Source organism: Vitis vinifera, chromosome 2, assembly GCF_030704535.1.
Source record: "Vitis vinifera cultivar Pinot Noir 40024 chromosome 2, ASM3070453v1".
NCBI classification, from domain to species: Eukaryota; Viridiplantae; Streptophyta; class Magnoliopsida; order Vitales; family Vitaceae; genus Vitis; species Vitis vinifera.
Window position 1 is genome coordinate 1,691,362 of NC_081806.1, and position 68,476 is coordinate 1,759,837.

Sequence of the window (68,476 nt, forward strand, 5' to 3'; positions counted from 1 at the left end):
TATGAACACTACTGTACTAATCATCCTCTGGGTGGAATAGATATCAGTTTTAAGTGATTTCAGGGTCAATTCATGGGACTATTTGATAAAAATATCGTGCCTACATCTTCCCCACAATTCAAAAGTCCTTGCTGTCTTGAACCCGAGTAGCCTTTTTAACTTTTACCTGCTATATCTTTGTCTTGTACTCTGATGTTGATTGATCTTTTTATGGAGTATGCAAAAGATACCTAATTGTGTAGGTGCAGAGTGGCTCTGCTCATATGTTGTGTGCTATTCATTTTGTTTCACTTACTGTATATCATTTTAATTCTTCACGTCCTTTCAACTTGATATTCATCATATTGTATGGATATGAGCAAAACTCAATTCACTTCTACTATACAAGATGGGATTCATCACAAAAATGCATAGCACCTCTCTGTAGTTGACTTCCCAACCTAGTCATTTCTTCACTGAGAATCTTTAATCATTCTGCATTATCAAGTTCTCTTAGCATCTCCTTATCCCTTGACTTTATCTCATTATCACCTACAGTTCCTTGTCTTGACCATCTGCAACTTACCAGGCTACCAAAAGCAATTCTAATTTCTAACCATGCAAAGTTTCTTGTGCTATATATATATATATATATGTACCATGTTTGATCCCAAAAGCAAAAGGGTTTATTGCGGTTTTAGGAATGTGTCTTATCATCGAGTCCTCCATCTTTACCAGGAGGGCCCTCCTACAGTTCTACTTCATGTATGCACTGTATGCACTGTTGGGAGTCATCACATTGGGTTTGTAATGCCTTTCCATTTTAAAACTGCAGGACTCCATTTGAAATAACAGTATGGGAAATGTGGACCTGTGTGTGCTCAGTATAAATAAAGGGACCCTTAGCTTATCTGCAATTATATCATGGAGCAACAAGGTAAGGCACCCCATCATCAGCATCATCATCATCATCATCATCATTACATGTGATTCAAAAGAGGCTCCGGGGTTCGGTCAGGGGACACAGGGTAGGTTTTGGTTCTGAGAAAAGGCCAATTTAGCTTAATTATATATCTAGTTGTGTAGCCCTCATTGTACAACCTTGCAAGATCCTACCAAACCTGCTCTGGAGGAATAAAAAGAAGGGTTTGTCTGCCTTTCAGAGAAAAAAATAGAAAAGAAAGAAGGGCTTGTGGGAATATAGCTTCATGGACATCAACATGGGTAGCAATATGAGAAAAAATATGAAAAAACCACCGGGTCTAGTCTGGGATTCAACCCAAATGAGGCTGGGACGGGAAAATAAATTTATAAGTGGGAATAGGGAATAAATTTATGAGCGGGAAGCATGGGAAATAAATTTACAAGTGAGGATTAGGCCTTCTGTGCTCCGCTTATATGTCTAAGGTAGCAGAGTTGGTTCATTGAGCCATGTCGGATATTTAAAAAAAGAACCTATTTGAAAGCCATCTTCACCTTTGTTGATCTTTTTGATCATTGAAGAAAAAACCCAGATTTGGGAGAAAGACCTGTCATGATAATCTGGGAATCTGTTCTTTAAAGAAGAAACAAAGATCAAAACCAATAGAAAATTTACTGGAATCAAAGCCAAAATGAACATAAACAGCCTATGATGGACCAAAATGATTAAAAAATAGAGGGCCCTAGATTCAAATTGGGAAAAATGGACTGGAATAGAACATATTTAAGTATGATCCACCTGTTATGACATCCAAGAATCCAAGGGAAAACCAAGAGAGCATCACCACAACTCAAGTAGAGGGAAAATGTATTTCATTGTTAAATGGGAAGATGTATATAGAAGTATATAAAGAGCCAACCATTTTTAAAATATCAGGAAGGCAATGTTCTATCCGTAGTACACTGGATTGGTGTTTCCAGACACGGAAAAAACAAACAAATCACAAAAAAATGAAGCATTGCCACACATAGTACATTAGATGCATCACCAAGTCATGTATTGGGTAAATACTGTAAATGATAGTGGGAAAAATGCAAAATGAGCATGGTGGGTATGAATCAGGAAGTAAAAACTCCTTAATATGCACAAGCTGCTCCAACTTTCATACTGGACACTCTTCCAAAATCTAGCTTGGCTCGAAAATTGTGGCCACCAGACATTTGTCTAACAAAGCGAGTAAAGCGGACCCAATTATCGTATTCAAAAAAGTTCTTGTCCATCCTCACAAAGTTGAATGAAAAGGATGGTTTTTCCAGACCGTCTGAGTAGAAACTCGACATCTTTAGCACCTGTTGAAATGATTTGTCATCCAACCTAGCTCCAGAATTTTCCCCTTCCAGAGGTATACCACAAATCCTAGCGGTCAATAGAAGTTGTCTAAGAAAACCTTCTGGACTACTGACTGGGTTCCTCTGTTTCTCGTCTGCGTCTTGCATTTCAAAGCATGTGGAACACAAGGTAAATCCATACTTACAGAACATGCGAACAATTGGGAGGTATCCATCTCTGATCGATGTGTTATAATAGCCAGCTGTTAACTCGGATGGATGAGATTGTGTACCATAATGCCAGTGGATTCCAGCCACTTTCGCTGATGTGCGAACTTCAATACCACGGAAAATGGTCTCTGCTTCCTTGCATATCCTCTCTCCATGCAGAAGTAGCATTCTTGAGTACCATTCAAGGAAAAACTTACCATATGGTGTATTCCAAGACCCGTTACTTCTGAAAAATTCAGTATGTTCGGGATTGTGCATCAAGTTCCCAGTGCCAATAGGACCCCCATTTCCCCACTCATGCATTCCAATCTCCCTAGCACAAGCATTCAGGGATGCAAGCATGTACTAGCAAGGAGAAAAGAAAGAATCATATCGTTACAAGGACCAAAGGAATGAAATTACCTTGTCCAAAACAAACAATGAACAGGAAAAACAAAGAAAATGATGAGAATGACCTCTTTCAGATGTAGAGATTCCATTACAAGCCTGTAAATGAACATGACCCTTTATGCATACCTTATCATAGCACTGGAACTCTCCAAGTTCATAAGACCTCCAAGCCCATGTTAGCTTATGAGAAGGGCATGAAGGATATCTTAATTCACCGGCAGGACCCATCCCAACTTGAATCACCTCCAAAATGAAATAACTAACAATTTAATACGGCAAAAAACTGATTTGGGCATGAAGCAATCTACATCCAAGACCAAAACTGTAATATAAGGAACTATCCTGGAATCATCTTACTGTTATGGTAAGACCAAGAAAAGGTTTGAAAGTGTCTCTGAAGTTCCTCATAAAATCTACATATGTTTGGATTGGAGATCGCCCCCGCAGAACAGGAAGAATATCACATCCTAAGGAAATGTACTCCATATTCCTTGTTCCAAACCTGTCAGAAAATGCTAAATCTGGATCTCTATCCATCTCTTCAAGCACCCATTGAGGAAGAGGGATCCTTCAACACAGGAAAGGACAAGTTCAGAGCCAATAACATGTAAGAGAAAAGGAAAAGAAGCCCTAAGGGATTTGAACTTGAAATAAAGGAATTGACATTTCAAACAAAACTCAGAGGCTAAATATCAACAAACAAAATTAGGAAGGAAAGAACTGAATCATTACTGTGGTGCCTACTATGGGTTAGAACTTAATCAAATATTCTAGAACACAAGCTTTACGAGATTGCTCTCGTCATAGAAAATCAGTAAAGGAAAAATTGAAGGAAATGCCAAGGCCCAAATAAAAACCCAAAAGCATGCAAAGGAGCAAGGAATTTTGTTATATACAAAATACAGTAACCAATAGAACAAGAGACACCATATGAACCAAAAAGTTCAGGGACTCAAGTTTAGAATTTAATGCCCTGCAAGCCAAACCTCCCGGCTGTAGCAACGCAGCTTTTTGAACATCTAGGTTAAATGCAATGTAGACAAGGTCTAAACCTCTCTTTACTTTATCACCAACCCACCTGCCTTAGATCCTAGGCAAGTGATGCTAGTCAATTGTCATGGACTTAGGCCTTTCCTAAGCTCACGTGTGGCACTTAGACAACTCAAGCCACTTGATGTTGCTAAGTTAGCCTTACAATGCTTGAATGCACTCAAGTGTTTGGTGCTTTAGCCAAATGAGGTCATACCCTATTTATAGGCACCCAAGAAACTCCTTGGAATCCTAAAAGGTTCCTTACATCTCTAGAATTTACTAGAATAACCTATACAAATCCTATATACAAAATATGTAGGAGATATCTCTAAAACTCTCTGGATTTCTTTACACACTTCTTTATATTCCATACTAGTGTAGAGATATGTGGATTTCTCTAGCCTTTCTAGAATTCTCTACTTCTCTATTGGGGTAGTTTAGAATTCTCTGCTTCTCCATTAGGGTAGTTGACTCCAAAGGTTCCAAAAGGTTCTTACTCCTCTTTATAAGCTCAAGGAAGGGTCATTTGGGGCAAGTTGTGACTAGGGATGGCAACAGGATGGTATACAAATTTCCCATACCTGTCCCTTCCTATATATTTTATAAATAATAAAAATATTTTATTTTTTATAACTTTTTTATTATTATTATTATTATAAGAAAATAAAAATTAAATTAAATTAATTTTATATATAATTGGGATGGGCCAATACCTAATACCTGAACCCACTCGAACCGTCGGTTTAAAAGAAAAAATAAGTCGTCCATACTCGTTCGTGACACTTTTATTTAAATTTCAAATCCCCCATTATGACGGGCGGATATCCAAAAACACCCCATTGTCATCCCTAGTTGTGAAATTATAGAGGACCTAATTTGTGAAATTATAGAGGACGGCACCACAAAGAAAGAGGAAGATTCCCAACATGAAAATAAAGGCTTGTAATTAAGTAAAATTGGAATTACTGACCCATCAACTTGAGGCAAACTATGAAATGTGATGCTTAGCAACATGAAAAATATCAACAATATGAAAATACAATGAAAAAAAAAACAGTTGATTAGCAAAATCCGCTTCTTAGCATTGCCGTCATAATAATTAACAGAACACTAACCAGGAAGGATCACCAGGTCCAGTGCCACATTGATGAAACGCCATCACAACTCGAACCTTCAACCCACACCTTCGAGCCAATGCAACAATCTCCATATACCCCTGCCAATTATAAACCCTAGGCTCCTCTCTCTCCACCAGCCCCCACCAAACTTCCATAACCACCCCCTCAACCCCCGCCGCTGCGATTGCCCGGAACGACTGCACCATCGTCTTCCACCGCCGCACCTCCCCCGAAGAGCTCACGACGTCCACCGGCAGTGTCACAAACACCGGCGACCCCTTACTCCGCTGCGCCGAGAACCCATGCTGGAGCTCGTACTGGAAATCCCCGTTGTTTGGGGACACATGCCCTCCGGCGTCGGACGGCTTCGATGAGTTGAGACCCGATGAGATAGTGAGCCGACACCGACGTGTCCGGTGGGATCGATTGCCGACGAGGGATGGCGATCGGAGGAAGAAGCGAGTGCACTCGGCCCCGGTGCAGCAGAAGGAGGCAAAGAAGGTTGGAACAGAGGGAGAAGCGATCGCCATTGAAAAAGAATTATGGTTAGGGTTTCAAATGGTGCTGTATTGCCGAAACGTTTAGAGAGGGGACTATTATGATAAAGGATTAATCGACTAAAAGGGGAAAAATAAAATTAAAAATGGAAGATAAAATGATAAAGTTAATTATTTTTTATCTTTTATTTAATTTATAAATATTTTTAATCTAAATAAATAGGAAATTAAAATATTTTAATTTAAGAAAAAAATTGAATTTTAAAGTTTACGTTAAGGTAATGATTTTAAAAATATTTTTTAAAAAATAAGATGTTCAATTTTTTTTTTGCTATTTCAAGTTTTAAAGTTTTTGAAAATAATTTTAAAGATATAAAATAAATCTATATTTTTGTATAAGAATTTTTATTTTTTTTAAATTATAAAATTATTATTATTTTCTATTTTTAAAAATAAAAACAAGTAATGTATTTAATAGAAATCTTAATATTCAAAAAATTTAAAATATATAATAGTAAAAATAAAATTATTTTAATTTTTAATATAATAACAAATATTTTAAGATTATAGAGATTTGGAATTTTAAAATTATAACCGTATTTAAAATGAGGGGCGTGGAGGATCAAAGAACATAGTCCACTATAGCTGGAAAATGAGAGTCTTGGGATGATTGTACGTGCTGACCATTGATTCTGTGGACTAAACGTTGCCACGTCATTTTCTTACATTTTGGAGGATCCTAAATAAGCTGAACTGGTTCCTTTCTATGAGTTTTGGGGCAAAATGGCCTTTGTCCCTAAACTTAATATCAAAGTGGCTTCAAGTCAAACTAATGTTCAAAATAACCCGTCTGTCGACATAAAGCGGAGCCAACAATTTTTTTATATTATTTTTTTTTAACTTTCTCATTTGCTTCATCTCGTGCTTGACATTTTTTTATGTTATTTTTTTTAACTTTCCCATTTGCTTCATCCCGTGGTTGGTTGTATCCAAAGGTTGTCTTCAAGCCCTAGCCCCACCAGTGGGCCATTGTAATTGACCTTTTTGGAGATACAAAATTGAGGTTAATTTTGAGTTTATGCGTGAGAAATGTTTTTGGGTTACAAGTTAAGAAAATTTTGTGAGAAATTTTTTTGTTTATAGGTTGTGTTCCATTTGTAAGAAATATTTGTGAGATTTTTTTGGCTTACAAGTTTTGTTCCATTCGTGAGCAATTTTTGTAAGAAATTTTTTTGGTTGTATTCCATACGTGATAAAATTTTGTGAGAAATTTTTTTGAAAATATTTTTTGGCTTACAAATTGTGTTGCATGTGTGAGAAATATTTGTGAGAATTTTTTTTTTTGGCTTACAAGTTCTGTTCCATTCATGAGAAATTTTTTGGTTGTGTTTCATGAGTGAGAAAATTTTGTGAGAAATTTTCTTGGCTTACAGGTTGTGTTTTGTGTGTGAAAAAAATTTATGAGATTTTTTTTTTTGACTTACAAGTTTTGTTCCATTCATGAGAAATTTTTGTGAGAAATATTTTTTGTTGTCTTCCATGTCAATTTGGTTTGCTAGTACGCAATTTATAGCTGCCAGTTATAGTGTGAAATTCAGATCTTGGTAGCTCGCTTAACTTCCCAAATCTACTTTGGTAGTACTTGTAGGGACCCCTCCTCCTGAGAACATGTGTCACACACCTCATGGCGACACGTGGTACGCATTATCATCCGGATCACCCTCATCCAGATTTCCCCAAGAGTACATGTGGCGCGCTTCTCCTATCCGGACTCCCTCAAGGAGAGGCACACAACACTCACAAATATAACATCCGGACGACTGCCATAGCGCATCCGGACGACCGACATACACTATCCGGGTATGTTTGTCCGGATCATTGACTGAGGTAAGCAAGTCTTACACGTTATCACAACAGTCTGCCATGACCCACGTTCCGCCACCTGTAGAGTGAAAGGACAAGATGAAGTGACAACAAGTCACTTCCCACGATCACTTCACACGATCGCCTACCACGATCTCTGTCAGCCACCTGTAAGGTGATGATGGTCCTGCCACCACCTAGTGTCATCATGACAACACAAAATATCTCCTCACCATTAAAGAGGGGAACAAAGCTTCTGATACTATATAAACAAACCTTCACACAAAGAGGAAGGTAAGCTGGCTATACCTAGTAAAAGGCCAACTGATTTATCTCTCTAACCATGGCTGATAAAACCGTCGGAGGGTGCGTCCGGACACCTTGTCCGGATGCTTTTTGCAGGTGGAACGACTGAATCAAGAATCTATATTGGTTGAGATCGTGCGTCCATCCATTTGGCAACTACGTGGATTACCAGGGACGTGAGGCCTCAACAGTACTCACTTAGCTCTAGCCTGTAAAAAGGAAAATTAATCAATATCATTCAATTCTAACTAAATACATTAAATTTAAGCAACATTGCTAAATCTTGTCAATTCATTTATATTTTGTTTATATCATCTATTGATGTACATGCAGACATGTATACTCCGTTGTTTCCTACTTGTCCTGACCCTGAGGATACATCTGTGCTTACTCTTCAACATCGACATCGATCATCCACCATTCGTGTTGATCCAGATATGGGTAGTGTTTTGACTTTCCGACACAGGTTTCGTCAAGAGTGGGTTTTGGATGATCGTGTTCGGCCATACATTATACAATCACGATTTCATGTCTTTCATCGAGTGGGTCATGTTAAGGTTGATTGGCCTTTGATTACTGCATTGGTAGAGAGATGGCACCTAGAGACACATACATTCCACATGCTAGTTGGTGAGATGACCATCACATTGTAGGACGTAGTCATCTTATTTGGATTACGTGTACATGGTCATCTTGTCATTGGTTCTATAGATACTGGTTGGCATGCACTTTGTGAGGAGTTATTAGGTGTTCGACCGACAAAGACTGATATTCGTGGAGCATCCCTTGGAGTTCATTTTATTACTACCAATTTCTCCCACTTACCACCATGGGTTGTAGATAAGGTCACGTTACAGTGCCATGCTAGAGCATAACTTTTATTGTTAGTTAATGGTTCATTATTTCCAGATAAGAAGGGGGTTTACATCCAATTAGCAATTCTACCCATGTTAAGAGATTTTGGTGAGACTGCATAATATGGTTGGGGGAGTGCAACACTAGTACATCTTTATCAAGAGTTATGTCGAGCTAGCTTAAATAGTGCAGAAACTATTGCATAACCATTACAATTGTTGCAGGTATAACTACAAGTCTTATTAATTATGTAATTTTGTCATAATTATGTGCATTTAAACATAATTTTGTTCTATTTTTAGCTATGGTCATGGGAGCGATTACATGTGGGTTGTCCTAATAGATCACTTCCCTATGCACCAGTGCCTATAGATGAGAGTTCCCTTATCTCATACAGGCACTCCTCATCATGTGTTGGTCACATACAGAGATGAGTTTGATAGACAACAATCTGATCAGGTTTGGGCTAAATATTAGTATTATTTAACAAGATTATTAATATTAATAATATAATTTAAACTTTATTAAATACATATTAAGATTTGAATATATCAGGTATTATGGCAGCCTTACATAGATGATATACTAGCGTTGCTTCTAGACATTTGTTTAGCTGATCAGGATATTTGGCGAACGATGTCACCACTTTTTTTTTTTTATATTGTTGAGTGGCATCATCCTGAGCGTGTGTTGCGATAGTTTGGACTCATATAGGGTATTCCTTCGACACCCCCTATAGATTCTGACCTTCACTCCATAGATCGACGTGGTCGACCTTAGTTTGATTGAAGGTTGTATCATGAGCACTATGTGACATTATGGGAGGCTAGGGGGGACCACATTGTCATTGCGGAGCCTATAGAGCCTCATATAGACTACCATGCTCCGTACATGACATGGTACCGTCGTATTACATGTCATGTTATTACACCTATGGATGATTTTTGATCTATGCAGTACCAGGCTACTACCTTATCTACCAACTTATTAGTTTGTATCACTTTAATATTATGTACATATTGTGTATAATATTTATTCCAACAAATAATTATATATAATTTTATGTGACAAATTGAGACTATGACATCTATCATATCTCGAGGAGGTCATGCATTAGAGGACTCTGATAGTGATGCTTGCCACACTGGTATTGTTGATATTATTCGTATGACCACTAATGTTATGCGCATTATTCAGGATGTTTATCGTATCCCACATGTAGAGCATGGAGGAGGTAGGTCACCAGCTTAGTCAACAGTTGCTCGACTACCACTTGTTCGAGGTCGGTCGACATCTCGAGGGAGACGTAGATATAGTAGTTGTCTACCCATCACATCGTCAGTATCAACATCATTATAGCCCTCCACCTTTTTATCCTTATAATTAGTACAGTCACCTATCTCTTTAGACATACCATCAGTGTAGCACCCTACTTATTCAGACCTACCATCAGTGCAACCCTCTACCTCTTTAGACCCACCATCAGTACAACCCCCTATTTCTTTAGACTTATCTTCAGTTCAGGCTCCTACTTTTTCATATCCACCATTAGTGTAGATTGACACATCTACTCAGCTAGATTTACCGCCAGCTATTCCAAGGGATAGGCGGGGCCTATGTCGACTAAGATTGCTACCTCCACCACCACCTCTATTTCCAGCTCTATTCCCATCACAAACAGATGTTCTTCATGTGTCACATGCAATACATGCTACAGTTAGAGAGGAGCGTCTAAAAAGGAAAAGAGTACCAATTACACATAGGTTCTCTCCTTGTGGAGACATGTGATATTATATATGTTTTTTATTTTCCACTATATTAATGTTTACTGGATATTTTTTGTGACTTTGATTAAACTATTAAAAATTACATTTTGTAGTAGACTTTTTGTGATTAATTTTATTAACTAATTTTGTCAAAAAATCTATATATGACAACTACGGCTTAAGAATATACTATTATTTCAATAAAGATAAATTTATCATAATACAAATAAATTAATATCTTAAAAAACAACAAATTAAATATCTTAAATTAATAAATTATACAATTTTATATATTAATTATATGTTATATAAGTTTATTATTTTAAGATTATTAATTTATTCATAAATAAAATATTCATTTATAATATCTTTTATTTATCAATTTATATTTGATGAAGTAATACTAGTTTCTTAAATTTAAATATAAATAATTTATTATTAAAGTATATATTTTTAATTTCAATAATAAATGGTAATTTAATAGTTTTTAATTAAATTTGAAAGTAAAAAAAAAATATAATTAAAATCTCAGTTGCTTAAAAGTATATTATTATTTCAATAAAGATAAATTTATCATAATACAAATAAATTAATATCTTAAAAAACAAAAAATTAAATATCTTAAATTAATAAATTATACAATTTTATGTATTATTTATATGTTATTTTAAGATTATTAATTTATTAATAAATAAAATATTCATTTATAATATCTTTTTTATTTATCAATTTATATTTGTTGAAGGAACACTAGATTCTTAAGTTTAAATATAAATAATTTATTATTAAAGTATATATTTTTAATTTCAATAATAAATTGTAATTTAATAGTTTTTAATTAAATTTAAGAGTAAAATATCAATTAACAACTACGGCTTAAAAATATACTAATATTTTGATAAAGATAAATTTATCATAATATAAATAAATTAATATCTTAAAAAATAACAAATTAAATATCTTAAATTAATAAATTATACAATTTTATATATTATTTATATGTTACATAAATTTATTATTTTAAGATTATTAATTTATTAATAAATAAAATATCCATTTATAATATCTTTTATTTATCAATTTTTATGTTTAAATATAAATAATTTATTATTTAAGTATATTTTTAAAATTTTAATCATAAATTGTAATTTAATAATTTTTAATTAAATTTTAAATTTTAAAAAAAATTAACTAAAGCCTTAGTTGGCAACGATGACTTTAGTTCAAAAATGAAACCTTAGTTGCCAATTGAGGTTTCAGTAAAAAAATGGAGCCTCATTTGACAACTGCGGTTTTAGTTAAAAAATGAAGTTTCAATTGGCAACTTTGATTTCAGTTAAAAAAATAAAGCCTCAATTACCAAAAGAGGTTTTAGTTCAAAAATGAAACATCAGTTGCTAACTAGACTTTAACTAAAATGATGAAAAAAAATATTTTTAATGACATGACGCATACGTGGCTATAGATGAAGTAGAAAAATAGTGTGACGTGTCATATAAATTTTTTTTTTTTTTTATCAAATTCAATTTTTTAAAATTTAAGAAAATGATTGAGAAAATAAATTACCTCAAAAACAAAGATAAATATATCCTTCAATTGACCAAATGTTGCCCTATCATTTTTAAACATTTTGCCATTTTGGTGGATCCGCGGTATTCTGCCAGGACTCAGATTAGGGTTTCTCTTGGAAGACATAGTAGATATATTGATCGAAGCAAGGATCTCCCGAGCATATGGATATTCAACTAGTTTTGGGGAGTAATCGACTCGAAGATGTCAATTGGCTATGTTCCCTATCCGATTCTGAGCTTGTGAGTTCAAATTTCACTTGTTTGGTTGCTGAGAAACTCCGGGAAAGCAAAAAGGATATTTGTGGCCCATTCTCTTGCTTCGCTCCAATAAATCAATTCAGCATTGCACAATAGTTTACTTTGATGTTCCTAAACAGTGAAAAATTAGAAAGGGAAATTTTTTTTCTTCTGTTGATTTAATTTTCTCGGCAACCAAACTAGGTGTAATCAATTAAGCAATTAAGAGTTAGACCATAGTTGAGTTCGTTGTTGTCAAAGAACGAAACTACAGGAAGGAAAATCATTTTTACTTTTTATCGTTTATTTTGATTCAATTTTCTGGGCAACCAAGCATGTAGCAGTATTTCTTTTTTTTTTTTTTTTTTTTCCTTTTTTAAAATTTTACCGATTTCTATTTGGAAGTTGTACAACACTGTTTGAGAAGTTGCTGTTAGAGGTGACCTCTTAAGAAGTGCTTGGCTTCTGTTTTCTTTTTGTTGGGGGAGACTATTTATGTTGTCAATGCAGTTCGGTTTTCTGCATGCAGAAAGGCTATTTAAATTCAAATGACAGAGATTAAGCATTTTGGCAGGATATGCTGATTAGCTTAAAAATGATGGTTCTCCGACGTGCAAAAGTAATTGGTCATGAAGATCTTGCTGAGAAGTTTGATTTGAAGATGCTTCGAGCCCTTGGTATGCTCTCCTTTCCATGTTCTTGAGTGTAATAATTTCATTTAGTAGTAATGCTAGATGGGTTTATCTTTCTTCTTCACTAACCAGATTCAGTTTTAGATATTGAACACACGCTATATATATTTTGGTAGGCAAGCACCTTAACCTATATGTTCCGATAAGGGCACTCATGTTGGCTATCAAGATGTAGGTATGAAGTTAAAGAATATTTAGAATTTTATGAATAATATGCCTGAATCTTGCATCCAAAGAATCACTTACCTAACCCATCTCTCACTAAGAAGCCATCTGTGTGTTATCATATCCTGCAGTGTTTTCAAATAGCCACTTTTGAATAAATTGTAAGTCACCATAAGAGCACTCTTGCTCTGATAATTATTATCTGTCCATTGTCTTGGTGTGAAAACTAATGTGGATTGCCCAAACTCTACCAAGTCAGGGCGAGATTACTAGCATTTTTTACTCTATATCTATGACCTTTATAAGTGATTCCATGATTATCAAATAAAAGGCAAGCATTTCACTGACAGACATGTTGGTAGCTTCCTTCTGCTGATCTCTGGCACTTACTGAATCGATACCCTTCCTATGTCATTAAGGCATCTATATATTTGCTTCCTAGGATAGTGGTCGACTTAAGACCCTTTAGCAGGCGATCATAACCTTGAAATCCTATGTCTTTCTTTTCTTTTTTACAAAAAAAAAAAAAAAAATGGTTTTGTTTCTTTTATTTTTTATTTTTAAAATGAAGATACTTCAAAACAATGACTTGTGACAAGCCCTTAAGGTCAGCTTCAAGTGGTTGGGAGGGCTTGTGGAAGGTTCCAGGTTCAAGTCCCAATGGGGGCAAACATTTAACTATAAAAAAAAAAAAGAAAAAAGAAAAAAGAATAACATGTGACAAATATACTCCAAAAACCTTTGATGCCTTTGATTCTTCAGACTCCAGGCGGACATTTTGGTTCGAAGGTGACCTTTTGGTCAAAGCCTTGACCAAAAGCCACTTTGAACAGGGGTACTGAATTGATTGTTCAAAATGATTTTAAAAACCAAAATCCAATTAGGTGAGGTGCTCTTAATGTCACAGAATTCCCTCTCTCAATGTACTATGATGAAAAGATCCAAAGTTCATTAGAGATGCAAAGTGAATAAGTAAAACAGGTACTAACTTTACAGAAGCGAATTCATCTAGTGATTTCTGCTCTCTTTCATCTGCATGACTTGTAAAGATCTGCTCTCTCTTAGGCATTTATTGTTTAGTATGCAGAACTCTCTTGCCTTTTTGGGTGAATAAAGTTTGTTTTTACATGTTATTCAAATACTTGAAATGCATTAATTTTATCAAGGTTCTATTTGTGATATACTCTTTCTGATGCTTAATCAGTCTTTATGTTTTTTACTGGAGTCATTTTGACGTAGAGTTGCAATTTATAATTTTGTTTGCTGATTAGTTTTTTCCCTCTGGGAACTTGTGCAGGGTTCATTTTGATGGAATATCTAAGAGGACAGGTTAAGGATTTGTCAGCTATTCCAGGCTTGGCTGGGTTGGACAAGTTTTTAAATGAATGCAATTTATTAAAGTGTAGTCTAAAAGACACAATAAGCACTGAAGAACTAAAGGCATGCATTTGCACCAATTCAAAAAGGGGAACAGCTGAAAGGTAAGTTGAATCTCTGAGGCCTGTTGAAACTTCACGATATCTTGGGTCACAAATAAATCATGATTCATGTTAGGTGTACTGGTTTTAAAAGATGATTCAATTGTTTTTAGCCCCTGAAGCAGGGTTGACAAGGGGTGGGGTAGGTGTCAGGTTCAATTCCATGGACAGAATAAACAAAAAAAGGAAAAAGAAAATAGAAGTAAAAAAGGACTATAAAAACAGATGCCTCCAGCATTTTTTGATCCAACAATCCCAGGACACAAATTTTCATTAGAATCCATTACTTCATCGAAGTGTCCCTTGAATTCTTCTTTTGGTTCTATCTTTCAAGCAACTCTATCATCCATTTAGGCAATTCAAATTTAAAATTTGAAACATCCTTCATAAGGGTAGTCTGCATTTTTCAATAAATTGATTGACAAGTTGGGAACCTCATGTACCTCATGCTGGTGCCCGTCCCTGTGCCAGTACATTTCTGGCGCTAGGAACACCATAGTTGCTGTTCCTTTCTTTTTCTACAAGCTGAAGTATATGTTTAAGGATTGTCACTGTTAGGTTCACACAGTAAGCTTGAATGCATAATTTGTCATTTCTATGAACTTGAATGCATGGTTCATCATTTTCTAATGCAAAAATTTGCATTTAAATACATGGAAAAGAATCACTCAAAACCTCATTCAGTTTTGTTACATCACAGCCATATTACTCCACTCTTTTATGTAAGTTTCTGCTTTTGTGGTTTGATGGACCTGGTCTGTGATCTTATGTAACATGCATGGTGCATCTTGTCATTGATGCTATTTTAACTGTTTTATGCCAAAGAGGAAAAGGAAAGAAGAAAAAATTATCTATCAAAAAAAAAGGGAAAGAAGAAAAAAAAGTGTAAAAGGTTTAACTATTTAAGTTTGTCCAACTTAATTGACTTTTCCTTCCCACCTATTTATGTTATTAATAGAAATTGCAAAAATACTCCAAATAACTAATACCTAATAAATATCTCTTAATAAAACATTACAACATAAAATAAACTCTAACACTCCCCCTTAAGTAGGAGCATAGAGGTTAAACTTGCCTAGCTTGGAAGACAATCCATGAAAGGTATTACAAGTGAATGATAGTTGATCATCCGATTGAATATAAGGAGTAATGATTTGCTTTTGCGTTAACAAATCTCAACTGAAATGACAATCATCTTCTTTATGCTTGGTACACCTATGAAATAGGATTATTCTCAATAAAGATAGTAGCTTGGTTGGATCTTGTTCACAACAATGGGGAAGTCTTGAATAGTAAAGTGAACTAGCAAAAGCTCTTTTTCTCTCATTGTATCAAGGCAGGGTTCCCACTTTGCTAGGATGGAAAGAAAGCAGTCCTTGACTAGGAATCACATGCCAGAAAGTTGTTCCCAAACACTAACACTAGCATGCTACATACATGTATCAAGGTCTTGCTCTGTGCTAGGATGGTCCTTGACTAGGAGTTGGTAAACCAATCCTTGCCTAGGAGTTAGTTCCCTGTCAACCAACCACATGCAAAAAATTGTATGCTAGATCAATGTCTTGCTATGTGCTATTGAATATATGACCAGAGGCTTTCCATTTATTATTGTTGTTTCCATTTTATTTACATGGTCATGTTCATCAATTTGCCCCATTTCCAACAAATCTAGCAGGAAGTGAGAGTGGTGCCAATTTTGAAGTGATGAGATAACATGATAGAGTTAATTCTGAAAATTCAAAATTAGATGTATAGGGATCTTTTACTTTCTACATAGATGTTTAGCTATATTTTTATGTTCTAAGACATTGTTTACGTGGCTAGTGTTTGGATTCAGATGATTATCTTGTTAGTTTATTTGTTCAATTCTTTCGTTGTGTATAGATCTAGTAAAGAGCTGGCTCCTAATCGGAAGAAACAGAAAACTGAAACCAGAGGAAGTGATCCAGATCAAAATGAATAAGGTTGAAACTAGAAGATGTTGTATCAACCGAAAACTGAAACCAGATGAAGATGTGGGTCTAATCACAAGTACCAGAAAACTGAAGCCAGATGAAGAGATGGGTTCAAACTCCCATAAGCCAAGTCCTGTGATCGGTTTGGATGATGGTGCAAAGGTCTCACGAATGTATTTGTTACCTTGGGATATTTTGCATTTCCATCCCCTGTTAAATGAAAATGTTTTTTATTAAACCTGCTTAAAAAGTAATCATTTATCTTGGATGATCTGTTTCGAGAAGAGTTGGATTGTGTGGGTTATCATTCAAATATTTTTATTAGGAATTTATGGGGAAATATTTTTTATGCTTTTAAATTAATTAATTAATTATTATTTTTTCATTAATTGTCCAATATGTTACCATTTATGAAAATTAAAAATCTAACTGAACAAGTATTTATATATTTTGTGTTTTCTTAAATAGCTTTATTTACTTTCCGACAACAAAAAATGACATTATTTCAAAAAATATTAAAATAAAAAATAAAATTACATGTTCTGGAAAAAACTAGAAGCTTTTAAATCCAGTAAAGGAGGGTTCGAAGCCCCACCGAAAGCCTACCACGTGTAGAGTTCTAAAATGGTCATAAGAGAGAAACACGGACGGCCAAGATCAAGACACGCGAACAACTCGACAACCAACGGCAGAGATCATCCCAACACAAGACGAACTCCCATTGGATGGCCACACCATCCTTCGAGATCTGATTGGTCCACGTCAGCATCGATGACATGTTCCCATATCTCACTCCATATGCGACACAGCCCTATATAAAACCCCGGGGAGAAATGGAGGAATAAGATCATCTCATTTTCTCGGGGTGTCAGACTCGAATCAAAGCAAATCATCCTATTTCTACAAAGCAATCAATCCAATTTTCTCTTTCTTCTCCGTGAATCAAATCGTTTCTGGTTTTCGTTCCTCGGAGAGAGAGCCATGGAAAGCTCGTGGAGAAGACGAGGGTCTTTGATCGTCGCGGCGATCGTGTGTTTCGGTGAGTGTCGATCTTTTGCAGATCTGATTTCATTTCGCTGTTTGAACTCGTTTTGATTGAAAAAATGCGGTGGATCTGTGGACGTGTGTGTTTATAACGGTTTGATGGTTCGTTAAGTAGATCTGCTTTTGAAAACGTGAAAGTGAAAGCATGTATGGAGCTTGTGCATGAGACTTATGAGTAGTTTTTGTATTGTATTTTCATTTTATGTTGAAAATTTGATATTGCGTAAGTTAGGTTAGATCCGTTTGGTTAGCGGGAAATCAGATGAAAATAAAGGTTATAGGCTCTCGAGCTCTAACTTGTTAATGTGCGATTTTTTTCTTCTTTTATTGCGAGTATTTGTTTTGCTATCAGCTGGAAGTTATTGAGGACTCATTCTGATTAATCGAGGGCGATAAATTTGATCTAGTTTTTGTAGTAGTTTTTATCATGGCTGAGATATACCTTGACACATTTCACTTGTATTTTGTGGTACTTTTATTGTACTCTTCGGAAAGAGTAATGCTTTAATAGCTGGAGATCATCTGAATGTCAGTCGTTTAACAGATTAAACACCTTAGAAGCAATTGGTATAATTGCTTTGTGTTATTTAGTTAGTTACCATTTTATCGTTTAGAATGTAATGTGGTTTTGGGCAAAACTAATCAAATGCATTTTGAGGGTGCTTGTGCATAATTACTTTGTGGCCTTGTTGATTGGCCCACAAAGTGATGGGAACTTAGGATGAATAATGTAAGCTCTTCAAAACAAATCTCTCAGGCTTTCCATATTAGTTTTTCAAAATGTACTGATAAAGTTTGCTTTCCTTTTTTTCTTAGTCTGTGAAGAATTGTGCTCTATGGTGTATTTGGTTACATGAACCTATTTTTAATTCTGCAATTGACCCGGCAACATGATATTGCATTATTTTTTCTATCTACTTTATTTTTACAATTTTAGTACTGTGTCACTTGAATTCAGAAAGAACTGACAAGCTGGATCACCTGAACTGAAAATGGTTCTAAGTGCTGGCTGTGTGAGCTTTATTTGAGTCTTAATATTTCCAAACTGTATTGCAGGATTTCTAGCTGCAATTTCCATTGCAAAAGAGGAAGCAACCAAGTTGGGAACTGTCATCGGGATAGATCTTGGAACAACCTACTCATGTGTTGGTGTTTACAAGAACGGTCATGTTGAAATCATAGCAAATGACCAAGGAAATCGTATTACCCCTTCATGGGTTGCCTTCACTGACAGTGAGAGACTGATTGGTGAGGCTGCGAAGAACCAGGCGGCTGTCAATGCCGAAAGGACTATCTTTGATGTGAAGAGGCTTATTGGAAGAAAGTAATACGTCTATCTATCTAAAGCTTTTGGTCTATGCATTGTATTAGTTGGCAAGGAACTTTTTGCTGAGGCTTTTAATCACTTTTGACAGGTTTGAAGATAAGGAGGTTCAGAAGGACATGAAGCTTGTTCCGTACAACATTGTTAACAAGGATGGGAAGCCTTACATTCAAGTCAAGATCAAGGATGGTGAGACCAAGGTTTTCAGCCCTGAGGAGATCAGTGCAATGATTTTGACTAAGATGAAGGAGACAGCTGAAGCATTCCTTGGGAAGAAGATCAAGGATGCTGTCGTTACTGTGCCCGGTGAGTATCACTCTTCTAGATATAACGTGTGAGGTTTTGAACTGCCCGCTTACACTCTTCTTGAAATGTGAATTAGCATTTTGTTCATTAGGATGTTTTACTCATATTAGCTTTCCATGCAACCCGCAGCTTACTTCAATGATGCCCAGAGGCAGGCTACAAAGGATGCTGGCGTTATTGCTGGCCTGAATGTTGCACGAATTATTAATGAGCCAACTGCTGCAGCTATTGCATACGGTTTGGACAAGAAGGGTGGTGAGAAGAACATCCTTGTTTTTGACCTTGGTGGTGGAACCTTCGATGTCAGCATCTTGACTATTGACAATGGTGTTTTCGAGGTTCTTGCTACAAATGGAGACACTCATTTGGGAGGTGAGGATTTTTTTCTCTACTGATGCTCTTTCATCTTTGCTCTTTGCACATTGAAAGAAAATTTACGAGAGGAAAGTTATTATACTGTGGATGCTCAAGGTTCAATTCTTTCCTGCAGGTGAGGATTTTGACCAGAGGATTATGGAGTACTTTATCAAGTTGATTAAGAAGAAGCACGGAAAGGACATCAGCAAGGACAACAGAGCTCTTGGGAAGCTGAGGAGAGAAGCTGAGCGTGCCAAGAGAGCCTTGAGTAGCCAGCACCAAGTCCGAGTGGAGATTGAATCTCTCTATGATGGTTTGGATTTCTCTGAACCCCTGACCCGTGCCAGGTTTGAAGAGTTGAACAATGATTTGTTCAGAAAGACCATGGGACCTGTGAAGAAGGCAATGGAAGATGCTGGATTGGAGAAGAGACAGATTGATGAAATTGTTCTTGTTGGTGGAAGCACAAGGATTCCAAAGGTTCAACAACTCCTCAAGGACTACTTTGATGGAAAGGAACCCAACAAGGGTGTGAACCCAGATGAGGCTGTTGCCTTTGGTGCTGCTGTACAAGGAAGCATTTTGAGTGGAGAGGGTGGTGATGAGACCAAAGGTATCATTTCCATTCTCTATCAATGACCGATAGATGGTTGTGCATCGAGTGTTGATGAATGGTAGACATTTGATATGATATTTGTTCCATGCAGATATTCTTCTCTTGGATGTGGCTCCGCTCACTCTTGGAATTGAAACCGTTGGTGGGGTGATGACCAAGTTGATTCCTAGGAACACTGTTATCCCGACCAAGAAATCTCAAGTTTTCACTACTTACCAGGATCAGCAGACCACCGTCTCCATTCAGGTATCTGAATGCAAACCTCAATCAAGTTCTACAAGTTCTGTTTTGGAATTGTTGTAATCTCACTGGGGTTCTCTCCTATCTTAACATCAGGTTTTTGAAGGTGAAAGGAGTCTCACAAAGGACTGCCGACAGCTCGGGAAATTTGATCTTAATGGAATCCCTCCAGCTCCAAGGTTTGCGAAACCTGTCCACTCCAACTCTTCTGTAAAATACTCCTACTGTAGGCAGAAATTGATGTGATAATCTGATTCCTATGTTGAACAGGGGAACCCCACAAATTGAAGTCACGTTTGAAGTTGACGCAAATGGTATCCTAAATGTCAAGGCTGAGGACAAGGGCACGGGTAAATCAGAGAAGATCACCATCACAAATGACAAGGGCCGCCTGAGCCAGGAGGAGATTGACCGTATGGTTCGTGAGGCGGAAGAGTTTGCAGAGGAAGACAAGAAGGTGAAGGAGAAGATTGATGCCCGCAACAGCCTGGAGACCTATGTTTACAACATGAAGAACCAGATCAATGACAAGGACAAGCTTGCTGACAAGCTCGAGTCTGATGAGAAGGAGAAGATTGAAACCGCCGTGAAGGAGGCCCTTGAGTGGCTCGACGACAACCAGAGCGCCGAGAAAGAGGACTACGATGAGAAGCTTAAGGAGGTGGAAGCTGTCTGCAACCCAATCATCACAGCTGTTTACCAGAGATCAGGCGGAGCCCCAGGTGCTGGGTCAGATGGAGGAGAAGACGATGATTCCCATGATGAACTTTGAGCATTCTCTGAAGTTCAGGTAATCTCCGGAGAGAGATCGGGCGGAGAAATGCGGCTGATAGGTTTAGGCAAAAATGAAGAATGTAATATTTCTAGCGGTGGAAGTAAAGGGAAAAGAATTTCCCTTCCTTTTTCTTTTCTCCTCCTTTTTGTCTGAGGTGAAGATACTTCAAGGGATACTCTTTTTGTTTTATTACTTTTGTATTTTTCATCTTTTATGTTAAATTACATTTTTCCTTCCCACAAAATCTGCCCATTGCAATGATGATTCGCCCCCTTCAATTTTTTGTTCGCCGTTTATTACACAATGGCCATCCTATCAAACTTATTATCAAAATATATATATAAAATATTTTTAAAGTACGTCAAATAGAAATCACTTCATGCCTAAGGATATTACTTCATGCCTTCTATGTGGTGATAAGAGGGCTATAAGGACCAAATGTTTGAAATAGTACCTAAATTTGATATTATTTGACCCAAAAAAAAATGTTATTTAAATCAAAATTCAATTTGTCAATGGTAAAAGCATTCAAGGAATCAAAATTAGAAATTTGGATGAGAAAATGGAAGTGGTTTCCTAGCCTTGAAATCAAAATTCAGCTTCTCGATGGTAAACACATCAAATAAAAAATTAAACACTAACTGAAGCCGTGAAGCTACCGTAATATACGGCCAGAGGAGCGCATGAAGCAAGCACATAGAGAAAAAATTTAGACATATGGCGCACAGGGGAAACAGAATCCCTTAGCTTGGCATCCTTCGTGCAAGCCATGTGGGAAGGGGATGCCAAAGAAGGAAACTGGCTAAGAACTACTAAGGAAAAGAATAACACAATAAAAAATAATAAAGCAGATACACAAAATTAAGTTAAAAATTCACTCCAATCAATATTTTCATAAAAGAAGAGGAATCAAATATTATTCAACATCATCATTCGTACATGGGTTTGTTCTAATGCTTGGAAATCCCTTCCCAAGCTGGCTTATATCAATGTGCAACTGTTTTTAAGTTCACATCGCATCCGCTGAGAAATTAATGCCCAAGGACAACACGGATGAATGAATTCAATTTCGGGTGTTATATTTCTGAGTGTTTTAGTCGTCTGTCTCTAAAAATGGAAGAAAAATGCATAAATAAAACCTTCCAGCTGCGCTAAAACTTGCAAGCTCACAGTTCTTATACTCTTGAGAACTAGAGGCCGGCCTTTGGATCGCTTGAGCCTGCCGCCACAACTCCCATCCCACCTCCACCAAGCTCTTTCTTAATGGTAACTCCATCAGCATCAAGCTCACTCACGAGTTGGTCGATCTTGCGAAACTGATATGGCCATCTTGCGTTGTAGAGGAACTGGCGAAGATCAAACCTATTGTCTTCGGGTGAATAACTCTGCATGAAGTCAAATAGGGTATATAAACTTTTTGTCTTGGGGAACAGGGAAAATTTTTGAGTTAGGGGAATGCAGCTCTTTGGAGTAAAAGAAAAGATACCTCAGCATGATAGGCTGGTGTTAACACAGTCATTTTGTGTCGGTTGATTGAATAGTACTTGAAGAAATGCTTCACTTTCTCGGCCACCTCAGATGGAGTTAATCTTCCACCCCATTTGTAGCAGAGATTCTGAAACAAGGAAAAAGGCCATGAGTTTCACTCTTTTTTTGCCCGTAGAAACTTAGACAAAAAATGGTGTCTAATATAGTCACTCCTGATATGTTACTAAGGAATTCTGAACAGACCTTAAACATGGATACAGGACCACAGTGGAAAATCTTGCGCAACCTTCCATAGACTGAGAGTTCCTCATATGTCATTCCCATGTCAACTTCATCCAACTGTTTAAAACGGAATATAGCATTAGACTTGCATTTCACTAGAACTACGACTTCACCTCTAGTTATAGCCAAAAAATGCCATCAATTTGAAATTTTAAATGAATATAAAGGCCGCAGAATTCTAAGAAAGAAAAGGAAACAGAAAGAAAAGAGACACTTGAATAAGCAAATTGGAATAGACATGCAATGTGCAGAAACAGAAAATTCTCCATTGTTATTGATATGGTTTGAGAACGTTTGGAGATGAGAGTTTACTAAGTGTGACATGAATAGAAGCAGTGAAACGATACCTGGCTGTAGTTGGCTCGTATGGGCTCCAGTTCAGCAGTGGGTGGAGCTGCTTCAATTTCTGCTAAGGATGGGTATCCAAGATGCACTGCAGCCCATTGCAGAAATCCCCGAAGATCCTGCTTACTGATACCTCCTATTGGATTTATATCTGCTGAGCTGCAATCATACTGGAAGAAAATGATAAAATGTAAGTCCTTGTGAGGAAATCATCTAATAAACAATTGACCTATTGGTTAAACCACATTATATAGAATGAGGAAAAGCCCACGACTAACTCATTTGTTTACAAATATTGGACCCTGAATAGGCTGAGCCAGAACTTACAAAAATTGAACTAAATACAACATTTGAGAGCCCACTAAAAAGGATTATGGTTAATGTTACTTACATAGAAAAGTAGCTTCTTTTTTTTTTTTTTCCAAAAATTGGAAAACCTGATCTAACAGTGAACCCAAAATTTGAGTCCAACCATATATGAGAACTGTACACTACCTTTGTCAGGTAACCACGCAATGCTTCATCCACATTGGCACTACCCAAAACTAGGTAAAACCCTGCTTTGTTATGAACCCAAGGCATGAGTGATGCTAACATAAAGGCAAGCACCATTCGGATTCGAGCTTGAATGTTTTGCAACCCTAAGTTCTCGATGTTTGATCCCCCATCTACCTGTGAAAGGAAAACCAGCTTGAACAATCATTCAAAAATGACTACCAGCAACATAATCTCCTAACTAGCCACAAGAAAAAAAATGACTACCAAAAGGTTAAGTTATATTTCCTCAAAAAATATAGTTCCATCTGATGTAACGATCTAATTGATGGTCTAAATTATCATGAATAGTGCAAAGTGACAACCTTGGTATTGGTTGATAATGTGAAAGTCCCAACAATATTTTCCCTCTTCTTTACCTTATAGCGTGGTCTCTTTCCGGTGAGAGTTTGAAACAAAGAAAGCAGGGCAGTAATGACACCATCTATGCAAATATCAAGATGCCATGAGCCAATCTCCTCTGCTAAAACCTTTGCTCGTTTTCTTGTGGCTTCAGAACTGCAAGGAACAGATCTTGTTAGTGGACTGGTTTACACTGTTAAGAGCTTTTAAGCACTAGAAATTGCAAAAAGAAAAACCTCTTAAATTGAAACTCAATGAACTTCTTAAAAAAGTTTCAGTGCAATCTGGAAATTATCAAAATGTAAATTGGTTAATATCTCAAAACCTTTTCATCAACCTAGCAGTTATGAGAAAGCAAACACCAGTTCCCTTCTTGAAGACCTATTACAAAATGTTTCAGGATATGGCTTCTAAACAGCACAAATGCACAATGATTTACATTGACCAACCACCATTGCCCAGCTTAACTAGTCTTATCCTTATGAGATTCATTGATTGGTCAAATTATAGCTATCTGGTAAAAAACTTCTAATTGGAAAAAAGAAATTTTAAAAATCCAGATGAGTGAAAAGAAAATCCCGACACTCAATTTTCAGGAAAAAGGAATCACAGAATTTTAAAATCTTGACCCAAACAAGGAGTGGCCAGAGCCTGAATGGTCTTGATGGCAAACCGACAATTCGTACAGCATCCAACACATGTAATTGATTTCAAAAGAAAATAAAAAAATGAAACTCCAGATTTCATACAATATGATTATACTTTGCAACAATGAAATTCTCTTCACCGTCAGACCAACACAGAAGCAAACTTTTAAAATGAGAAGCTACAATCTTCATTGTTGTCAGGAGATGTGAGAGTCAGTGTAACACGATTACAGAAAGAGGATATGGGAGTTATATACCCACCTATTCTCAGATCCCATGAACACAGTGTAAAAAATGCGTTTTGCAAATTCTTTGCTGTCAGTGGGAAATTGTCCGTCAGTATACTGTCCAATTCGAATTGCATCTGCTTTGACTTGTTCATCCCCCTCTGCAATTTCTGCATGCACATATACATCACCAAACAATGATTATATTCACAGAATATTACCAGGATATTTGGTTCACATTCATAAGATAAAAAAGTGCTATTCTTCCTGAAATCTTTACAAATTCTTATTCCAACTAGTTGGTATCATCTTTATAAATACCCTTTTTTTCTTATTCAGTTCTATCAAGGGCCACATCCCGACATCTATGCTCTGATCAGATGCCCGAATATCCTTCCCAAGGTATATTTTGGTAAATAAATAACAAGGCAGATTTTTCAGACCAAGTAAATAAACACTGATCAAAGAAACCCAATAATAAGAAGATCCTACCAAAAAAAATTATCCAATCAAAAGATTAGGCTTAGTAGAACCAAACTTTCAGGCTATGAACAATATAGAGTGATAGATCTCTTTACTAATCCAATTAACCAGACAGGCAGAGGGAGGGAAGTTTAACCCTAGCTGGTGGAGGGTGGCCCATGGACATCTGATTAATTGGGTGAGCCTTTTGAACACTCTCGGATTAGATCATGGGCAATGGAATTGGGTGGCTAACAATCACCACATTCATTTTAAGCAACAAACCACATTAGTGGCTCACAGTAATTTAAATGCCTGCCACTGGTACACGAGACAGGGAAACAGAAATTCATCCACCCATCTTGCTAAAAACTTATTATTTATCAAAAACTGCAGCAAGCAGGCATGACAGTAATTAAAGTATAGGGTTAATTGGAAACAGAGTTATACCAGAATGAATAACCGAAACACTGCAACAATACGTTAGCCTTCATAAAACTAACCTTTTACAACAAGCTGGCACATGCAGCCAACAATCGCAGCAACAGAGGAGCTATCTGCACCACCAGAAAGAGGAAGCAAAAAACCAGAAGCTCCACTTCTTCTTAAATAGTCCCATAGCCAGCAACTGGGTCCAAAGGCTATTTCCTCTTCAGGTAAGTGATACTTAACCTAAAGATAAATATCATGTTTAAGTTAGAAAGGTTGACAACTGTCTAATAGATATTACTAAGATGACACAGCTTATAATTCGTTCATTATGTTCAAGGCACAAGGGGATGAAGTTGTTAATCTGCAAGCTAGAAAAAGCTAGGTGCTTTACCAAGAAATCAGAAAGTAGATATTAAGAGTTTGTTATTGCCATCAAATACTGGTTTCAACAATCCTCACCCAGCCAAGAATTTACCTTAAGTGGGCCAGAAAGGGACATTTTCAGGTTAAAAGGCTGACAAAGGCTGACAGGTACTGCTACTGATGAAACTTTGGGTCGGGAAGAACTTGCTTGCTCCTGAAAACTACTTATAGATCCTCTAAAACTAGCAACCTGCAACAAAGCAAAGAAGATAAAAGAGTTAAGAATAAAAATAAAACATGAAAAATATAAAATAGAAGAATCCCAATTTAGCAAATTGAGTATGTTTTGGAATACCTGCCCTGCTGCTTGTATGGGCAAACTTATTAAAGCACTACTAACACTTACAAGTACACATTCACCACAAATAAAGAATGAAAATATGAAATAGCTACCTCCATTTGCTAAATTTCTCCTGTCCACAATTTTTTTTGGGTGACATTTGGAGTTACATAAGCAAATACATGTTCTAACATTTCCTGCAGTTCCAATAAAACTTCCACCTTCCTCTAAATAGATCTGGGTCTCTCTCTCTCTCTCTATATATATATATAAAGGTTTCTAAATGCAGCAAGAATCATTGCTTGACATATGTTGCAATCTAATACAACAATGATATATAGGTAAGAAAACAATAGGATGACCATCTACCTGTATATGGCATAAGTTTAATGCTATAAAATTTAGCATTCCAAAGTGGAGGCCTAATATAAAGATTAAAATGAAAACAATTAAAAGCATACTGCAGGATCATGAAAAGACAACATTAAACAAGCCAGGGAAAGAAGTAAGATTTGAAAACAAATTACAGACCAAAAGCAAACATGATTAACATAATTATTTTCTTGTCACACCTGGAGGAAATTTTCGCAATGAAGGTAGCTGGAAAAAACAAAATTCAATAAAAAGGAAGGACAAGATGTATAAGCTATTTGGAAGCTTCAGCAAACTTTGAAACAAAGACAGTATGCAGTAGCATCGATGAGGGAGGAAAAAGAAAAACTTGAAAGCTTAAAGACATCTAAAGTATTTAGATGCTTCAGTGAAGTCAAAAGCAAATATACTGCAGTAGCATCAGCAGGGGAGGGAAAAAAATCTTCGAGCTCATAAACCCAAAAAAGAAGAAAAAAGACACACAATGTTCAGTATGCAGAATTATATCTTACCGCATCTAAATCTACTTGTGCAACTACAACCTCAACATCCTTCAAAGAAAATTGTGAGCCTTGAGCAACCATATTTCCATTGACAACAATGCAAGAACATCCATCTGCACCAAATGCACGATTAACCACATTATAACAACACTTTCTCCATATAAAATATGGGTTCATTTAACAAACAAAAAACTTCTTTAAAAAGAAATAGATTAAACAAAACCTATAACGTATATAGGCTAGTAAAATGGAGAGCTGGAAACATATAAGTCAACAAACATTAGTCAACTAAAAGCATGTTATTACCATAATAAAGCCGACCACCATCACATCCTTGCTGATTACTGTACATGTAAACCCCTCCAATAGTATGAGTAGCACCAATAAAAGCTTGAACTCGAAGATCAAGCTTTCGCAGTTGGTGGTGGCTTCCACTGGCATTCATAAACACTTCAACGCCATTCAATTGAAGCTCAGCATGAGGAGCCATAGCAGTAAAAAGCTCTTCACAGGTTTCAACAGCAACAGCTCTGATAAGGATATAAAAGCTTAAAAATTAGCAGCTCACCAAAAAGCCAAAAGTGACAAATCCCCAAACTTTCAATACCTAGAGAATATAATGATGTATATTTTTAATGTTATCATGATATGCACATGAGCTTAGTAACCCCAGGCAAAACCCATACGTGTGCACCCTATGGATGTTATAATGACAAGACCGGTCGTGAGAAACCTCTTATGCACATGGGGTAAGTAAATATGATAACTTGGGGGAATGAAAGCTATCTTTCCATGAATACAGAGTACGCATATATTGAACACCCTTCAATGGGAAAAATAAAAACACTCTGATAAAAGCATTACACAATATCAAATTTTGATATGTGAGCACTAACAGCATCATCACATTTGTAGAAACCCAATTAAACTAATGTTTCTGCTTATAAAACTACTCATATGTGATTTAAAAAAGGAAGGTTCCAGGAATGGAACTTTCTGTCCCATTTACTTGCAATACTGAAATTTTCTTTTAGTTGAGTGACTTGAGTCTAACAGCAACAGGTAATATAAAATCATTATAGAAATGAATTAAACTAACAGGAAAAAGAACTAGAAATGTTGTTGATTACGTGTCTAAGAACCGAACGTATCCATAGCCAAAAGGTACTGATTTCTGTGACAAAGCCTCAGCAATTTCACTAGGAAGCTGAAAGTCCTCAAGCTCGTCTTTTTGCTTCCATGTTGTGAACCATCGGAGTTCCCTGTAATTGCCATTGTTTGCAAGCCACATCTTTGGGCGTATCATGACAATTTTTCTGTTTAAACATAAGACTTGACAGTTGTAACGTGCCGATTCTTTGATGACAGGCATACCAATGCTGCAGAATATGCCATCGGTCCAATCACCAACTAAAATCTCTTTTAAACATTCCCATCTGCAAGAGAATTACCCAAAGTGTTATTCATGGAAGATAAAATATTGTCACTATCTGGATTCTTAGATCTTTAATAAGAAGCATTTTCAATCTCAGCTCTTGCAAAGATAATAGTATTTGGATATCACATCAAAACTTAACAAGTCTCTTGTATTTTACATGACTTAAACGCCCATGAGTCAATGGTGTTGTATTTGGACATCACAATAAGTACCAACATAAAGTAGAAAGCAGCTGTTCTTTGAAACCATAAAGTGCCCTCTTTTGGTAGAAGTAGTACAGAGACAGGACCTGTGCAAGTGCTACATGTGACTTTCAAGAGCACAGGTAAAATAACCAATGAAACTGCTATTTCATGTCCTCAGATAAGTTGAGTTATAGGGGAGTTTTCTAAAAGAAAAATTAAAATATATTGGAAATTGGATTTCTATTAAGGCAAATTCTAGGCCACTCACAAATTGCCATATATTTTTGATAACTGAGGGACGTTCCATGTTAGAGCCCTTTGGAGTCCCCATGGGACCCAAACCTCAAGGTGGTGACTGTGTCCATAACAACCAGCACCAAATTAATTCAGGGCATTCAAGCGGCAAGACTTAGACCCAGGATGGTGGGCCTTACCACACATCCCAGCATTCGCCTTAACCAACTGGGCACCTTGTTGGCTAGGCCACTCACAAATTGTCGTGAGTTCAAAATTGGCTAACTTAGAGCAAATAAAGATCGCATTGAACAGCAGATACATGTAAAGTAGCATAATTGGCAATGAAAGTGAGTGATTTGTTACACAAGCTCTCAAAAGTTCAAGAGTTGACCAAATTAAATAGTGCCACTTGTCACATGAGATGCATGAACAAGATAGGAAAACTGCATTGTCAAATAAAAAAGTAGCTGAAATAATTGATACCAAAAAATTCCACAAACTAATTGCCAATGCATATTAATACATAAGCCACCATTAGGTTAGCATTTCTCTCCATTTTGCATTTTTCGTTTGGGCCATGCAATTAAATAATCCAAAAAAAATGTCAAAAGAAATAACCAATTTCAATTTCAACTTCTGGACTATGCTATTAAAGAATCTAAAAAAAATCAAAAGAAAAGACCATAAAAATTTCAAAATTTCAAAACTCACGCATGAGTAATGGTGTCCAGTTCCAGGAAATGGTCCTCGCAACCATAGCCCGTAACCTCGAGCTCAGGACCAAGTCTAATCACTGCCCCAGCCTCCTTAGCCCTACAAATAGACTCCTTAATGTTCTTCAAATTACCATCAAAATCCATCGCCCATTGATTTAGGTTGCATGTGGCCACTTTCAACAGCCTCATCTCGACTCTCTCTATCTGCATTTAAATCATACTCATATCTCAGTCAAAATTACAGTAAAATCACAAAACGCTTCAAATACAGTCTGTTTGGCTGTTCAGAATCCATGAGAAAAATAAAAGATAAGAAAGTATCGAATCTTAACCATACAGCTTTTGTATGGATGGCAAATTCTCATTTCCTACTCATTTTCCTAAGATTTCTCGGCAGCCAAACAGAGGATTATAAGATTTTAGGACAGGACTCACCCTTTCGTAAGGCTCAAAGCGACTGAGACTCCAAAATTCTCTCCGGAATGGGACGAACGAAGGGAAAATTTATAGCTCTGGGTTTGGAACGTGGCACATTCTGGTTGCTGTTGCACACTTGCCCGTGCACCCAGATGTACGTGAAGTATCGTGTGCGACGGGGGCTTAGGTTTAGAATTGACGACCTTGACGAAATTATCAAATATCGTATGCGACGGGGGCTCAGGTTTAGAATTTATTCCACACGTCTGGTGGTACGACCTAGACAAAATTACCCCCTAAAGAAAGTTGCAAATACGTGTCAAATCAGGATTGCTTGAATATTGAAAGTCAAACGATAGTCTTCCCATCCCTCAATTTATAGGAACCGAGGAATGACGCGTTCGAAGTGGAATGGCATTCTCATGTTCCCAAAAAATCATTAAGGCAAATGATCCCTCCCATCTCAAGCTCGAGAAAAAAATCTGTTTTTTCAGTTTTTAGTTCTCAAAACTATATTTTGTTTTGGAAACAACCTGCTTTCAGAAACTGATTTTTGGTAAATGATCCATCCAACAGTATAAATCTCAAGCTTTTCCCATGGTTTATCCACTCAGAAAATCACCACCAGCACCAATGGAAAGCATTCTGGAAGGATTTTCCTGACTCTGGAAAAAAAATCAGATTTTTTACTTTCAAAAAGCAGAAGAGACTGAGGATGATCACAATCGATCTAAAGAGAAAAACTCCAAAGAAAAGAGAAATCAAAATGTTGCTTCATGGCAGAAAACCTCCCTGAAACAGCATTTCAAAGGAAGACCGAGGTGAAATTTAGAGAATCAAATCAATCAACTCAGAAACGTTTTCAAGCAGTGGCACACTGTGATAACGTTAAAAAATAAAATAAATGAAGAAGAAGAAGAGGGATTATGAGATGAGCTCCTCAGATGTCTCTTCAGTTCCACACAATTGAAAATATTTCAGAAATTGGAACGACATAAGCACTCGATATAACAGGTATCGTCACAGGAGCTTCTGAAATTGAAACAAAACCCTAACCCTAACCCTAACTTCTGATTGAAGACGAAACATGGGAAAGTGTAAACGACTTATATAATATTATTTTATATATATATAAATTCTGATAAGTTACGTGGCCTATTACTATTGGAGGAAGATTTTGCTTCTAACATCAAACTTCCCTTCCTCAAATATTAGGGTTAGGGTTTTAACTCGCATTTGTTATTTTAAGTCACATTTCCTCGCTCAAAACAAGGAAATTAATTGATAAAATTTCAAATCAAGAAGGTGAATTTTATTAAATTATTATATATCATTCAAAAATAAATTCAAATTAATATCTAAATTTGAATTTATTTTCTATTTTTAAAAATATAAAAATAAAAAATAGCAATGGTTTCTATTTACTAAATATAAATAACTTATATTCTTAAAAAGTACTTTTAAAAAAATTTAAATTTAAGATATACAAAGTTTTTAAATACCATTATTTTTTAATTAATTTTTTTAAAACTAATGCCTCTAAAAATTCTTATATATTATATAAAAGATAAAACTAAGAGTTTCTAACTTTTTCATAAACAAATTTATATTTTTAAAAATAAAAAATGTATTTAAATAAACCTTGAATTTCTAATTTTGGTGAAAAAAAAATAAACTCTTTAAATATTTGAAAAATAATTTAAACCTTTTTATTTTTTAATTATTATCTTTGATAGTTTTCAACTTCTCCTATATTATAATTATAATATATTCTATAAAAAGTAGGTTTGCAACTTGGACAAGTTGATTAAGTTGTTAACTAATTCAAGTCCAATTCAAATTAAGAAATAACCAATCTAACTCGATGTACTCAACTCAAGTCCAACCCAATCTCATTTTTATAAACTTATTAAGTTTTAATCGATTAGATTAGATTTGGATTAATTGGATTACACTTGGCTTGATCAAATTAATTGGATTACATGATTCAAAATCCATAAATAGTGGCTTTTAATTATATATATATATATATATATATATATATATATATATATATATATATATATATATATATATATATATGTAGATTAAAATTTAAATAATAAATAATACAAAAATTCGAGATAATAATAAAAAATAAAAATAAACTTTATATATTTTTTTAAAAATAAAAAAGTGTATGATATAAAAATAAAATAAACTTATATGTTTTCTTTTAAATGAAAAAATATATATAATATAATTATAATTTGTTATTTTTTTTAAATAAAATGAATATTATCATATAGGATAATAAATATTATAAATTTTATAAAAATATTAAATTGAGTTCAGGTTAAACTTAGGTTATTCGAACTTTGATCCGAACCCAACCAAAATTAAGCTTAGGTTGTGAAAGCCTAGCTCAAATTGCTTCAACCCATCCAAACATTAGGATGGATAGGGTCAATCTATCTAAGTTACACCCCCAATAAAAAAACATATTAATCAAATGATATCACGAATATAACTCAAGTTTTGAGGTTTTATACCTTAATACCTATCATTGTGTAATTTATTTGTACTCTTATTTAATAACTTAAATTTCATTACACATAATGACTGACATAAAAAGTGCAATGAATAACACCTTAATGTTTTTCAGTATAATTTAATTATACACATGTATAAATGATTGATTATTAAAGGTCACTGATGAGACCTTACCCCCTTAAGTTTTTATATTAAGTATATATATATAATTTAGAATTATTTTCCAAAATAAGAAAGGGGAAAGAACTCTCCAATTGATAAAGTGGCATGGAGACTAGAGACGGAGCTTAGACAAATATGCCTAATGCCACCGCCGACACACCCCTAAATCGTGTGTCTCGATATACAGCCGTGCCTTGAGCCTTCCATTCGATAACGACACCATTCCAAGATTTCAATTTTTAGGCACCAACACACAAAAGAAAAAAAAGAAAAAAAAAAGGAAAATCGATTTTCTGCACAAATTTCAAATATAAAGCATTATTTGGGTCTTTTTACTTTACTAAATTTCAAGACTATATCGGATAAGTGACGGTGGATCACAAATCGTGACATTATAAAAAGAAAAAGTCTTTATTATTTTTGTACTTTTTGAGTGTGGTTTCTGTGTCTTGAATCTTGATGCAATGGTCGAGATTATGGAAATACATTTGGGGGGCGGGGCCGATGGGCATTTCCCACAGAATTATTCTTCCTGTCGAACAAAAGAAAAGTATGTTACAAAGGATAAAAACACTTCCTTCATGGGAAGAGAAGGTGATGTCCTACCATCATCAGACATGTTTTTGCCATCTATTAATATGTTGGAATGGAATTTTATTATGGGAAAAAGCTGCTCCAAGGGGGGAAATGTGGGGTGCTCTTCTCTGTTTTTCAAAAACAACAAAACAGAAAATCAACGGCTGAGAATGGTGTTTTGTCCTTTTGGCAATAAATCTTGGAAGCAGATGACTCATGGGGGTTTGGTTTCCAGGAGACAACCAACCTAAAACCCCGGACCCTAACACCCCAGCAAAGACCAGTCTTCACTCCAATTCCACCATTACTTTACTCATCATCCCAAACATAACCGAAACAAAACATCACTCCCTAGCAAGTAGTAACTCCCAAATCCCAACTCCTTTCTATATATATAGAGAGAATCCAGGAAGCAAAAGTGGAGGCAACACACATGGAGGGGAAGGCGGAGGAGAAGAAAGGTGGGGAGTCCACGGAATTCGCTGCTACGGCTTCTTCTAAGAAAAGGCGAGGAAAAGTTTTTCGGGTGCCAAAGGGTGGTCATTTGAAAGAGAAGAGAGCCAGGTTGTATATAATTCGACGCTGCATACTCATGCTGATTTGTTGGAAGGAGCGTGCAGATTAGGAAGACTGCGAATTAGCAACTTCAAGTGTTTTGAGTTTTCTGAGTGAAGCGCAGATTGCTCGGAAAAAATCTAAAGTCCGTTTTGCTCATTTAGGACTTAGCATTAAACTATGATACTGTACACAATATATACTGAGAAAAAGTTTAGATTTCAAACTATGTACTATGGAGAAGGAAATGTTAAATTATTATATGATTATTACAGTGAATGTTTGTTTAATCATGTGTAAAGTCTAGATCAATGAGTAATGTTGTTTTTGGTAATAATTAGGATGCAGTTCAGTTCAATGGTGAACAATGACGTTTGAGTTTTGATTTTTGTGACTATAGATCCTAAAACGACGTCGTGTATTCAGTGCATACTTACACACGGCCAGCGGCTTCGGTTCGCTGCGGCTAGGTGCCCACGTGAGGCGGTCGTTTGAAGTCCTCCTTATTTGAACAAAAATATCTTGCCAGCATCTGCCGACATCAAGCGCATCTAGTGTAGTGGTATCATAGTACCCTCCCACGGTACTGACCGGGGTTCGATTCCCCGGATGCGCATGATTTACGGCCTTTTTCTCTTATCTTTACGGCCTTTTCCCTTATCTTACACCTAAAGAGGATGGTTATCTTATCTTTACGACCTTTTCCCTGTGAATTATCTTATCTTTACTGCCTTTTCCCTTATCTTAAACCTAAAGAGGATGGCCTCAAGGTGGTCATTCATCTTCCCAATTCCCCAGGCTTTGGAAGAACATGATGAAAAAATAATCTCCTCAGATCTTTAAAAAAATAAAAATAAAGAATTTTTCTTTTAAATATATAACCATTTTATTTCCTTTAAATCAAATAATCCTACATTTTGCTGCATTTTCAATCAAATTAATTTCAAACTTCTTTTAAGTTTTGATTAAATATATATAATTTTCGTGGTTTGAAATTTTGAAATTTTATAATATATATATATATATATATATATATATATTTTTTTTTCTAACTCCTTATTTAAAATAAAGGAGATATCAAATAAAATTTTAAATCAATATAGATAAAAACCATATCCTAGACTAGTTTGACAACTATTTTTGAAAACGGTTCTATACTCCATAATAATAAATAAAAAAAATAGAAAAACACATTTAACAAAAAAAAAATTTAATATTTTCATAAATTTTCTAAAAGCTGTTTTAAAAAATAATTATCTAAATATGTATAATAATTAAAGCTAAAACAATAGACAAAAAATTATTCTAAAAAAAATATTAAAAACATATTAAAAATATTTTAAATTTCAAAATTAAAAGCATCAGAAAACGGTTTTCAAAAACTGTTCTCAAAATCGGTTTTTCAGTTACCTAACACGCCCAACACCTTTTAATATTTCCTTTGCATCAATTTTTACTTTTAAAGAGTAGGTACTCATTTTCCCAGTCCTCAAACATTTTGAAGAAGCCTCGGCTTGCCTGCAGCCAGTCCTCCACGGAGTTTGAGATGCGCTATTCTTCTATCCAGCCAAAAGATTACATGCTTAAGTCATCCTTATTCATCATCCGTCCCTCCAACCCTCAAACCATTCAAGAAATTAAACCAAAATAACAGCTGTATTCGGCGCGTCCACCTAATAAAAAGGCGAGAATTGACAAATTCAAGGACGCCCCACAAAGGGCCTAGGGCCAAACAAATAAAAAGAAGCCCCACCTATGAATTGGAAAAACAAGATGCGAACGTAATCATGCAGTGTGGTGGAGATACACATTCCTAAAAGGGCAGGTCACCTAATTTTTCTGAAGAACATTTAAAAAGAATATGTATTCCCGTTTAATCACCGGGGCAAGCTCCGGTATTTGCTTGTGTACTGTGATGACTCACATGGTTTTGGAATTCCGGCCAAACTTTCTAAGGGGCACCGCTTCACCCAAAAGGAAAAATGAATCCCGGAACATATACTACGATGACTGAAGTATCTTCTTGTAATCGTGGAACGTCCCATGGAAAGGGGAAACCTTTCCTTCGGAAACCACCCACAGCTCCTCTACGCTTCCAGATATCAAATGCTCATCGTGACTGACCTGCAATTAGAAAAACATGTGCATATAGAATTAATCCTGAGAAAATATAGAAACATCTATCAAGGAAGGGAATGCTGATTGTTATTGTCATTGACTCATTGTCTTTGATGTACACAGTTGCGAATAGGAATCATGAAGAAAAAAGGTAGAATACCATGAGTACGCCTCCTTGGAACAGAACAAGGCCTTGAATCAGTGCCTCCACAGCATCCAAATCCTACATTTCAATGTCATAAGTATTGTGGGTTGTGATAAATTTATCGTGTTCTCCAAACATGAGAACTACAATTCATTACCAAGGCTCCATTGGCTTGATGGAAACAAAATCAGGGGATTAGGAAACCATGTTCTTTGTCTTTGGAAGGTTATAGAATCCATTGTCAAAGAGAGTATTATTCTTGAGAATAAAGCATTTCTAGGACCTTTTTTTGATCTATATTTCCCTATACAAAATGCATGTCTCTGTTTCATTTGATGTTTCTGGATGAGCATGTGCCATTGTGATTGTGAGGTTGGTATGCTCCCTTATTAAACATATTTGCATAATATGAGGTGAATGAGAAATAAATGACCAGCTTCAAGTGAGATCCACCATTCATCACTGGCACCCCCAAACATTCTGGATTATTACCAACTAAGAAGCAACAGATGAAAAAAGGAATGGAGACTTACAAGATGATTTGATGGTTCATCAAGAAGTATGATGTGAGGTTTTTTGAAAGTTATTTTTGCAAATGCAACTCTGCTTTTCTGACCACCTGATACATCATATAGAACAATTCATAAATACACCTGAGAAAATGATTTTATGCCAACAGGTTAATATAGAGATTGATGTGACAAAGCCTTCAAGCTTAAATTCCAAACTTAGATTTAGTTTTCTCTTGGACTAAATCAATCCTGTACACAGGCCATATTGAGGTCCAAGTCAAACCCAAGTTCCAGACAGAAATAAAATATCTACTTGAGCATCTAATGTACATGAAGATGAAGGAAAATACCAGATAAAGTGTACATGGGCTGAAGAGCAAGATTTCCTGTTACACCAAATGAACCTAAATGAGCTCGGAGCTTCTGTTCTGGCACCCCCTGCAAGAAGCCAATTTCACATCAGTGATTCACTCATGTGATAACATTCGGGCAAAAGATATTCCAAAAATAGAAGAGGATAACCCACAAAAAATGGAGAATAGAAGCAAAGAGAATGGACTTGGACTGGAAACTTTATACTAGGGCTCAAATGTCTTGAATAATCCCAATACAACCTAAAGAGTGGGCTGAGGCCTTAAGCAATAATCGATCTCAATCCATTCTTGATTCTACTGCTTCATAAAATTATAGCACAGAATGCATGACTGTATTGCAAGTATTTATATTATCATATGTGCATTCATAATGTAATCACTTTATGCTCCATTTCTGGGAATATCTCTGTGACACCTCCAACAACCATTAAGGTCCAACTTCCAGCAGGAACTTTCAGCATAGCTCTGTGGCAATGCTTGCAAGCACACACACACACAAGAAAAAAAAAGGAAAAAGAAATCGTCTCAAGGAATAAAAGGAAAATGTATTTAGTAACATTAGAACTCACTGGGTAGCAGCGCATCATATACAAAAGGGGATTTGAAGATAGGTCTAGGCCATCAACATGGTGTTGACTGAACACAGCAATGCGAACCTGCAGAGAGAACAGTACTCATGTCAATTAGATTAACGTGTGCAAGAACCAGTGATCCTCACCAATTTTGCAATTAGTTGAATGTATTCTGTAGCCATTTTTATTTGTGGAATATTCCCTTCTGAACAAAGAGGATACAATAAATGTCACTGAAGTTAGAAAAAGATGGGATTAAAATTGAAAACTTAGGCCTAACATTATTATGCAGTACATAGAATAAGAAAGGTATGATTTATAGGAATGAGTTAAGCATCAAGTGGGAACCTACTCAACCTGTACTCAAAAAACAAAAATCCAACCAAAAAAAAAAGAAGAGAGACACAGGTGCAAATGCTGCAAGCATAGTGTCGAAATACCATAAAAAATCTAAGAAAAAGGGGAGCAGGATCTAATATAATTGCATAGCACATGGCACTATGAGATGGAACCAAGAAAGTAACAAAAAGATGGCGATGGAACCAAGAAAGTAACAAAAAGATGGCCTAACTTTGAGTTGGAAGTGGCTGAAAATTAATCATTAGGCTGTATCCTCACAGGAAAGAACAATAGCTTGGGAGGATTTGGAGACTAAAGCAAGAAATAATAATTATTAATCAAAGCTTCAAAAGGAAAAGATTAAATATATTAACACAGAGGCAACAAGAGTGACAGAAAAAAATGTAGAAATATGAGGAACCTTACCAAGATGAGTGAAGATGAGCACCAGAAGATAGTCATAAAAATCAGAAACAACATGAAATTACACTAGAATAATGTAACTTGGTAGACAAAGCTGTAATAATTTTATCAAATATTCTCTACTACCAAAAAAGAGGGAGTGCAGTTTTCATCATTGAATAACCATCCAAGTGCAAAAATGAATCTTGCAACATGATGTAGAAGAACTGCTCATCGATGTTAAAATTATTATCCAATAGTGGGAATCCATAAAAAAAAAGTAAATAAAATATACCTTGGCCGAACGGAATACCGTTCCAGAGCTTGGTTGAAGTTCCCCTGCAATCAATTTGAGTATAGTTGATTTACCAATGCCATTTGGCCCAACCACTGCAAAACAATTTGGAGATCCAGATTTGGAAAAATAAGATAGGGAAAAACAATAAAACCAAATAAATGCAGTATCATGCCTAATAAAATGCTAAAAGACACTGATCTTCACATCATCGTTATATGCTCAAATTACATCTTCATCCACCAAAAGGTGAGGCATCAAAAACAGAATCCTGGAGATGGCATGTCCATAATTTTCACGTTCCAACAGGAAAACAAAAGAATTAATGAATGTACTTTGCTTTTTTGACATGTACAATGAGAGTACTTATGCACGATGAATGACAAGATAACATTGCAGGAGATACATCGATGACAAACAAGTAGGGAAAGTGCAGTATTGAGACTTGAGACATAAGCATCCAGCATCTAATGGTGTTATTCTATAAATGGAAATTTGAGATTCAAAAAACAATTCTTACTTGCAATGCGGCTGTCTAGATCTATCCCAAAATTCAAATTCTTAAATAATAAGGGGCCCCCAGGATAACCAAATGATGCATCACTGCAGTCACATTTAAGAAACATCAACACATTACAATTAGCATCCAGCTTAGTTAAGGAATAAAATAAATATTCTATTTCTTCAAGATGGGGGTTGTAAATCCAAAGACTCAAATAGATTGATGCCATTGACTTGCCCAAAGGCAAGAAAATGGAGGGGACTAAAAATAAACAGAAAAGTAACACTAAAAACTCCAGTTAGAAAACCATGAAACTTAACCTGAAACTAATTATAGGGAGGCCTGGTCTGTCGTCTGGAGTTGGAAACTCAAATTTGTAGCTGCAAATCACCAAGACACAAAAGTTAAATAAAAAAGTCAATTAAAGGAAAAATGAAAACAAGATCTACAAAAAAGGGGGGAAAGGAGGTAATAGAAGCAAAATCAGGCAATAACTAGTTTGGTTTGGTCTGGGCTAAAAAAAATAAAAGCAACCACAGAACAAGATTGAAATATAACCATATGCACACCCAAGGTGCACACAGACACATTAGGAAGCAATTACATACTCAGGATCATTAATAACCTCATCCACATGACCCAACCGATCCAATGCCTGCAGATGGACACAAGGAAAAGAGAATTGCAGTCAAATTATTTTTATGATGATATATTAAGCATTATTAGAAACAACAAGATTGAAACAACATTATGAAATTAGTACATCTTAACCAATCTAAAAAATTCATACACAACGGAAAATTTAACATAGATGAAAGTCAATCCAGTCAAGGGAAACATCTCAAACTGAAAAATGCATGCACAATGAACCCAAAAATATCAAGTATCGAAGCTGGATCTGAAATAATTATAGAAGCCTATTTAAGAGAATTATAAGCACCTTGATTCTTGACTGTACAAGAGCTGCCCGCTTGGCATTGTATCGGAACTTATCGATGAAAGACTGCAAAATCAAAGAAAAATTTGCAAGTCGAGATCATAGAGGAAATAAAGGAATATGCTGAGTAAAACTTCTCCAATTATGTAAGGTCATGGACATGTACAACAGCAGAGGTACTTACATAGTTACATGCATTATATAGGCTACCATGTTTTTCTAATGAATAATGATAAATCTACACATGTTTGGGAAGGATGACTCTCACATCCTTCTTAATCATTTATTAATCCATCTCCCAATGATGCATAAGGAAGAAAGTTCTGATCCTTTTATAGAGAATAACACAGATATTTATAGCAATCTGTTGCCACTTAAGCAGGCACAAAAATATTTCAATGCCACTGCCAAAAGTCTGAACTATTGAAAAGAATATGACATAGTTGAGAATGTAACATCAATTCCAATTTGACATGTGCACCTACCTATGAAAGATTGTGTTATCTGTGATTATATGAATAACTCATGATCTTAAAGTCCAATTCAAAAAGTGCAAAACATTTAATTACTCTCAACTGGAAAATTGACCACAGCATTATATATAAACATGAAAACCAGGATGAAGGTTGGTAATCATAGAAAAGGCTGACTGGAATACCATTGTTCAGTTAAGTATCTTAAACACAAATGCCCCTCTCAAGAAATTAACTAGCACTTGAAAATATGGAGACTGTCTGAATGCGGATTAGCAAAACATTAAGAACTGGTTAGATCACAAAACTACAAAGCTTGGGAGGAGATCGTAACTCCAAGCAGCTTCCATACCCAAAATGGAAATGAAAAAACAACAAATAAATAATGCACAGCATCAAAAAGCAACATTTTACATAAAAGGAAATATGCAGAAACAGAAATAGAGAGCCAACTATTCAACGATAACCATGGCTAAAATGTCCCTTAAATACAAAACTACCTGACAGATATAAAACAATGTGGAAAGGCGCACAAAAATGGTAATATGGAAATTAGTAACATAAACTTAATCCAATCAAGGTACATGCCACTAAAACACCAATAGAAATGCTACAGCATCATTATATAGTAAGGTGCAACGAAGAAAACCTGCATATGGGATCTAGACCGTTCATTTGACTCAAATGCTTTCTGTTGATTCTTGAGCTGTTCCTCTCGTGTCCTCTCAAATGTATCATAATCCCCCTTGTAAGAGTTCAATTTTTGCCCATGTAAATGCAGAATATCAGTGACCACCTGGAAAAAGAAAAGTTAATGAAAAACTTCTCAAAGAATGTTGTGGCAAATTTTGAGAAAAACAATCTAATCAATAATACTTTTATCTTCAACTGGAAATATCAAGGAAGGTGAATATGTTACCGTGTTCAAGAATTCTCTAGCATGAGAAACAACTATAACTGTTTTTGGCCATTTCACCAGGTAAGTCTCCAGCCATAAAACAGCATGAAGGTCAAGATGGTTCTGCAAAAAAATAAAAATAAAAAATGCAAGTTTTACCCAATTCTGCCAAGTAATATACATATACTCTGAAGAAGTTCTATCAATCATGATGTACCGTGGGTTCATCAAGTAGTAATAAATCAGGCTCTATAAACAGTGCACGAGCAAGAGCAATTCGCATTCGCCATCCTCCAGAAAAGGTTTTTGTCGCTTTATGCTGCATTTCTGGAGAGAAACTGAGACCCTGGAAATTTCTTCATTGGTAAGATAAAATTCATTGAAGAAAGAAACCAGTAATGACAAAGGATTAATAATGCATCTAGAAAAATTGGGTAAGATAAGTCCATTTGGAAGAAGCATATAAAAAGTATGCACTGTCAAGGAAGTAAGCACATGTCCCAATGCACCCAGCAACCTAATAGTACTTTAATGGCATGGTTCATCTGCAGACATGCAGAACATTATGTTTAGAGCCTTTCATGGGGAGAATATTCCTTACAATAATTAAGGTGTTACTAAAAGAGAAATTGGTGCAATGACAATGAGACATTTAAGTTCCCAACCTCAATTCAAGGTAGCATAACCAAATCTAATCCACTCCAGAAAGGTGAAGTCACAGGACAGAAATTTTACTATCTGGTTATTTAAAATTCTATTAACTTCAGACGGTTTGAATATTGCAACAAGTTTCCTAGCTTATTTGAAGATCAAATCAAGCAGGCACTTTCAAGTGATCAACAACACAAGATATGTGAACTGACCGCAAGAATGGAACCTGCACGCGACTCAGCGGAGTATGCATCAATGAACTCAAGCCTTTTGTATATCTCTTCAAGCCTTTTTCCAACAACATCTTTGTCAATATCCCCATTCAGTTCCCCTTGGCTCTTTCCAGTTGCACCTTCAAACTCCAATTCTCGCTTCAGGAAAATCACAATATTCTCAGTAGGTCCAACAAAATAGCATATAAGCACTAAATCCAATCATAAAAAGGAAAAAATAGACAGCTGAGTACAGAGAGAACCATAATTCTCGACTTAGATGGAACAGTATGTACTCAACCTGTTGCGCAAGTAGGTGAGCTTCTTCTTCCAAAAGTTGGGTTCTTTCAATATCAGTGTTAAGAACACATTGCAACGCTGATATGTCATCACCAACCACTTCTTGCTCCACATGTAATATCTGGCAGTTCTTAGGAATACCATCAATAGCATGCATAGCCATGTACCTAAGGAAAGTTGTTTTGCCAGTACCATTTCTTCCTACAAGGCCTGTATACAAAAGTATATGGCAGTAATACATCAAAAAACCAAATCCAAATTATTATTACTATTATGATTGGATAGACATTAGATAACATCAAAGAAGTTCAAGAAATTAGTTGCAAGCCATGGCCATCAAACCATTCAAAATCAGCCAAGGAAATGCGCAATGTGAAATAAAATTTCAAAAGGTCTAAACACCTCAAACACATTTAAGGTGTTTAAATTCTTAATCATGCATCCTCAAACAAAGGACAAACTTCAAAGTGTTTGCTTAGCATCAATTTCATTCTTTGAAGCATCAGCCTTAGATATTTGAAAAGGAAAGGTAGCATTCCAAATTATTTTCCTTAAATTGTGCAAAAAACAAGTTCACATGCTCTTTGAAGAAGTGTTCAAACCAAAACACCTTCCATGCCATCAGCTATGAGCTAACAACACTGAACAATAACAGTAATAGAAATAAAAAATCAAACTCACCATAGTGCCTTCCATAAGAGAGTGTGACTGAACCATCTACAATGAGATCGCGACCACCTATGGAAATATTGAAGTTCTCCAAATGGATATCCTTGATAGCTGGTCCACTACTGTTGTCATGGTTTACACACACAACAGGCATTCCCGCTTTAGCAGCTTCCATCTCAGCTAAATGCATTTGGTATTGTTGCTGTATAATAAGAAAAATGAGAATAAAAATGATAACAATATAACACAGTCCCTAGGTCTTGAACAACATAATGAAAAAGATCCCACTTAAATGTGACCATAATCTAGTAGTATGGTCAATATGTTACTGGGGTTTACCTCTCTTTGGCGCTCATCCTTTCTCTTTCTCCTTTCAAGCTTTGCTCGGTCACGCTCAGTTAGAATTGGACCATCAGTCACCTCAGGTTTCTTCTTTGGAACTTCCTCTTCATCCATTCCATCAAACATTCTCAAGGGCGCTGCAAGGCTTCGCACAGCAGGTTTTGGCTTAACCAATCCATGCTTTCCAAATTTTTCACATAGTATGCTGCAAACCTGCCATAAAGTCTCATTGACAATAAGATTCATGAAGGAAAAAGAAAAAACTTCATTAATGGAATACACATGAGAACTGTAGTAAACATTTAAATTCTGTTCTGTTGGTTGCTGAGAAAATAAAGGGATGGAGAAGAAATAAATTTTTTAATCTTACAATATGAGGAAAAATTAACCTACACTCAACTGAGCCTAAATAAAGATATTTGGCTTGTTTTAAATGATCATTTAATTGCCTTTCCTTTCCTTTTTATCAGTTCTCTCAGCAACCAAACAAGAAACCCACTTTCATGGAACAGAAACAGGGACTAGCCAACTGCAAAATTCATCAGCCCAACCAAAATCTCAGAAAGGGGAATTTTGAAATTCAAGTTACATTCTCTCAAAACATAGACAGAGAAACAAAGTGGAAGAATCAACAAATAGCTCCAATTCAGCTTGGTCAATTCTACAACCTGCCCCCCAACAAATATCCTAATTACACTTCCATCCGTTTTGCTTTTCAATATAAAATCAAATCAATCAAATAGCCCTACCAGAATCATTTAAATATAGCCTTTTATTCTCTCCAATTACAAGTAATGCATATGTTTACATTCAAAATTTTGATTCCTCTGACTTTATCAGCAAAGCATCAGAGTATTCAATTTCAAGCAACAGAAATGGATTGCAACAAAAACCCTAGAAAATTAAAAAATAAAAATGAAATTATGCAATGCTTTACAGGAGTCTACAAGTAGCTCCAATTAAAACATCTTCTTGGAACATGAACAAACAAATGTGAAAGAAAAACATATAACCAATGAATATTCAGAACCGAAACTGACATGGCCAGCATCCACAAATAGCTGCAATTCAGCGCATTCGATTTAAAATTTTCTGAATAAAGTTCACCTCTCGCCTATATCCTAATTACACTTATGACTATTTTGGTCTCAAAAAAAAAAAAAAAAAATCAATGAAAATAGTTCTTCCAGCATCATCTGAATAGAAGTATTTTGTTCTTTCACATTCCAAACAACATGCGTATTCAATTTCGAACAACATAAATCGACCGCACAACCGAAACCCTAGAAACTAAAAAAATTCGAAATTAAGCGATGATAATTTACGAGAGTCCAATAGATTAAAAGCGGAAAAAAAAAAACGAAACGAAGAAAAAGAACGTACAGAGCGGCATTCAGCGTCATCGGAGACGCATCCGGAGTCAACGAGGAGTTCTCCGATGGCGTCGACGGCGCCTTCGCCTTGGAAGCCGAAATCGAAGTCATCATCGGCTAGGACGTTGACGATGTAGTCGATGATTGGCTGATCCACATCCAGAGCTCTCCGCCCTAGCACTTCGTGGATCACTGAGCTCGCTACTTCAGTCATCTTCACGACTGATATTTGGAAGAAGACGATGCACCACACCAGAGACCACTCTACTGAAACTCGGCCGCAGAGGGCTTTATACACGATGCGTTCTCTTTCTCCCTCTCGCTCGCTGCTGTGGGGATATAAAACGACGACGTTTACATTCACTCTTTGTGGGTTTCGCGGCAGGGATAAAACGGCGTCGTTTTTCCGTTACAAAGAATCAAGGTTCTGAAAATTCCCACAAAAAAAAAAAAAAAAATGAAAAAGAAAAAAGTCCTTGCATTTTTAGATATACTTCATAAAGTTTAGATAAATTTTAAATACGAGGAGCATTTGTTTTTATTTTTCTAAAAATGTTAATATATTTCAGTACTTTTATTTTCAAATTTTAAGAGATTTTTCATTAGACAGAATCATCAATCTCTCATAATTTCATGTACTTTGATCATTAGTTATGTCTTAACTAATTACATATAGCAGCATCATCAACTCTTATTTTATAAAAATAATAAAAAAAAAAACAAAAAAATTTTGAAAGCATTGTTACAATGTTTTTTTTTTTATCCATTTTTTGAAAACAATGTTACACCTGCATAGATATAACTAATGCTCGTTTTATGTAAAGGATTAAACTATTCTTTTAAATATAATTGATAATTAGATTATTTACCATCGAGTATATTGACTCTATAGTGATAGAACTTAATGATAAACCAATATTAGTCAACCATAATTGAATTAGCTATTGCTTAAGTAGCCTTATGGGAATAGAGTCGAGTTGTTATTAAGTAAACAACTCAAACCTTTTAGGCAAAACCATGATTATTATGTCTTGATCATCACTAGTCGAATAACTTTATTCATGTGGTAGCTAATAGATAAAGCGACGAGTCAACCCAAGAGCCGCCTACTATATCATCTTTGAGGGGGCTCCATTTAGATTAATGAAATGAGGCAACCTCACTTCTTGCTAATTATTAGGAATGTATACTGTCAATTGGATAGGTCAATGCCCAAATACCTTTCTACTATGTCAGCTTTAAGAGGCTCCTACGTAGGTTAGTAGAAATAGGTGACTTCATATACTATATGGTATAAGAAAATGTCATGTTCAACTTGATTGATAGGTTGTAGTCAAGGCTGTCAAGCACCATTGCTTGGATTTTGATGTATTACTCGACTGATAGGTTATAGTCAAAGCACTAGTGCTTGGATTTTGATGTAGTACTAGGCTTTCCCCTGACCAAAGTACTCGACACAGTGGTTGTCTTTGTCCAACAGATGCATACTAGAGCCTTGGGTCATCATGGTTTTTGCTTTGGCTCAGGCCTAGATAGGTGACTGGTTCAATATTTATGCAACATTAAAGTATATTTTGTATGTATATTTTGTTTTTTCACATCTTAAAAAAGTTTCATCCTGTAGCAGCTAAAAATCATCTAAAATAACAAATTTTATTTTCTAATTCTTTCAATTTTAAATAAAAATGATTTTTAAATACAAATTAATCTCTGCATTTGAAGACCAGAGAAATAAATGTAGGTTGGTGTGGACCTGCATATATGTGTGGATCTTTCATGGCTTCTCCAGTAGCGGAAGCAGACTCAAATGGGTACTACAAAAATCTTCTTCCTACTGAGTTTTTTTAATGTGGTCATGGCAGCTTTTCTGGTGTTTGAATTGGGTGGTGTTGGTGGAGATACGAGTACAGAAGAAGATATGGAGTTGGAGAGGCAGCTCAAGTTCTTGAACAAGCCTGCCAGGAAAAGCTTTCAGGTATAGTTTATATATAGAATCAAACTGGGAGAATTTATAGTTTCTTTACTGAGTTGATGTTTGATTTTCTGTAAATTGTTGGCAGGATCTTGATGGATCCATTTATGACTGTGTGGACATAGACAAACAGCCTGCTCTTGATCATCCGCTGCTCAAGAATAATAAAATTCAGGTCAATTTATCACTTCATATCAGGATTTATTTTGTTCAAGTTCATCACAGTTGTTCCTGCTGTCCTTCCTTTGAAGTTTTCTTTAAGCCAATGAGCCTAAAGCTGTTCAGTTTAATCCAGCTTTTAGGATATTCTACTCCAATTTTGCCTATTGAATGAGCTTTCTCCATTGCTGCAGATGGAACCACCTTCACCTCCCAAGGAGGTGATCAATGGCAATCAAGCTAGCCGTTCTTTTGTGGAGCCCGTTGGGATTGGGATCAAGGGGGCTGAATGCCCCACCAGGAACAGTCATCATCAGAAGAACCCGAAAGGAAGATCTAATATGGGCAAGAAAACAATCTAAGGCCTATCAAAGTAACACGGTGAAGTCCAATGGTTATCATGTGAGTCTCATTATCCATCTTTACTGTTAGGCTCCTACCAGATATAGAGCTATCTGATGGCTTAAGCTTTTGGGTCAAATGCATAGCTTTACAAGTTACAATTCTACAAACCGTGGCAGAATAACTGACTGACAAATGGGGTGCCTTTGATTTCTCAGCTTGCAGTAGTCAGCACTGCCAATGGAAGCTACCATGGAGCATCAGGAATGATGAACATTTTCAACCCATTTGTTAAACCGAACCAATTTTCAGAAGCTATAATCAGGGTTCAACATAGATCCCCAGAAACAAGCTCAGTGAACTACATACAAGCTGGATGGGCAGTGAGTCACTCATGATTCATTTCATTTTGTCTAGTTCATTATAAAGTTTAATATTAGACTAACTTCCATATTGCAGGTGAACCCAATGCTATTCAAGGATAATCAGAGTAGGCTGTTTTCATATTGGACGGTATGCACCTAAGCCATTCGAGTTTTTCTAGTTTTCTTTCATGAGACATGACGGGCTAGTGATCTACTGATCTTTCCCTTTTCTCGGTTTCTTTCTTTTATCAACAGGCAGATGAGTATAGAAAGACAGGCTGCTTCAATTCCCTCTGTCCAGGATTTGTTCAAGTAGAAACCTTACTTTTGGCGATGCTGATACTGTTGAATTGACACCATCTACTACCAGCGATTGCTACAATTCTTTATTCCGGTGAAGATTACGCGGTGCCCCGAGGGATATGATGTACTTTGGGGGACCTGGTGGGGAGGGATGTTGAGTGTTTTGATGGCATATAAGCAGTAGATTTCTTGGGGTTTAGTAATAAAATGTTCCCAAGGCCTTTGGGCACACTAGAAAAATAGTAGTTGTAGTCCATTTGGCTTATGCTTTCCCTGCATATAAGGTTGCTTTACAGAAAGTGGAGAGACCAAAAGTACTATGGCTTTTGCTTCATGAATCTTCTCATATAGATCATAGGCCTGTCCATTTTATTATCTTTCTTCAGTTTTCTTGGCCGCCAAACAGAGGGTTAGAAACAAATGTGCAAAATGTTTTGGCTTGGAGAGAAAAAGAGAATCCAAACAACACCATTTTTGAAAATACTAGAAACCTGTGGAATCAAGTTTTCCTTCTTTGTATTTTCCATATCCCAAATAGAACTAGAAACTGAAAATCATATACAAACTTGACCGTAGGATCTTGATGGATCAATTTATGACTGTGTGCACATTGACAAACAGCCCGCTCTTGAAAATCCACTGCTCAGAATCATAAAGTTCAGGTCAATTTTTGAGTTCATAAGAGAATTATATCATCATATCAGACTTGATTCAAGCTCCCCTTATTCTCCTTCCATTTAAAGCCCTCAGAAAGCCTAAGTCCAGTTTAACCCGGGTTTTAGCGTGTCCCTATTCCAATTTTGCCTAATGAATGATCTTTCTTCCTCCTTTGCTGCAGACAGAACCACCCTCACTTCCCAAGGAAGTGAATGGTGATCAAGCTACCCGTTCATTTGCAGAGCCCATTGAGATTGGGATCAAGGGGGCTCAGTGCCCACTAGGCACAGTCATCATCAGAAGAACCCGAAAAGAAGATCTAATATGGGCAAGACAACATTCTAAGGCTTATTATCCGGATAACACAGCCAACCCCAATGGTTTCCATGCGAGTCCATTTATCTATTCTTATAATGAATCACTCTTTGCGTGCTAGGAACAACAATTCCTTCCCTCCTGTATCATGTATATGGAGAATTAATTTCTTGGAAAAGTCAGTTTGGGTGACTGATTAATGGGGTGCCCTGGTTTCTCAGTTTGCAGTAGTGGCCGCTACCAATGGAAGCTTTCATGGAGCAGCAGGAGAAATAAACATTAACAAAGCAACTATTAAACCGACCCAGTTTTCAGAAGCTGTCATATGGGTTCAACATAGATCCCCACAGACCGGAATGAACAGCATACAAAGTGGATGGGCAGTGAGTGATTCATATTCACATTTATCTTGAACCCTCCATTATTCTCATCTTCGTTGTAAATTAAAGTTGGTTAATACGGTACTTCATTTGCATATTGGTGTAGGTAAATCCAATGCTATTCAAGGACGATCAAAGCAGGCTGGTTTTGCTGTGAACTGTAAGCATCTATAAGCATCTAAGCCATTAATCGTGACTCAGTTTTTCTAGCTTTTTCATACATCCAGTGAATCTTTCCCTTAATTTCTCGGAGTCTTTTTCCCACGACAGGCAGATGATGAGGAAAATACAGGCTGCTTTAATATTCTCTGTCCAGGATTTGTTCAAACAAGTAGAAATATTACCTTTGGCATGTATTTGACTCCCTCGGACTGGATGAGCCGCCTGGTCGACATCCTAACAGAACCACCCTTCGTAGATAAAGGATGACGTGAACGTTGGATTGAGACTGATTCACAAGATCTGATGATCCAACAAATTTAATAAAATGTCATTTTTCAAAGTTCCATTACCTTTTCTACCAAAATCGAGTAAGGAACAGACCTTTTCCAACTTCTATTTGCTATCTTCAACTTTTCCTCCAAAATCCAGGAAAACTACAAGAACCCAATCTGTACTTGCTACAGATATCGAATCTTGAGGAGGAAAACTCCATTAAATGATGAAGATTTTGTCTCCACGTGTTCACCCTCCAATAAATCTGTAACCTTTTATTAAAAATCTAGAGTATTGGGTCAAAATAGCCATTAAAAAAAAAAACATCTAACTGCCTTTTAAAATTTACGCTCAAATTGATATTTTTGGTACGCACCGTATCATTAAAAATATTTTTTTATCATTTTAATTAAAGCCTCAATTAACTATTGAGATTTCATTTTTGAATTGAAGTCTCAATTGGGCAACTGAAACTTCATTTTTTAACTGAATCCTAAGTTACCAATTGAAGTTTCATTTTTAAACTAAAGTCTCAGTTACCAACTGAGGCTTCATTTTTAAACTAAAATCGCAGTTACCAACGGAGACTTTAGTTAATTTTTTTAAATTTAAAATTTAATTAAAAATTATTAAATTACAATTTATGATTGAAAATTTAAAAATATACTTAAATAATAAATTATTTATAATTAACCTTAAGAATCTAGTATTACTTCAACAAATATAAATTGATAAATAAAAGATATTATAAATGAATATTTTATTTATTAATAAATTAATAATATTAAAATAATAAATTTATATAACATATAAATAATATATAAAATTGTATAATTTATTAATTTAAGATATTTAATTTATTATTTTTTAAGATATTAATTTATTTGTATTATGACAAATTTATCTTTATCGAAATAATAGTATACTTTTAAGCCACAGTTGCTAACTGAGATTTCAATTATAATTTTTTTTACTTTCAAATTTAATTAAAAACTATTAAATTACAATTTATTATTAAAATTAAAATATATATTTTAATAATAAATTATTTATATTTAAACTTAAGAATCTAATATTACTTTAACAAACATAAATCGATAAATAAAAGATATTATAAATTAATATTTTATTTATTAATAAATTAATAATTTTAAAATAATAAATTTATATAACATATAAATAATATATAAAATTGTATGATTTATTAATTTAATGTATTTAATTTGTTATTTTTTAAGATATTAATTTATTTATATAATTTAATAATTTTTAATTAAAAAAATAAATTAAAAGTCAAAATGAAGTCTTAATCGTGAATTAAACCTTATTAATCGAGAATTTAATTAAAATGATAAAAAAAAAAATTAATTATATAGCGGGTACGTACCAAAGACACCAATTTTGACATAAGTTCAAAAAGTGGTTAGATGTTGTATTTTTTTTTTAATAAATGGGCAAGTCCAGACAATCGCTATCTCCAAAATCTGCCGGCTCTCTTCTGCAATCTTCTTCTTGTTCAATTTTCGACATGGCTTTGCTTCTCCCTCTTCAAACCCAAGCCAGACAACTTTCATTCTCTATGAAAAATGGAGGTTTTTCTATCCTATAATCTTATTTTTTATTCTTTATTCTCTTGTTTTCTCTTCTTCTTCGTATCCTCCATGGCTGTTACCGAAGCTTCATCGCAGTGCTCTCCTGTGAAGCCCACCACCCCACTCGTCACCTTCCTTGATCGCCTCCAAGAAACGGCCTTCAAAACCTATGGCAACTCCGACTTCGACCCAAAGCTTTACGTGGATTTGTCTCTGAAATTCAATCTCTCAGACACAGAGGAGGCTTTTAAGAAGCTACCCAGGTCTGAAAATGGGTCGGTTTCGGTTGAGATTTTGGAGGGGTTTATGGGAGAGTACATGCGAGGTGCAGGGGAAGATTTGGTGGAGGTTGTGCCGGAGGATTATGTGCCGGAGCCGACGGGGTTCTTGCCGAAGGTGGAGAGTCCGGAGGTGAGAGCATGGGCATTGGAGGTGCATTCTCTTTGGAAGAATCTGAGCCGGAAAGTTTCGAACGGGGTTCGGGATCGGCCGGACCTGCACACTCTGCTTCCTCTTCCTAATCCAGTGGTGATTCCTGGATCGAGATTTAGAGAGGTTTACTATTGGGATTCTTACTGGGTTATTCGGTTAGTTTGGTTTGCTTTTCAATCATTTGCGTCTTTTGATATTTGGTAGCATGTCATTATTGAGCGGAATCTCAATTCCCAAAATTCTTATTCTCCTGTTTTGTTGTTGTGTACATTAATGCAATAAACCCTAATTCTACAAATACAATTACACAGAGAAAGCAAATTCCATGGGATTGTGGGAGGTGGGTTAGATTCATGAATGTAATAAACCCGAAAACTATGAATACAATTCCATATTATAAATCAAGGCTTTTAGCTTTTGTTTCGGGTTTGGGATCCCAATTCCATTGCAATTTTGATAATCGTGGAAGTTCTTGCCATGGGTTATTGTTCATGTTATGCCAAACTATTTGGAGGACTAATGGTGTTCCAATGTCCTGTTGAAAACAAGGGTGTTTACTCTTTTCTGCCTGACTGGGCCCACATTGTTTTGGTAGATGCAGTTCATTTACTAAGGTTTCTGATGATTACCAGAAATAATTGTATGCTAGGGCTTTTCCTCATTGATAACTGTTGATCATAACACTAGGGTTTTGGCTGGAAAGTTTCTCTGTGGAGTTTCCTCTTATAGGGTTAATATACTTTGTCATGCAGGGGCTTGCTAGCAAGTAAAATGCATGAGACGGCAAAAGCAATTGTTGCTAATCTGATTTCACTTATCGATGAATATGGTTATGTCCTAAACGGTGCAAGGGCATATTACAGCAATCGGAGGTAATGATCTCAATCTTCCAAAGTAGCTGCAGTTTGTGCTGTTTGCTGATTGACATTTAATTTTCGTGTTTTTTTTTCCCTCTTTTGGTTTGACATAATGTCATATAGCCGACCTTTGCAAATTCATCCTATCGTAAGTTTCTTACAAATTGGAGTTAAAGAACGATCTTTGATTGGGTGGGACTTTTTTTCAGCCAGCCCCCGCTCCTGAGTTCCATGATCTATGAAATATACAAGAGAACGGGTGATAAAGAAATGGTGAGAAAGTCTCTCCCTGCTTTGCTCAAGGAACATCAGTTTTGGAATTCAGGTATTAAATGAGAATGAGATTGTTTATTTTTCCTAGCAGTTTGTCGTATGTCTACCACTTGTCCTTGCCTTGTTGTTTTTTGCTACTTTTTGTTGGTGTAAACTACTCTTACTTCTACCTTTTCTGTTGTTGTCACTTCCGTCATTGAAGGGAAACATAAGATGACCATTCAGGATGATCAAGCCTGTAATCACACTTTGAGTCGGTACTATGCAATGTGGGATAAACCGAGACCAGAGTCTTCAACTAATGTGCGCAAATTCTTCTCCCCCATATACTAGATTAAGAAAGGTCTCATATAAATTGATGGAAAATGTTAAAAGAGTTTGTTATTGAATAACTAATTCTGCTCACAGGACAAGGAGTCTGCTTCCAAGATCTTGGATGCTTCGGAGAAACAGCAATTTTACAGGGAACTGGCTTCAACTGCTGAATCTGGATGGGATTTCAGCACAAGATGGATGAGGTACCACCTTGTACATGTATTTTTTTCATTTTTAATGGGGGAATTTATCTGTTTTGTGCCATCCTAGAATAGTAAACAAATAAGTGAAAGCCAATTTTAGCCAACCCTTTGTAAGCTAATCACCTGGACTGTTGGATGTTAGTCAAATTTTAAATTGGTCTCCATAACAAGCTCTTATTAATCTGACTATCCCAATAACCATCAGTTGTGGACAATTTCTGTTGGTTAATCTTGCATGATATGCCTTTTAATTGCTCGTGTTTTAGCTTATGTTTCTGATATTGACCATTATGTTTTTATTTTAAGAGTTATTATGGTTTTACAATCTCGTTCATGTTTGCATGCAAAATTTTGCTAGTGAAACTAAAAACGGAACTTTTTTGAGAGGAAATGATGAAAGCCCATCCATTCTTGTCCTTATTTAATGTGAATTTCAATATTTCTTTTTTGGTTCTACTGCCTCAGCTCATAGTTCTTTGGGCTATAAGTCTAGTTTAAGATTTAACTATTTAAAAGTGTTCAGATATTGAATGACGAAGGTATGAATATTTAGGTGTCTTGTTGTAGGAATTCTTCAGATTTCACGACATTGGCTACAACATCAATTCTACCCGTGGATTTGAATGCATTTATACTGAAGGTACAATTTAGAAATATCCTCTTAAAAAGCCTTAATTGAATTCATAATTTACAAATTTGTTATGACAAGCCATCATATTTGTTGGTTAGATGGAGCTTGACATAGCCTCCTTGGCAAAAGTTATTGGAGAAAATACCATCTCTGAACGCTTTGTGGAAGCTTCTCAAGGGAGAAAAAAGGCAATGGACTCTGTTTTCTGGAATGCAAAGATGGGACAATGGGTTGACTACTGGCTCGGTGACAATTCCACTTCATGCAAGGTGATATCTACATATGAAGTTTGTGAAGTGATATGTCATGACTACAACAATCAATTTACCGTTCCTCATGTGTTATTTTCATTTATTTTAGGAAGTTCATAAATTAGAAGCTTCAAACCAGAACGAGAACGTGTTTGCTTCAAACTTTGTTCCTCTATGGATTGAGTTGTTTAACTCGGGTATGTTATACTAGAAATTATCAATGGAACGTGTTATTATAATTGGAATCTTGATTGATGAAATAAGTCTTTATACTTTGTATGCAAAAAGATATAATAAAAGTTGAAGTAAGAATGCAGTTATCGCATAAACATGTGCAGATGCTTCTGTGGTGGAGAAAGTTATGGAAAGTTTCCAAAGTTCGGGTTTGCTTTGCTCTGCTGGGATTGCAACTTCCTTGACAAATTCGGGACAACAATGGTAAGTAATCTTTTGGTTCAATTGCGTATCAACTAGTGAAAAGCTTGAGATCTTTTGTGTTATTTGACAATTTATATTTTAGTATCTGTATCTAATAGAATTTGTTGACAGGGATTTTCCAAATGGTTGGGCTCCAATTCAACACATGATAGTTGAAGGCCTGGTGAGATCTGGATTGAAAGAAGCAAGGTTGATGGCAGAAGATATTGCTATGAGGTGGATCAGAACCAACTATGCTGCCTACAAGAACACAAGCACAATGCTTGAAAAATATGATGTGGAAGAATGTGGAAAAATTGGAGGTGGCGGTGAATACATACCCCAGGTCAGAGGCCATATCCTTGGTTACTTTTGGGAATATATGGAAGAATTTATCAATTTTTCACAGAACCTAAATGCATCTTTTATTGTTCAGTGGAATTCACTAGTGGGAAGACTATACTTTTTTACTTTGTCAAATATCTTGGTGTGAAGTGGATCTCCTGCCACACGTCAAATTTATTTTTTGTACGCTGTCATGCAGACTGGTTTTGGCTGGACAAATGGTGTTGTATTGGCATTCCTGGAGGAGTTTGGATGGACTAAGGACCAGAAGCTAGATTGCCAGTAAGGAATGAAACTGAAGACTTAGACTTTCAATGCAAGGGTATATGAAGCATGATTTCTCCTTGCAGTGTCCCCCAAAAAAGGGGGGGATAAGGCATAGTCATTTGATTTTTGAGACAGCATTTCCATAAAATTCAAGGTCCTTTCTGCTACCTAGGGCTCCACTATGGAATTTACTTCTTTGTTTAATTATTGTGAATACTTTGAGATTGGTTAACTTCTTAAACTAATTGAGCCGAACAGAGAATTGTTTTCTCTGAATAAATTGTAAATTGTGTTGGAAGGTTGGCCATTAAATAAGAATATGATGAGCCCTGTCATCCATCCAAAGCTTCTTGTAGAACTACGTGGGATGAATTGAGTACCAGAGATTACTATGGAGTTGTGTCTTTGAATGGGTAATTTTTCTCTCTAAGAGTAGCTAAAACCAACATGCTGAACAAGCTGGCTGTCTGTGACCTGGGATTGTCTAAATCGATATCAATATCCCTTTGATATTTCCATGTCATCAGAACCATGATATCATAGATGGTTGCAATCTTATTCCTTGTTTGCTTAGCCTTTAGGTCAACAGGAACCTAAGCCAGACCAGTCACAAATCAGTCACCAAGATGTGGACAGGAAAGATGCTAGTAATCCATCTCTTTAGAACCAACTCAACTTGAGAATGACCCAACATGAAACACATTAGACGTCCAGGCCCCATACCGGGATAAGAATATGATGGGCCATGTTCTAACATTGTCTTCTCCAATTAGGTAAGCTTCTGATATAACTAAGCAGGACGGGATTCACAAGTTCCAATTAGTTTTAGAAGTTGTAATTATTCTCTCTTGGGTAGCTAAAAGCCACATGCTTAAGCTTCTGATAGAATCAGGCAGGACAGGATTCAGTACTAGAGAGCTCCTTGCAGTTGTGTTTTAAAATTGGTAATTCTTCTCACTCAAGTAGCTAATAGCAACGTGCTCAACTTAACTGTGATGTGATATTTTCTAAATCGCTATAGCATTGGTATTTCCATATCATAGTAGAAAATGATATTATACATGGATCGACATCTTAGTTCTTGTTATCTTAGCCGTTAGGTGAGCAGGAACCCAATCCGGGCTAAGCTGTTTGGTCCACTTGATAATGACCCTACGTGAAACACATTGACACCCCAAGCCCCATACGGGAATCTAATGGAGTAAGCTGTGATTATCTAGTCTGAGGGTCCCTTAAGTGTAGATATATATGGTTCTAGATCATGAAGCTAGTCCTGGTTTTGCTCTAGAAGAAACACTGATTTTGGGCATTGATGGCACTATAATGTTCCAGCGGCAGCGGAGTTAGTTGCCTAATACTTTAATAATTAGTCTATGCCAACATCTAAACTAGTGAACTGAAAGAAGGTTTACAATAATATGCCCACAAGAGACTACATATGCGAAGTTGGGGATGCATGACATCACTCAAGATCCACCATATAATTTAGGGTCTAGTTAGGGGTTAGTGGTGGGTCATTGATAGATCCTTTAATGATAGAGAAACCACACTCTCTATCAAAAAGCCTATAATGTAGGAGATTAGCATCTCGAAGTTTGTTTTTTCATGGAAATGAAAAGATATTAGAGAGAGCCAAAACCCACCTGTCATGAATGGAGATTAAAGAAATCCACTAGGAATCTTTGGGAATTCGAGTCTTCAACTCACTTACGACTCTGTTACTCAGCCGATTCCCTGGAAACCTCGATTCTAAACTCAATCAACTTATTGAAAAACATGATTTTATACTCGATCAACTCAACTCAACTCAACTCAGCAGTCATCCGTTGGCCTTTTCATGTGTTTTTTTTTCTTTTCCCCTCCTTTGGTAGGTTATGTGGGGATGCATCTTTTGAGTCTAAAAACAATGGGCGAGTGATAATGTTCAACTGGCAACCTTATTTGACAAGAAACCAATTAAAGAAAACTAAACAATAGTATATTCAATCAAATAGTTTTAAAACAAGGAGGTGGAGAGTTGATTAGGCTCATCATCCCCAGATTATTAATATAGACAAAGAGATTGGAAATCCAAAAATCCTAATTTTAAGGGGAAACGGGTCCCCTAAGATTCTGGGCTCCCACAGAAACGAGTGGCAATCATTGAAGAATGGTAGTATTGAATGACACCATTCAGGTATGCTTTTGATATTTAAAATGGGGTTTTTGATTAGATTGGGAAATGACAAGATGCACAATTGTATGTGGTCTTTTTTTATACACAATTGTTATATACTTTAGTCTTATGGATTCGCTCCTCTCAATGCAGTCAAACATAGTTGGCTAACTAAACACCCAGAGACAGATAGCGTGTGATGTATAAAAAATGATGCAAAATCTAAGGTTTGATTAGATGGGTTGTATCCAAATGCCAGACAAATCCACTTGAAAGGGACTTTTTGGCTTAGAAGGTTGCATCTGAGGAAATCAGATTAGGGCTTTCCTGTTTTTTTTTTACCTTCTTAACTGCTCTTTGTGGCTCGTTTTGATGAATTGTCTTGGAGATCAAAGTCAAAGCACTTTTTCTAGTTCCAAAAAATTCTCTAGTCTATTGAAGTTAATTATATGCATTTGGGCTTTCTTAAATCTTGAGTTCTTTCTTTTAGGAGGGGTTTTGACCAATTGAAGTTAGTCAAACTAAATGATGTCCATCCTAAACTTTGGTTTGACCAGAGCAGTTGAAAGCATCCAATTCAATCTCAAAGTGAATTTAGTTTCAAGTGACAGAGAACAGCCTAAAGAATCCAATTTCAATATTTTAAACTACACAATTGTGCTCAAAATGTGAGCAAGGATTTGCAACTAATCAAATTAAAAAGTATAGGAGAGAAAAGGGAAAAAGGAAAAACTTGCATGACAAGGACACCTGAACAACATACTAAACAAATAGCAGCAAAAAAACTAAAGAAGGCTGAGAAAGTATTGGCATGAGATGGGACACCCTAGTAGCAAGTAAATAAATAGCAAGAACAAGGTTTAAAAATACAACATAGAGAAATCATCAATCACCCTCAATCACCCACATATGAGACATTAACAACAACATCTCCTCCAAGCCAACCCCACTTCCCCGAAAAGCATCATCAAATAAAGCTTATTTTCAATTATTAAGTGGAACGTGGAACACCGAATGGTAAATTGATAACATTGTATTACTTTTACAACGAATATATAAAGCTTTCATTCAAATATGATTAAGTTGTTTCTCATTGTAATCATATTATCGACATACATCATCACATCTACTTTCAATAGTTCACAAGGATTTTGATAAAAATATCGTTTTTTTTTAATATTTATTGAAATATGATAATTTTGAAATTATTTATAAATTTATGATACTTTTTATATTATAAAATTAAAAATTATTTTTTGAAAAAGTAAATTTAATTCTAATTGTCATTTTAAATGAAAAGTTTCAATTAAAAGGGACTCTAGAGCTATTATTATTATTATTATTATTATTGTTTGTTTGGAGAAAAAGAAATGAAGAGTAAGGGTGATGAACCAAGGGAGGGAGTCAGGTGAATGTAAGAGATGAGATGTGGATAAAGGGATATGAATCATATGATGGGAGAAGGTCCGGTCCGGGCATATGAGAGGGCACGGGGCCTAGAGAAGTGCTCCAAAAAGCTGAAATTTCGTGACTTCTTTTGCACCACTTTTTCATGGACCCACACACCTTTTTCTTCACATCTCCAATTAACAATTAACAAACGTGCCCCTCACATTATCAGTTTTGATTATAACTTCACCTCCTCATTAATTTATTATTAATCATAATAATAATAAATGACCATCCAAAAAGAAGACTCAAAAAGTGAGGTATCAAGGTCCAATCATGATTAGAACGAGTTAATGTGGAGTGAGAGGGTACCTGACAGAGTTGAAGGTGGAGGGGTATGGTTGTCATTTTGCTCCAAGGGTTTCAACGGTAATGATTGTCTGGTAAAAAAGAGTGGCAGATTCGAGGCCGTAGGATTGACCGATCTGTTGAATTTTTGAATCGCTAGCCTCACGTGCGATTCCCTTTCCGCGATTCCAATCTCTCTGCATCGACGCTCGTACTTTGCTTCCGTTGCATTTAATTAATCGCCGACCCTTCTCCGTCCGACCTACTATGCTTCTGAATCTCTGATACAACAAAGCAAGAAATCATACAGTGCTGAGAGGCTGAGGCTTAATATACGTCACTTCTTAATTAATAATTAATTAACTAATGAGTTGATCAATTCAATCAACTAGCAGCCATAATTTTGTTTCTTTCAGAGAGAAAATTGAGAAGAATAATTAAATCAAGTGATTACCAAATGGCTCAGAAACAAAACGGTGTCGTTTTCTTTGGACTCTTCACCCACATTTATCGGCCCTTTCGCCCCTGTAATGACAAGAAAACCAAATAATCGACTTAAGAATCGGCAAATTTCAGTTTGAAAAGGTTGGTTTAAGAAACTGTATGAATAAACAAGTAATAAAATACCAATCATGCAAGGTTTTCATCTTCGTCAATGAATGACAAACATCCAATCCCCCACTCTCCACTCCATCCATTATAAAATCTCATCCCAATCCACGCTTTCTCTTCACGAATCACCTTCCAAACCTTTCCAATCTTTTTTTTTTTAACGTCTCCCTCTGAAAAAGAAAAAGGTAAACTGTAGAGCCTCATCGCCTGCAAAAACCTGACAAACTGCAAATACGTACCTTAGCTTTGACAAATGCTTGATGCTCTGAAATACCTCCTCGGCTCATTCGGAGCAAGTGGGTATGGCTCCAAGTCCACTGCCGAAGAGGTAACTGAGAACTGCCCCGATCTGGGCTCCGTCACTGCTGTCATTACTGGTGAGTTTGCTCAACAATAATGGTGATTTCCATTGCATGATGAGTTGAAAATCGTTGTTTGTTTAACTGATGATGATGGGGTTGTTCAATTTCCAGGTGCGACGTCGGGGATAGGGGCGGAGACGGCCCGGGTGCTGGCGAAGCGCGGGGCGAGGCTAGTGCTGCCGGCGCGGAGCCTGAAGGCTGCGGAGGAAGCGAAGGCTCGTATTGTGGCGGAGTTTCCCAATTCGGAGATCGTCGTCATGGCTCTCGATCTTAGTTCGCTCGACTCGGTTCGATGCTTCGTTTCGGAGTTCGAGTCTCTGGATTTGCCGCTCAATCTCCTCATGTAAGCTCCAAAAACCGAAGTTTTGCCTCTGTTTGGTTCCTGGGAAAATGAAATCATTCCAGATTTTCGTACTTCGTTGCAGCAAGTAGTGAAAAATGAGCTTGTTTGTTTCCCTCGTACAATCTGATTATCTTTTCTTTGATCTCAGAAACAACGCCGGGAAGTTCACTCACGAGCATGCTATCTCCGAAGATGGAATCGAGATGACCTTTGCTACCAATTATCTAGGTAAAAATTGAAGAAAAAAACTGAAATTATTATTTATTCAATTTATTTGAGCTAAGTAATATATATACATTTTCAATGAATTTCTCAGGTCATTTTCTATTGACCAAACTGTTACTAAATAAGATGATCGAAACGGCGAAAAAGACCGGCGTTCAAGGTCGCATCGTGAACGTATCGTCGACCATTCACAGCTGGTTTTCCGGCGACGTAATCCGTTATCTGGGGCTGATAACCAGAAACAAAAGGTGAGAGAAAAACATTGAAAAATCCGGAACGGTAATTGGACTGATTCCAAATAAATGATTATGGCTTTGACCTTTTCTGAAAATTTGTGTCGGTGTCTCCAGTCAATACGATGCGACACGTGCTTATGCTGTCTCGAAGCTCGCCAATGTTTTGCACACCAAGGAACTTGCTCAGAGATTGAAGGTGATTATTAAAATCCACTGAAAAAGTGAAATTTGTTGTTTTCTCAGGTTTTCTCGGACTTAATCGTATTGTTTTCCTCTTTTTTCTTGGGATCTTGCAGCAAATGGATGCGAACGTGACTGTGAATTGCGTTCATCCAGGGATCGTGAGAACGAGGCTCACCAGAGAAACCGAAGGCATCGTCACAGGTTAGATCCATTCTCAAACCGATTCTCATCCGAATCTAGTCGAGTTCTCTCTTCAAAATCTGAAACTTTACTTATCAATTCACAGATCTGATCTTCTTCTTGACTTCAAAGTTCCTGAAGACAATTCCTCAGGTAATCCTCGCTTTTATCTCCTACTTTTTTTAAAAAAAATTTCACCATATTTTCCAGAAATTTCCGGGCAACCAAACAGAAAACAAAGAACGAAAGAACAAAAAAGGTCTAAATAGTAGTACTATTTTTTTTAAACGCGACGGCTTCAACTTTCTTATGTTCCTTTAAATCTCATATCTCACACTTTCTTAAATTTTCTACCCTATTTTCCACTACTTTCTCGGCATCCGAACACATATTTTTCTTAATTTTTTTAATTTAATTTTTGTAGGCTGCAGCTACAACCTGCTACGTTGCAACGCATCCAAGACTCGTAAACGTTTCCGGAAAGTACTTTGCGGACTGCAACGAGGCATGGACATCTAAATTGGGATCCAACTCACAAGAAGCTTCCCGCCTGTGGTCCGCTTCCGAAATCATGACTGCCAGAGACTCCAGAGCAATCTTCGATCCACTCGACGCCTCAGATTAAACCACATTAAATATTACCAAAACAAAACAAAATTAAAAAATAAAACACCATAAACAAATACCAGAAAAGCATAATGTTAATTAGCCGAGAGAGAGATTTAGAAAATACACCTTGTATACAGCTTCCATTACGGTATACGTAGAATAATTAATTAGCCTATATATATATGTTAGAAAAAAAAAAAAATCCATTTGTGAGATTGGATTTTTCTGTAAGGGAGGGGTGGTGCCCACTAGACAGGCGGAGAAGGGGTACCATGCACTACTGCAGGAGCTGTGTGTGTGATGTAGTATTCATAATGAGAATATTCTTATCTTTATTTTTTGTGACCGATGTGGGACTGACGTTTTTGTATCACCTTTCACTTAATTTGGTTCTTCCCTTGTCGTGCATGTCTGCATGGAGAGCTCCAAAACTAGGCTCTTTATTAGCTTGTGCGATTCACATATTGGTAGTGGAGATGATGAGGCTGTCCTTGTCCGACCCAACTGAAAATGACTCTGCAATATTCCATTGATTTTGAGATTTCTGACACCTTTCAATCAAACCTAATTTTGGAAATCTAACTTTCCCTCGTTTTTCAATCAATATCCCAACAAAAAATATATTCATTCTTTTCTTATAAAAAAAACTCTATAGAAGAGATTAAATTTATAAATATAAAAATTATTTTATCTTTTTTAACCAATTAATTCATATATATATATATATACTTTTTTTTAGTTTTGAATTATATGCCATCCAAGTTTGGCATTGATTTCAATAACATTAGAAGTGTTTTCTAATATTTTCAAGGATTCTTTTATAAAATTAGGACGTGTTTGAGAGTAATTATGATTAAAGTGTTTTTTTTTTATTTATAACAACTTTATTAGTGATGCTTCTAAATAGAATTGCATAAAATTTATATATGAACAAAAAAAAAAGGTGATATATCAAGTAGATTTTAAAAAAAATTACTAAACACCAAATTTTTATTATAAAAAGAGACTCCAAATATTAGATAACACTAATCTTACATTTATTTCAAAATAACTTCTCATAAGATTTTAAGAACCCGTTTGATATTGATTTTAAGAAACGCTTTTAATATTTTTAATACTTAAAAATTTTTATCGTTAAAGTGTTAAAAATGTTAGAAACATTTTTTAAATTTACTTTCAAATGCACTCTTAAGTATTTAACAAATAATTGATGACATAAACACTATTAGTTTTTTCATTATATCAAAGATTTTTTGTACCATCATAGTCATAGTATAAGTATTATTAATTCTATAAAATAGAATTGTGTGCAATGATTGATCATAGACATTGCATGAGATTATGTTTGGTTTGTAGAAAGTAGTAAAGAATGAAAAAATAAAAAAAAATATTTTTTCATGTTTGGTTGTATTTTAAAAAATACAAAAAAAAAAGTATAATTAAAATTGTTCAAAACTACCCATTTTAGTAATACCGTTGAAATAATTATTAAACAAAATAATAACTCAGTGAAAAATATTAACCTAAATATAACATAATAATAAAATAGCTAATGCCATATGTAATCCATAAAATAATTATATTGAATTAAATCTTATTTGAATTGATATGTTAACTTCTCAACTTCACATGTTTTATTATTTAATTTACCTATTTATTTAAATTTAAATGAGTCAAGTATGGATTAATAAAACTAACAAGTAATATTAATATTATAAAAATTTCATTAAATATAAAATATTTTTTTATAATAATTCAAATATAATTTGTATGAGAAATAATAAATTTCAAATTTTCCGTGACCCCTTTTTCGAGGAATTAAATGTTTTAATAAAATTAGTACGTAGATATAATCATATAAAAGCTATGTTGATCTTTTAAAAAACACAATGTTTTATTTTTTCACAAGTTGACCTAAACGGTGAATGTACGTATCACATTCAACGTATTAATGGAATTAAACACAAGCCCAACAAATTTTGAGCCCCACAGCCCAGTAGAAGCCTCGACGCCGTCTAGAATACAGGCCCATACTCAAGTCCCAAGGCCCAACTCCCTAGACCCAAAGGCCAAGATCAACTGCGAAGCTCGCAATGTAAAACCCTCGCTAAAACCCCCCAAAAACACGCAGCAACCGCCTGAAAAACTACCGAAAGGCACCTCAATCGCGCCGGAAATGGCTGCTCTGGTGCCAGAAACTGCCCAAAGAATCTTCACCCCCGAAGCCCTCCGCTCCGCCGCCAAGCAATCAGAGCGCTGCCACATCGTCCCCGTCCGGCTTCGCAGAGCCATCAAAAAATTCCTCCGAGGTCTCTCTCTCTCTCTGTCCCTCTCTACGTGATTGGGTGTTTTTTTATGAAAGATTTTGTGTGGTTTTGAATGAATGAATTCCGTGTTGTTGCAGAACAGGAGGAGCCCCACATGAAGAGGAAGGTGCTGAGGCTGTCAGAGTCGTTCTGCGAAATCAAGGATGTGAATCTACTGCTCACAGCCTCCACTTCTAGGGAGCTGGTTGAAGATCCTCTCAAGTCCATGGAACGGTCCAAGCGGTGGAAGATCAAGAGTGCGTACGGTGACATTGGGCTCAAGTACAGAGACGATGAGACCGTCGCTTATGTCGCTTCTCGAATGCCCGCTGTTTACTCGGCGTGTTATAGAGTTCTTAGTGAGGTACGAAAATTGACCTAGTGGGGTTTCGTGTTTGTTTTCTGGGAAAAAGGTTGGAATTTAGAGGAAAAAGAATGGAACTTTTACTTCTCTGCCTTCTGTTGTGTGAATTCTTTTAGTGAAACCCATCTTAATTGGGCCGTGGAGATACGTTAGACTCAATTTACTCCTACCTGATGAAAAATCTGGGACTTAAAATTTTTGGTTCTTTTGTTTTCCTGCATTTCTCGGGAACCAATTGGAGCCCCCAGGGTTATAAAGTTTATTTTATTTTATTTATTATTATTATTTTTTTGTGGGGTGGGTGGGGTTCAAAAGAGATAAATTTCTAGGAATTAATTTAGTCTGTTAATTTTTAGGTTCGGAGAAGATTACCTGGGTTTTCTCCAGCTGGGGTATTGGATTTTGGTTCTGGAACTGGTTCGGCACTGTGGTGAGAGGCTCGGTTGGCTATCTTCTGTTGGTTACTTGGATAGAGATATGAATATTACCATTAGTCTGTCTTCACGAGAGTAATTTCATTGGAATTTGAATAAAATGCTGCAGGGCATTGCGGGAGGTCTGGCCACGGACTTTGGAAAGAATTAATTTAGTTGAGCCATCAAAATCGATGCAACGTGTGAGTCAGAGCCTTATACAAGGTAGATAATGATACAAAATCTTCTCAATTGGTTAGATGCTTTGATCTGCTAATTTTTGAAGTTGATGATGCCATAAGCAGTTGTTAACTATGGAAAACAAAAATTTGGAATCTACTGTATTTCATTTCCTACTTTATGAGAAGAGCTAATAACTTATTGGGTGCGGGATGAAATATTTGAAATACAGTAAAGAAATACCATCATATGACAGAGATGTTTGAATGGTCAAGCAAATTTCTGATGCTAATTTGCTCTAATTAATTGTCTTAGATCAGAAGAACCTGCCTCTTATACATAGCTATGACAGCATTCAAGCTCTAACTCAGAATATCAGTAAGTCCGAGAGAGAGCATGACCTTGTAATTGCTGTAAGTTGTTTAGTTCTCTGTTCTTTACTAATTGTTTGGCCATGAGATTTTTTTGTGCTCAGGGCTAACTTGTTTTGTACTGGGTTTTAACAAGAAGTAAATACATAAGTTGAAGTCGGACACATTCTTTGTTTCTTTTCTTTTCCCATTCCATGCACGGAACTATTTATTATAGGCTTCTGAATCGTGCTAATTAACATTTAATGTTTTCTACTGTTTGGTGAAGTCCTATGTGCTTGGAGAGATTCCTTCCCTGAAGGACAGAATTACAATAGTGCGCCAGCTTTGGGATCTTACACGGGATGTTCTGGTAAAATTTCTTCTCTATGAAGAGTTTCATGTCTCATGATGTCCGTGTTTGTGTGGTCAAGTAGGATTTGATGGTTAGACAATAATGGTTTATGCCTTTCATGGAAAGATACATGAAAGCTCACATCCTACTATTGGTCACGGTAAAACTTCTTGTGTATTTATAGATGTAATATCCACTACTAAGGAATTTCTCACTGCTTTAATTTCTGCATGTTCTGTGTCTGAGCTTTCAGGCAGTTGTTTCCCAGAAAAATGGAGGCCAGATCAAGTGACATTGTTATATTATTGTAGGAAAATAGCAACTATTGGATGCTGCAAGTCCAAATTATGTCTTCATTTAAGATGAAGAAAATTACCATGTTGAGTTCTAGATTTCGGCAATGTTTGAAATTAGTTTGGTTGAGATGAATAGCCCAATACTACCTGATTTTTTTTTAACTCTTTGAAGAATCAAGTTAAGAAACCCTGAGCCCTCTTTAATCACATTAATCTCGTGGTCCTTCCATGTCTGGATATTAAAGATTAGAGAAATATGAGAAATGAGTGCCTTTGAGAAAAACACAAAATAGGTTAATATGCAATGAGAAATATTGAGATGGATTTTATGTGGTTGAAGAAACCACTGGAGGTGACTTTAAGAAGATGAGGCATCAAAAATTAAAATGTTTTGGAAGCTAAACTAGGCATGACTAAAATTTCAAAGAATTAATTTGAATTTTCATGCTGTGACTGCATATATGATTTCTGATAAGTTTAATTGCTGTGTATGTTCCGTTTTAAATGCCCATAATGGATATTTAATTCAGGTTTTGTAATTTGAAAATTCAAAGTAATTTGAATTTTCATGATATGTAATTTTTCTTCATTAATTTTCTGAGAAGTTCAAATGTGGGGCAGGTTTTGGTTGAACCTGGAACACCTCAAGGATCTAATATCATATCTCAAATGCGATCTCATATTTTATGGATGGAAAAAAGGGTATGTTGATTGGTTCCTGTCAATTATTCTATGGGGAAGGTTTTTTCTGAGCTTGGATGCTAGTTCAGAATTTGTTGCTGGAATCCTCTTTCTTTCTCATTTATAATTGTTCTTATTCCTGCTCATTTATTATATCGTTTTGCACACTTCTTAGAGAAGTCGCAAAAATGAAGATGCATCAGATGAAGTTTCTAAGGATAAGATGGCTCTCAAAGGTGGTGCATATATAGTTGCTCCTGTAAGTTTGATGTTTTTCTAATCAATTTCCTTTTGGATTACCATGTTGCACCTCTTCCTTGTTTCTGAAATAGCTCTGTTGTTGCAGTGTCCTCATGATGGACCTTGTCCACTGGAGAAAACTGGAAAATATTGTCATTTTGTTCAGCGCTTGCAGAGGACGACATCACAGCGAGCATACAAGGTTCCTCCTTAGTTTACCATGTTATGCTGCCACACTGTCCCAAGATAATTTTTGTGTTTGACTGTATATTAATATTAGATGAACTAGGTACAGATGTCAGGCAGGAGGTGTCAATAAGGTGTCAAATTTGTGTAACCCTAAAAAATGGTACAATGTGACACAACTGGATTGCCCTGTTATCTGCTTCTTCTATATATCCTATGGGAAAATTAGTAAAATTAAATGTCTGTGAATGTAGCCTGACCTACGCGGGTGTTTCACTTATTTGAAATGTTATATTAGTACGTTTTAATAAGGACTCCCAGATTTTGCTCTTATAACATCTGATAACTGGATGATTATTGTAACATGATGTTGATATTTTATAACTAGTATCTATACTGGCCCTAAATTCTCTGCTGATTGTATCTCCTGTGATAATAATCTTGTGGGCTTCAGAGCTACATTTAAGGTTCAGTTTGACAAAAACTCTAATTTCTAGTATTGTTCTCCTCATATATATGTATATATATATATATATATATATATATATAGTAAATTAATCTTGTGATAATTTTGTGGTTTCTTTTCTTTTATATTTCTCTTTTTATTAGATAGAA

General features: G+C 35.8%; 9 protein-coding genes, 1 long non-coding RNA gene and 1 other non-coding gene across 13 annotated transcripts in view; 6 read left to right on the plus strand and 5 right to left on the minus strand.

Moving 5' to 3' along the window:
* Positions 1-1,756: 1,756 nt before the first annotated feature.
* On the minus strand, positions 1,757-5,633 carry LOC100258256 (beta-amylase 1, chloroplastic). Its single transcript, XM_010661443.3, has 4 exons — positions 4,998-5,633; positions 3,208-3,418; positions 2,977-3,093; positions 1,757-2,805 (listed from the first exon to the last, which is right to left on the minus strand). Exons 1-4 carry the CDS (start codon positions 5,528-5,530, stop codon positions 2,038-2,040), a joined length of 1,629 nt encoding a protein of 542 aa, XP_010659745.1. The 5' UTR covers positions 5,531-5,633; the 3' UTR covers positions 1,757-2,037.
* A 6,261-nt stretch (positions 5,634-11,894) lies between these two features.
* On the plus strand, positions 11,895-16,623 carry LOC100854404 (uncharacterized). The gene is made up of 4 exons (XM_010661452.3): positions 11,895-12,098; positions 12,670-12,772; positions 14,250-14,433; positions 16,315-16,623. The coding sequence occupies exons 1-4, from the start codon at positions 12,021-12,023 to the stop codon at positions 16,391-16,393; spliced, it is 444 nt and encodes a 147-aa protein (XP_010659754.1). The 5' UTR covers positions 11,895-12,020; the 3' UTR covers positions 16,394-16,623.
* Positions 16,624-17,203: 580 nt separating this feature from the next.
* LOC100251379 (luminal-binding protein 5) lies at positions 17,204-21,291 on the plus strand. Its single transcript, XM_002263287.4, has 8 exons — positions 17,204-17,424; positions 18,486-18,753; positions 18,845-19,059; positions 19,189-19,431; positions 19,550-20,029; positions 20,124-20,278; positions 20,369-20,451; positions 20,543-21,291. The coding sequence occupies exons 1-8, from the start codon at positions 17,367-17,369 to the stop codon at positions 21,042-21,044; spliced, it is 2,004 nt and encodes a 667-aa protein (XP_002263323.1). The 5' UTR covers positions 17,204-17,366; the 3' UTR covers positions 21,045-21,291.
* Positions 21,292-21,908: 617 nt separating this feature from the next.
* On the minus strand, positions 21,909-31,546 carry LOC100263393 (glutamine-dependent NAD(+) synthetase). The gene is made up of 14 exons (XM_002263738.4): positions 30,417-31,546; positions 29,977-30,185; positions 28,536-28,841; positions 27,712-27,935; positions 27,415-27,518; positions 26,303-26,440; positions 25,899-26,067; positions 24,968-25,103; positions 24,077-24,215; positions 23,658-23,834; positions 23,165-23,332; positions 22,779-22,874; positions 22,534-22,662; positions 21,909-22,432 (listed from the first exon to the last, which is right to left on the minus strand). The coding sequence occupies exons 2-14, from the start codon at positions 30,168-30,170 to the stop codon at positions 22,238-22,240; spliced, it is 2,175 nt and encodes a 724-aa protein (XP_002263774.1). The 5' UTR covers positions 30,171-30,185; positions 30,417-31,546; the 3' UTR covers positions 21,909-22,237.
* Positions 31,547-34,768: 3,222 nt separating this feature from the next.
* Positions 34,769-34,839, plus strand: TRNAG-CCC (transfer RNA glycine (anticodon CCC)). Its single transcript has one exon. It is a non-coding gene; the product is annotated as a tRNA-Gly (tRNA).
* A 1,021-nt stretch (positions 34,840-35,860) lies between these two features.
* Positions 35,861-45,775, minus strand: LOC100256523 (ABC transporter F family member 3). Its single transcript, XM_002263143.5, has 18 exons — positions 45,348-45,775; positions 43,962-44,177; positions 43,635-43,824; positions 42,955-43,163; positions 42,654-42,812; positions 42,008-42,136; positions 41,812-41,913; positions 41,542-41,688; positions 40,423-40,485; positions 40,091-40,137; positions 39,803-39,862; positions 39,501-39,583; positions 38,981-39,075; positions 37,942-38,028; positions 37,349-37,436; positions 37,020-37,105; positions 36,502-36,564; positions 35,861-36,347 (listed from the first exon to the last, which is right to left on the minus strand). The coding sequence occupies exons 1-18, from the start codon at positions 45,549-45,551 to the stop codon at positions 36,225-36,227; spliced, it is 2,151 nt and encodes a 716-aa protein (XP_002263179.1). The 5' UTR covers positions 45,552-45,775; the 3' UTR covers positions 35,861-36,224.
* Positions 45,776-51,680: 5,905 nt separating this feature from the next.
* On the plus strand, positions 51,681-56,193 carry LOC100246241 (trehalase). Of its 2 annotated transcripts, XM_002263662.4 has the most exons (11): positions 51,681-52,444; positions 53,042-53,161; positions 53,356-53,471; positions 53,622-53,722; positions 53,828-53,937; positions 54,505-54,577; positions 54,667-54,837; positions 54,929-55,016; positions 55,158-55,257; positions 55,369-55,582; positions 55,781-56,193. In XM_002263662.4, the coding sequence occupies exons 1-11, from the start codon at positions 51,852-51,854 to the stop codon at positions 55,865-55,867; spliced, it is 1,773 nt and encodes a 590-aa protein (XP_002263698.2). In that variant the 5' UTR covers positions 51,681-51,851; the 3' UTR covers positions 55,868-56,193. The 2 variants fall into 2 exon arrangements, with proteins under 2 accessions (XP_002263698.2, XP_059598641.1); XM_059742658.1 differs by having other exon boundaries at positions 51,712-52,444; positions 55,369-55,898.
* Positions 56,194-58,627: 2,434 nt separating this feature from the next.
* Positions 58,628-60,706, minus strand: LOC104881387 (uncharacterized). Of its 2 annotated transcripts, XR_009467647.1 has the most exons (4): positions 60,592-60,706; positions 60,368-60,522; positions 60,195-60,265; positions 58,628-60,021 (listed from the first exon to the last, which is right to left on the minus strand). XR_009467647.1 is itself a non-coding variant. In XM_010661501.3 (3 exons), the coding sequence occupies exons 1-3, from the start codon at positions 60,372-60,374 to the stop codon at positions 59,797-59,799; spliced, it is 303 nt and encodes a 100-aa protein (XP_010659803.1). In that variant the 5' UTR covers positions 60,375-60,482; the 3' UTR covers positions 58,628-59,796. The 2 variants fall into 2 exon arrangements, 1 of the variants encoding a protein (XP_010659803.1); XM_010661501.3 differs by lacking the exon at positions 60,592-60,706 and having other exon boundaries at positions 60,368-60,482.
* Positions 60,351-62,825, plus strand: LOC100261623 (short-chain dehydrogenase TIC 32 A, chloroplastic). The gene is made up of 8 exons (XM_002262945.4): positions 60,351-60,729; positions 60,826-61,057; positions 61,206-61,285; positions 61,374-61,530; positions 61,633-61,714; positions 61,815-61,902; positions 61,988-62,034; positions 62,306-62,825. The coding sequence occupies exons 1-8, from the start codon at positions 60,606-60,608 to the stop codon at positions 62,504-62,506; spliced, it is 1,011 nt and encodes a 336-aa protein (XP_002262981.1). The 5' UTR covers positions 60,351-60,605; the 3' UTR covers positions 62,507-62,825.
* Positions 61,293-61,707, minus strand: LOC132255047 (uncharacterized). Its single transcript, XR_009467648.1, has 2 exons — positions 61,602-61,707; positions 61,293-61,510 (listed from the first exon to the last, which is right to left on the minus strand). It is a non-coding gene; the product is annotated as an uncharacterized LOC132255047 (long non-coding RNA).
* A 1,734-nt stretch (positions 62,826-64,559) lies between the features above and the next one.
* The window catches only part of LOC100251375 (uncharacterized), a 5,827-nt gene continuing 1,910 nt past the window's right edge, over positions 64,560-68,476 (plus strand). Inside the window, exons 1-9 of the mRNA XM_002263631.4 lie at positions 64,560-64,799; positions 64,895-65,160; positions 65,517-65,590; positions 65,704-65,798; positions 66,069-66,166; positions 66,393-66,476; positions 67,376-67,456; positions 67,611-67,694; positions 67,782-67,877. Of these exons, the coding sequence (XP_002263667.2) occupies positions 64,667-64,799; positions 64,895-65,160; positions 65,517-65,590; positions 65,704-65,798; positions 66,069-66,166; positions 66,393-66,476; positions 67,376-67,456; positions 67,611-67,694; positions 67,782-67,877 (1,011 nt within the window). The 5' untranslated portion in view covers positions 64,560-64,666. The remainder of the gene's footprint in view (positions 64,800-64,894; positions 65,161-65,516; positions 65,591-65,703; positions 65,799-66,068; positions 66,167-66,392; positions 66,477-67,375; positions 67,457-67,610; positions 67,695-67,781; positions 67,878-68,476) is intronic.

What these genes read in the sequence shown, in the direction of transcription:
- LOC100258256 (XM_010661443.3), bottom strand. Translation starts at nt 5,530, where the DNA reads ATGGCGATCGCTTCTCCCTCTGTTCCAACCTTCTTTGCCTCCTTCTGC. An exon ending in TTCTTGGTCTTACCATAACA is followed by an intron (nt 3,094 to 3,207) that starts GTAAGATGATTC and finishes TTCATTTTGGAG; the next exon opens with GTGATTCAAGTTGGGATGGG. An exon ending in AGTTCCAGTGCTATGATAAG is followed by an intron (nt 2,806 to 2,976) that starts GTATGCATAAAG and finishes TCTCCTTGCTAG; the next exon opens with TACATGCTTGCATCCCTGAA.
- LOC100854404 (XM_010661452.3), top strand. Translation starts at nt 12,021, where the DNA reads ATGGATATTCAACTAGTTTTGGGGAGTAATCGACTCGAAGATGTCAAT. An exon ending in GAAGATGCTTCGAGCCCTTG is followed by an intron (nt 12,773 to 14,249) that starts GTATGCTCTCCT and finishes GAACTTGTGCAG; the next exon opens with GGTTCATTTTGATGGAATAT. An exon ending in AAAAGGGGAACAGCTGAAAG is followed by an intron (nt 14,434 to 16,314) that starts GTAAGTTGAATC and finishes CGTTGTGTATAG; the next exon opens with ATCTAGTAAAGAGCTGGCTC.
- LOC100251379 (XM_002263287.4), top strand. Translation starts at nt 17,367, where the DNA reads ATGGAAAGCTCGTGGAGAAGACGAGGGTCTTTGATCGTCGCGGCGATC. An exon ending in GGGTGGTGATGAGACCAAAG is followed by an intron (nt 20,030 to 20,123) that starts GTATCATTTCCA and finishes TGTTCCATGCAG; the next exon opens with ATATTCTTCTCTTGGATGTG. An exon ending in GGAATCCCTCCAGCTCCAAG is followed by an intron (nt 20,452 to 20,542) that starts GTTTGCGAAACC and finishes TATGTTGAACAG; the next exon opens with GGGAACCCCACAAATTGAAG.
- LOC100263393 (XM_002263738.4), bottom strand. Translation starts at nt 30,170, where the DNA reads ATGAGGCTGTTGAAAGTGGCCACATGCAACCTAAATCAATGGGCGATG. An exon ending in CCCTTTCTGGCCCACTTAAG is followed by an intron (nt 26,068 to 26,302) that starts GTAAATTCTTGG and finishes ATTTATCTTTAG; the next exon opens with GTTAAGTATCACTTACCTGA. An exon ending in CACCAGCCTATCATGCTGAG is followed by an intron (nt 22,433 to 22,533) that starts GTATCTTTTCTT and finishes GACTTCATGCAG; the next exon opens with AGTTATTCACCCGAAGACAA.
- LOC100256523 (XM_002263143.5), bottom strand. Translation starts at nt 45,551, where the DNA reads ATGACTGAAGTAGCGAGCTCAGTGATCCACGAAGTGCTAGGGCGGAGA. An exon ending in GGTCTAGATCCCATATGCAG is followed by an intron (nt 40,486 to 41,541) that starts GTTTTCTTCGTT and finishes TTGATTTTGCAG; the next exon opens with TCTTTCATCGATAAGTTCCG. An exon ending in TCTAGACAGCCGCATTGCAA is followed by an intron (nt 39,076 to 39,500) that starts GTAAGAATTGTT and finishes ATTGTTTTGCAG; the next exon opens with TGGTTGGGCCAAATGGCATT.
- LOC100246241 (XM_059742658.1), top strand. Translation starts at nt 51,852, where the DNA reads ATGGAGGTTTTTCTATCCTATAATCTTATTTTTTATTCTTTATTCTCT. An exon ending in GATTGAGTTGTTTAACTCGG is followed by an intron (nt 55,017 to 55,157) that starts GTATGTTATACT and finishes AAACATGTGCAG; the next exon opens with ATGCTTCTGTGGTGGAGAAA. An exon ending in ACAAATTCGGGACAACAATG is followed by an intron (nt 55,258 to 55,368) that starts GTAAGTAATCTT and finishes ATTTGTTGACAG; the next exon opens with GGATTTTCCAAATGGTTGGG.
- LOC104881387 (XM_010661501.3), bottom strand. An exon ending in TTTTGTTTCTGAGCCATTTG is followed by an intron (nt 60,022 to 60,194) that starts GTAATCACTTGA and finishes TTGTTGTATCAG; the next exon opens with AGATTCAGAAGCATAGTAGG.
- LOC100261623 (XM_002262945.4), top strand. Translation starts at nt 60,606, where the DNA reads ATGCTTGATGCTCTGAAATACCTCCTCGGCTCATTCGGAGCAAGTGGG. An exon ending in TTGCCGCTCAATCTCCTCAT is followed by an intron (nt 61,058 to 61,205) that starts GTAAGCTCCAAA and finishes CTTTGATCTCAG; the next exon opens with AAACAACGCCGGGAAGTTCA. An exon ending in AACTTGCTCAGAGATTGAAG is followed by an intron (nt 61,715 to 61,814) that starts GTGATTATTAAA and finishes GGGATCTTGCAG; the next exon opens with CAAATGGATGCGAACGTGAC.